Raw genomic sequence first — 72,089 nt, 5'->3', positions numbered from 1 at the left:
GAGCGTTGTTGAAGCGTACGGAGCACACAAGAGCGCAGAACTTCTGTTCAGAATTCGATGATTGAGCTGCACCTCGAGGCCTCCTTTTATAGCTCTGCAAGGTCTGATCCAGATCCCCAAGTCTCGGGATCAGCTTTGACTCGAAGCGGATCGGTCGACCGATCCTCACGTTCGGTCGACCGATCAGATGATCTCCACCGCATCTGATCCGTCCATCCGTCGATCCGTTTCGATCTGGTCAAACTCTATCCCTGCGTTCGGTCGACCGATCCCAGGGTTCGGTCGACCGATCAGTCTCCTCTGACCCGCACACCTCGGCTTGATCTAGTCGACACCTATCCCAGGTTCAGTCGGTCGATCCCGAGATCCGGTCGACCGATCCCTAGTCGAGCCTGGTCCAGATTCTGGAGATCTAATGTGGTAGCTTGGAGGTTCGGTCGACCGATCCCGAGGTTCGGTCGACCGATCCCGGTCAGTTCTAACCTTGCACGAAAATATTAGTTTCCTGCAAAACAGAGTTAGAACACAAAAAGATAATACGATAAATAAAATTGTCAGTCATCGGATTGACCGGGTCTGACTTCAAGTTTCCGACCGAAAACCCTAGGTCGACCCGACGCCTACTGTTCCCTCTACGGGGAACGCGTCCTCACCTACTCCACTAAGGAGATTTACCTGATGCCAGTCCGGTCCTCCAGACCGACTGAACTTTCCGCCTAGGGTTGCCACCCCTAGGACCTAGGGTTACCGCCCCCTAGGGTTTTTCTCCACCTAGGGTTACCACCCCCTAGGACCTAAGGTTACCGCCCCTTAGGGTTTTTCTCCACCTAGGGTTACCACCCCCTAGGACCTAAGGTTACCACCCCTTAGGATTTTTCTCCTGCCTAATCGCAATTAGAACTTTCCTGCACACATGTTTAAGCTCATTAGATAATAAAACAACTTAACTTGAACCCTTTGACATAATCAAAACACTGGTTCGATCGTCGGATGCTTCCCGCACCAACAGATATATGTCAAAGGAGGAGTAAAATGAGTTAAGTTAAATATTTTTTAAAGTTAAAGTTTTTTTTAAAATTTAATTTTAAATATATTTTTTTAAAGTTAAAGTATTTTTTAAAAATTTCAATTTTAAATATTTTTTTAAAAGTTATTTTTTCAAAATTTCAATTTTAAATATTTTTTAAAAAGTTTAAGTCTTTTTCACAATTTAAATTTTAAATATTTTTTTTCAAAGTTAAATATTTTTCAAAGTTAAAGTATTTTCTAAATTTTCAAAGTTCTTCTTCAAAGTTAAGTTTTTTTTTTTAAAAAAAGGTAAACTATTTTTTCAAAAAACAAAGTTTAAAAGCAAGGAAAAACAAGTGTTTTTAGAAAAGTATTTTTAGCTAAGTATGTGTAGTTAAGTATTTTGAAAGAAAAAGTAAACTTTTGAAAACTAAGGATTTGTTAAAAAAAAGTGTTATATTTCAGGGGGAGTCTTTGAACTCTTAATTCTTAGTTGTATTGCAAAATTTAGAAACATAGAAAAATTTGACTTACTTGTAAAAATAGTATATCATTCTTACTTGTTATCTGTTGTACTTAACTTAACTATGAACTATGTTGCCATAACAAAAAAGGGAGAGATTGTTGGTGCAGGGAGCACTAGATGATCGAACCTGAGTTTTTATAATGACAAAAGGTTCTAAGTTAAGTGCTATTATTATTCTAACAAGTTAAACTGAGTGTGCAGGAAAGTCCTAAGTGGTCTTAGGCAAAGAGAAGGTCCTAGCTGCGGTTAGATAACGAAGTCTTGGCCCAGAGGACTAGGAAAAGTCTTGGCAAGTCGATGATGTTAGGCAAAATCCTATGATCATGGATTCTACGTGAAAGTCCTGGGGGTTGCGGACAGCAAATGGAAGACAAACAGGTCAGGGATTAGACGTCCAGTAGAAAAGTCCTAAAGTATCAAATGCTGAGCAAAAGTCGAAATGGTTTGGAGGACCGATCTAACAAAAGCTAAACTCTCCTGAGAGGAGTAGGTGAGGACACATTCTCCATTAAGGGAACAATAGACGTCGGCTCGATCTAGGATTTCTGAAAAATCTGAAAGTCAGACCAGACAGTCTAGAGACTACGAAAATATCTTATTTGTCTATTATTTTAACTCTTTTTATAGAAAACTAATATTTTACAGGTTGAGGATTTTCTGCCTTGTTCGGTCAACCGAACATCGGGATCAACCGACCAAACACTAGAGATCAGATTGGCTCATGGTGAAAGTTTGCCCAAGGGATCGATCGACTGCACCTTGGGTTCAGTCGTCCGAATATTGGTTAGACTGAAGCCTAATTAGATTGGGTTGATCGGATCAGATAAGACAAGGAACGTCAAAGCTTCGATTGACCAAACGGCGAGATCAGTCAACCAAACGAAGACTTCTATCCGAAGTAGCAGTATATTGATGAAAGTTGGGCGGATTCAGAAGGATCAGTCAATCGATTAGGGAGGATCGGTCGATCAATCAATGTCGAGTCAAACAGTAATCTCGAGATCAGTGGATTTGGATCAGGTTCAACTCGGCTATTAAAAGAGAGTCCGACCAGCTACTTAAGAGACATTATTTTTCAAAACATCCTTTGCTCTTAAACACTGCTCCAGAACGATTCAACAACGCCCAAACGCTACTTCGACAATCAATCACCAACTACTAATTCTCTCGTTGTTAGTAAACTTTATTTTTATTACAATACTTGTTCATGTCATTTTTGTACTCCATTTGTAAAGATTTTTTGAAACTATAGTGATTGCCCAACGAAAGTGATCAATGATCACGGGCGTTAGAGTAGGAGTCATCACAGGATTCGCACCAAGTAAAACTCGATTGTGTTAGCTTGGTTACTTTTTCCTTCTTTCTATATTTTCGCTGCACGAACTCTTACGTGAACATTTTTCGAAAAACTACGAGTGCTATTCACTCCCTTCTAGTGCAACAATCCTACCAATTTGCAAAGCTGAAAGAGAAAGAAGAATTATTGTTGATGTTATATGTCAAGCTTGATCAAGTAAGCAGAGAAAATGTATGGTTCCTTGACTCAGGGTGCTCTAATCATATGTGTGCACATAAGAAGTGGTTCTCGGATCTTGATGAAGAATTCCAAATTTCTGTGAAGCTCGGGAATAATTCCACGATGATTGTATTGGTAAAGGGTAATATCAGGCTGCAAATTATTAGAGTTGGGTAATTACTGATGTTTTCTACATACTTGAGTTTAAAAATAACTTGTTAAGTATTGGGCAATTGAAAGAAAGGGGTGTAACTATTTTGATACAACATGCAATATACAAAATCTATCATCTAGAGAAAGGGCTTATTATGCAAACAATAATGTTTGTAAACAAGATGTTTATACTAGCAAGAACCAGCTGAGCTACAAGATTTTGTTAACCTTATAAGGAGAGAATTAAGTTTTTAGCATGGTTAGTAAGCTTAAAGTTGCTTTCTTAGCCCTATTTTATAGCATGGTTAGTAAGCTTAAAGTTGCTTCCTTTTGCTCTATTTTGTAGCATGATTAGTAAGATCAGATTAGCTCATGATCAGTAACTTTAAGTTACTTGTTTTATTTTGTTAGATAGCATGGTTAGTTGAGTATACACCTATACTTATTAAGTATATTTAAAGGACTCCCACAATCGTTAATAAAAGATAATAAGGAAGATAAAAGAATAAGAAAGATAACAAGTAAGTCAAGCAAGTTCAAATTTTCAGGACCTACCTGTTTAGAGTTTCAGTTTATGTTTTTAGTTTTCTTCTTAAATGCTTTTATGAAGTTGAGATTGTAATGGAGTTTAATTCGTATTTGTAGCTTGATATGTCCTACTGTTGGAGTTATGTTTGTTTACTATTGCTAGAATAGCTCTCTTTTAGTTATAGTGTGTAAGAGAATAGTAGATGCAAGAAGGGTGGTCGTTACATAGATTTGGATCGCAAGCGGAACTTAACACTATTGATCCAAATCCACCTATGTTATTAATTTCATTAAATATTAATTTCCAAAATTGACTTCCAAGATTGCATGGCGAGGCACATGACCTTCTTGGATATGGGAGCAATCACCACCGCCTAGACAAAGCCTTTTAAGGAAAGCTAATATTTAATTTCCTTAAATAACTCTAGGTTAACCAAAAAGAACAATATTATCACAAATTTGAAAAATAAAGAAAACACAAACTCGGAAAAATAAATTCGAAAAACTAGATCTAATGCCTCTTGTGTTTGGAATTCTTACAAAGAAAAATAACTAGTATGATGCAGAAGAAAAATACTAGTTATACCTTCTCTTTGTATGCTAATGACCTCGAGATCTTCTGCTGTATTCCTCGCCTCACCTTGGACGTCGTGTGGGCAACTATCCTCCAAGATGAACATCACCCAAAGAGCTTTCTTCTTCCTCCTCTAATATCCGGCCACTACCACCACCAAGGAAAAGAGAGCAAGGGAAAGGAGAGGGAGAAAGGGGCCGACCACACCAAGATCTCCAAGCAAGAGAATAAGAATTGTTGTATCATGAGGCCTCCCCTCCCCCTTCTTTTATATTACTTTCCCAAGGCAAATAAGGAAATACTTTTTACAAAAATTAAAATCTTCCTCTAGTTTTTCCTTTTCCCTTTTATTTTTCCTTTTCTTTCCTCTTGATTGAATCAATTACCAAATCATGGATTGATTTTAATTTTGATTGGCCAGCCCCTTGCTTGGTGCCTTGCTTGGGCACCAAGCAAGGTGGCCGGCCACCTCATCAAGGAAAAGGAAAATAATTTTTTTTATAAAATTTTATAAGCCCTTATAAAATTTTACAAGCTCTCTTCTAATTTCCTAAAGTAGGAGTTAAAAAAGGAAAGTTCTAAAAATTAAAACCATGTTTTAAAATTTAAAACTTCTCTTATAAAATTTCCTTTTTTAACATGGTGATAGAAAATTTAAAATTTAAAACTTCTCTTCTCTTTTTTTTTTTTAAACCATGAGGATGGTTAAAAAGGAAAGTTTTAAAACTTTTAAACTTTCTTTTAAAACATGTGACCTAATTCAAATGAGGAAAGTTTTTAAATTTAAAATCTCTCTTTTAAAACTTGTAGTTTTCTACAAAGAGAAGATTTTAAAAATTCAAAACACCCCTCCTTGTTTGAATTATTGTGGTTGACCCCTATATGCTTGGGCACCAAACAAAGGTCGACCCTTTAAGAGGAGATGTGGCCGGCCATTACTTGGTCACCAAGCAATGGACCGACCCCCTTCTTGGACACCAAGATGGGCCTTTCTTTGGATGTACTTGAGGGTTTAATGAGGCTACGATAGAGACCTAGAGGAGAAATTGGTTTTAGCCTTCCGACGAGCTTGAGTATCCCATGTTCGCCCCGAACACACAACTCAAGTTCATCGATAATAACTCATTCCACTAGAGAGTTATTATCGCACTACCGTACCAATCCCAAATTACATTATGGGCTCCTTCTTATCATGAGTGTGTTAATCTCTCTGTGTTTAAGATAACAAATGTCCACTAATTAAGTAAGTTACTGACAACTCACTTAATTAATATCTAGTTCCAAGAGTAGTACCCCTCAACTTCATTGTCATGTCGGACTAAGTTCACTTGTAGGGTCTAACATGACAATCCTTATGAGCTCCTCTTGGGGACATTCTCAACCTAGATTACTAGGACATAGTTTCCTTTTATAATCAACAACACATACTATAAGTAATATCATTACCCAACTTATCGGACCTATTGATTTATCAAGCTAAATCTCACCCTTTGATAAATTAAAGAAATAGATACTAAATATATATTCTTGTTTATATTATGATTAAGAGTACACACTTCCATAATAACAGAGGTATTGTTCTTTTATATAGTCAGTATAAAAAGAAACTACCTCAAATGGTCCTACTCAATACACTCAGAGTGTATTAGTGTAATTTTATAGTCAAGATAAACTAATACCAAATTACACTACGACTACTCTAATGGTTTGTTCCTATCCATCTTAGTCGTGAGCAACTGTTTATAATTTATAAAGAGCTGATAACATGATCTTCTGTATGTGACACCACACACCATGTTATCTACTTTATAAATTAATTGAACAACTATATTTAACAAATAAATATAGACATTTGACCAATGTGATTCTTTTATTTCAAAAATAAATGTTTACAAAAGCTAGGCTTTTAGTATACACTCTAATAGTTGCAATACAAGCAAATGGTGAGAGGTTGCCACAATTGAAGGTATCATTCAAAATTTGAATTGATTGCAGTGGTAGGAAAGCAACACAGGACACTACAAGAAAAACCTCATTTAACAACACTCAAACGACAACAGTTTTATACCAAATCGTTGTCTTTTTGCCTTTTAACAACGGTTTTAACAAAAACCGTTGTCTTTTAGTAATTTTTTTGGCCTATGACAACGGTTTTTAAAAACTGTTGTCTATTTATATTTTTTGGGGGCTACGACAACGGTTTTTAAAAAACTGTTGTCTATTTGCGCTTCTTTCGCCGCTTTTTCCCCTTCGCCATTTTTTGCTGTGGTGTTTTTTCTTTCCCTCTCCCCGAAATTTTTTGTCGCCGCCGTATTCCATCCCTTTACCTTCTCGATCCAAGCCCCTTCTCCTGTCCTCTCCAAGCCCTAAACTCGTCGCCCCTTCTTTGCCCCGCCTCCTCCCTTATGTCGTCCGCTTCCACCGCTCCGTTTCCACTACCACTCTACACCTCTGATTGCACACTCGTAGGTCCTCCCTCTTCCCCCGCCTCTTCACCTCTTCCGCCTCTGCCCCTGTCGTCACAACCACCATCTCCGTCGGAGACAATCTTCCTGACGCCAACCTCTCCTACTTTGGCTCCAATGGGGAGCTCCAGACCATCACCATCTCTGATCTCACCAAGAGCAAGAAAGCCATCTTCTTCACCGTCCCGAGGCCTTTACGCCGACGTGCTCGCAAAAGCACCTCCCTGGATTTGTGGAAAAGGATGGGGAGCTGCATGCCAAAGGCGTGGACACCATTGCCTGCATCTCGGTCAACGACGCTTCCGTGATGCATGCCTGGAAGAAGGATCTCAACATTAGGGACGAGGTTTTGCTACTCTTCGACGGAAACAGGGAGGTTTTGCTACTCGCACGAACCCCCGAGACGCTCCCAGAAGAAACCAACGTTTAATCATCATGGCGTATAAAGGGCGAAGGGAGAACACGCCTTCTCTCCTCGCCCGGAGACTTCGATCTGTTTTCATTGTTCGCCGAGAGAGAGATAGAGAAGAGAGAGAGATGGATGCGTTCTTCCAATCCCGATCTCAGTCCCATGGCGGATGGACTCGGAATTCCTTCAAAAATTTTGGTCAGATCCCTTCGAATGTTCAAAATCATATGATGCTGGTACGGATCGACGCCTTTTCCCCTCTTTGTCCCCCTTATTTGATAGTTGTCTTAAAGATCGGTTGTGTGTCTTTCGATATCGAATTAATTTGGTGATTTTCCCCTTTTTCCCCCCTTTTCTGGTTTCTTAGGGTTTGCTCTAGTTCTTGTGGGAAATTATGATCTATTTTCTGACTTCTCGATTGGGGTTGTGATCCAGGTTTACTTGACGCTATGTTGCGCGCTCGCGGCATCAGTGGCTGGAGCTTATCTCCACATTTTGATGAACATTGGCGGATTTTTGACGATGATGGGTTGCTTTGGTAGCATCATGTGTCTGCTTTCCATGCCTCCATATGAAGAGGTGAGCTCTTCTTCGTGATCTTCTGAAGAGAAGATAAAAATGTTTTTTTTTCCTTTTGTTCATCTGTTCTCTCTTGCAACAGAAGAAGAGGTTTGGGCTTCTGATGGCCGCATCTGCTTTCGAGGGGGCTTCCATTGGCCCTTTGATTAGGCTTTCCATTGAGTTCGACTCCAGGTACTTTTTTTATTTGTTAGTGTATGTAGCCTGATTATTTATTTATTTATTTCCTTTCAAGAAATCCTTTGCTTTGTATGCAGCAAGTTTACTTATATCTGATAAGTTGCTAGACCCGCTCAAGATATCTGATTAGTTGTAAATTATGTGAGTTGTATAAGTTGCTACAGGTTAAATAATGGGTAAAGACATTCAAATGGATTTACCTTCCCTCTTTTTCTTTTTTGGTGCCGTATTACTTGAATGTGGTACATGCAAAGAGTGCCTACTATAATGTTCAAGTTCCCAAAACTGTGTTTGTGCTCATTAGAAGTTTGATAATTTGTAGTAACATTGTTATGGTTTGGCTGAATTTAAGTGGTTCAATGATTAAAATTTGGTATTTTTGTCCTTGTACCAGACATCTTCAATTCGTCTTTATAGTAGATCCATACAAAAGTTATGTCCTATAAGATTGTACAGAGTAACATTGAACTCCAGTTACCGTTAGCTTGTACTTGAAAAAATTACCAAAGAAAAAAAGGGAAAAAGATTATTTAAAACAAAGAATTATTTGAAATATATATATATATATATATTTGCCCAAGTTACTGAGGATTCTCGACTTGCACCTTATTAGAATTTTGTAATATATAGTCTATGCTAAGGCTATCTTTTTTGTTTGATACTTGTTTCGAATTGGATAGGGTTGTTGTCTTCTATTATAGAATTTTGGTTTCTTATTCTTAGCATCAACAGTCACACTGTAACTATTTGTCAATGGTTGTTATGTTTTATACATATAGAATTCTTCTGAAACCTTTAACAGCAAGTGATTTAGTAGCAACATCTTGAGTTGGGAAAGCCACTGCTAGATTGATACTCATGTTGATATTTCTATTAAACTGTAGGTTGATTATGCTTGCACCCCTGAAGAGGTTCAACAGCATTTTCAGTCATGTGGTACTGTTAACAGAGTCACCATTCTCACTAACAGAAACGGTCAGCCTAGGGTTTTGCTTATGTCGAATTCTTGGAAGTTGAGGCAGTCCAAGAAGCCTTTTGGTTGCATGAGTCTGAGCTTCATGGTCGCCCAATCAAGGTTTGTCTATTTAATCTCAAGTATTTTTCTTACCAGCACTCCTTTAAATTCTTATTAACAGCAACGTTGGTTTTTCTAACAACAAGATGAATGCTTTGTTTCAGGTTGCCGCCAAACGAACCAATGTTCCAGGGCTGAAGCAGTTCCATCCTCTGCGACATAATCCCTACCCGATATATTCATATAGCAGGCCTCACATGCCATCCTGATGTCGAGTTTGTGGACAAAGAAGCAGTCGCAGTTACCAGTGTGTCTCGGAAGGCAACTTTCTACAATGGACCAAGCTCTACGGACTTCATAAATGTCCATGACATTTTTCTTGAATGTGATCATGATTCAGTAAGCTTCCATAAGATAATATAGTGTTGTTTGATCAAAGATTTTGATGCATTACTTTTACTGCCTTTGTTTAGATCATATACCTTGGGAAGTCTGTTGAACCAACAATATATGATCTTTTGGGTGATCAAGAGGTTTGTAATCTAGACTTTTCTGAAAACTTTGTAATATCTTCTTTCTGCTATGCTTCTTGGTTATTTTGGAATCTTTCTGCCACAATTTTGCAATGCAAGGTTGAAATCTGCTTGTTGAAAAATGGAAAACCATCATGGACGAAGAAGTTTCTTTGCTCCAAAGTCAGGTCTGTCTTCATTGTTGTCACATACAACTCATGCAGAAGTGTGAATTAAGTTTTTTTGTATTGTGGTTGATATAATTTTCCTGTTCATGTTGGGTTAGGTTATATTTTTCTTTGCCAACCATTTTTTGGACCTCAGAGATATATTGTATATTTTCTATAACAATCTTGCCAAAAGATAAGGGTCCTGGTATAATGAAGCTTGATGTCAATTGGTATTTAGCCAATAAATTAAAAATGTCATAAGATTCAATTCACTTTAAATTTATGCTTGTGTATGGTTGACTCTGATGAGATTTAGCAAATTGATGACTTTTTAAATATCTTTGATATCCATATAACAACATTTTAACAATTATACTGCTTGTTTTGGGTGGTACAACAACTTATCGATGTATAGTTACCTTGATGCATCCTTACTATCTTGATTATATTTGGTTTGTCAGGTTGTTGTGTCTTAAGACTGGCTCGAGGTGACAAAATATGCTGGATTGGTCTGTGCTTAGGCCCGTCAAGAATTAATTCAAGATATGTTTAAGGTCTGGCAAGATTCTCAGCAAGGAACTCTTACTGGTGGCATGATAAAGTATGAAAATGCAATCCTACATGACATGAACCACCATCACAAGTTTCTAGTCTTTTGGCTATTGTTCATTAGTTGCAAATGGAGTTTATTTGTTTATTTGTATTGGGATAAATTTTATTTGAATATGAGACATGTTTTTTCTTTTGTGATTGTAATTCTTGTATAAGTAACATTTTGAATGATATTGATGTGGGGAATATTCTTTCTTGATTATGATTCTTTATTATATATTTAAATTGAAATATGATATATTAATATTAAAAGATAATAATTCAAAAGACAACAGTTTAAAATTGTTATTGTTGTCTATCACACTCAAAGACAACGGTTAAAAATCGTTGTCGTAGCTCCAAAACCGATTGTAACTGCAGTAAAAATGCTCTAAATAACAACGGTTTTAAACCGTTGTCTTTTCATTCAAAGACAACGGTTTAAAACCGTTGCAAAACTGTTGTCTTTTCACTCAAAGATAACAGTTTAAAACCGTTGTCATAGCCCCCCACTTTTAACAACACTGCCAATTACAACGGTTTTAAAGGGTCTACGACAACGGTTTTTAACCGTTGTCTTTTAATATTTTTGTTGTAGTGGGAGTACAATTACAAAGAATAGTTTATGGAGAGCATCACAAAGATTGCAGTTGGTACATGTTGACATCTGTGGACCCATCATACCTGCTTCCAATAGTAAGAAGAGGTATTTCATAAGTTTTGTTGATGATTTTAATCGTAAAGTATGGATATATTTTCTTGCTGGAAAATCTAAAGCTTTTGCTATCTTCAAGAATTATAAATCCCTTGTTGAGAAAGAGACAAGAGCATTTATTTGTTGTCTATGCACAGATAGCAGTGGAGAGTTTACCTCTCATGAATTCAATTCCTTTCTCAAAACTAATGGTATCAACAAGAAACTCGCAGCAGCTTACACTCTCTAATAAAATGGTGTAACCGAACATAAAAATATGACAATCATGAATATATATGGTTAGAAGTACGTTATTGGAGAAGCAAGTTCTAAAGATCTTTTTGGCTAGAAGCAGCAAATTGGGCAGTGCATGCACTCAATAGAAGTCCTACATTGGTAGTAAAAAATATGACTCCTGAAGATGCTTTGAGTAGTGTCAACCCAAATGTTGAATACTTCGGATTTTGGATGCATTAGCCATGTTCATGTATCAGACAATAAGAGAAAGAAGCTAGATGATAAGAGTCTTCGGTGTGTGTTGCTAGGGATGAATGAAGAATCTAAAGCATATAGATTGTATGATCCAGTATCCTGGATGATAATTGTAAGCAGAGATATGATTTTTGAAGAAAACGAGGGTTGGGAATGGGGATGAAGTAGTAATGAAGAGGTGGGACTTGATATCCTTGTACGGGAAGAAAGTAATGCAGAAAGTGCACATGATCGAAGTGAAGAAGAATCTGAAGATGAGGTAGCAGCTGATGAAGAAGGAGAAGAGGTTAGTTTATCTTCATGTGGGTCACCTGGAGAGAATTCTCTAGAAAGAAGGCAAAAAAGAATACCGTTCTAGATGGAAGATTATGTGACTAAGGAAAAATTCTTTGAAGAAGATGTTGAGCACAACAATTTGGTTATGTTTATCTCCACCTCGGATCCAACTACATTTGATGAAGCTATTTAGAGCTCTAAGTGGAAATCTACATGGATTTGGAGATAGAAGCGATTGAAAGAAATGAAATTTGGGAGTTGACCGATTTGCCTAAAGGAATGAAAAAGATCAAAGTGGGTTTACAAAACTAAACTCAACGTAAATGGCGAGGTTGAAAAATGCAAGACACAATTGGTGGCAAAAGGGTATGCTCAACAGAATAACATAGATTATATTGAGGTATTTGCGCCTATGGCTAGGTGGGATATGATTCGAATGATAATTGCTTTAGTAGCTCAAAATAGTTGAAGTTTATACCAGCTTGATGTCAAATGTACTTTCTTGCATGGAGAGCTAAATGAAGCATTATTTTATTGAGCAACCATAGGGCTATGAGAAGAAAAGTGAAGAGTACAAGGTGAAAAAGGTATTGTATGACCTTAAACAAGCTCCTCATGCATGATACAGCAGGATTGAAGCCTATTTTGTCAAAGAACGGTTTGAAAGATGCAACTGTTAACATACATTATTCTTAAAACTAGAAGATGAAGGTAAAATTTTGATTGTTAGCCTATATGTTGATGATCTAATTTTTATTGGCAATATGATGAGAGTAAGTTTGTTAAATTCAAGAATTCTTTGAAACTTGAATTTGATATGACTGATTTGGTACAGATGAAACATTTTCTCTGTGTGTTGGCGTTACAAAATCCTGAAGACATCTATATTAGCTAAAGAAAATATGCAAAAGATGTTTTGAAGAAGTTTGCGATGGAGAAGAGTAATAGTGTGAAAAATCTCATTGTTCCTTAAACTTATGAAGGATGAAGAAGGATCCAAATTAAATGCTACCATGTACAAACAATTAGTTGGAAGTCTTATGTATCTAACCGCCACAAGACTAGATTTGATGTATGTGGTATTAGCAGATTCATGGTAAGTCTAATAGAGTTACATTTGCAAGCTATGAAAAGGGTACTAAGATACTTGAAAGGAACTGTGGATTTGGAAGGTGCTATGTCATGGTCTTAAAAAAAATAGTCTATAGTTGCTTTATTTACTATTGAAGTAGAATTTGTAACAACAACCTCTTGTGCTTGTCAAGGGGTGTGGATGAGGAGAGTATTGGAGAAACTCGGTCATTCTCAAGGCAAGTGTATCACTGTGTTATGTGACAATAACTCTACCATTAAGCTATCTAAGAATCCAATCATGTATGGATGCATCAAACATATTGAGGTAAGATTTCATTTCTTATGTGATTTGACCATGCAAAGATGGAATTGTTGAGCTGAAACATTGTATCATACAAGATAAAGTTGTAGATATTATGACAAAATCACTTAAGCTGGATGTGTTCTTGAAGCTACGTGATTCAATGGGTGTATGTGCGGTATCACGACTAAATTAAAAGCATTACTACAATCAATTTAGAGGAGGAATTGTTTGGATAATAGTTGAAGTTGTCAACTATAATAAGTCCTATTAATTAGGATCTAGTCTGACTTTTACCAAGTTATTAGGATCAACTGGGTTGTTTTTTAAAAAATTTTATCTCATTGTATGGCGTCTATAATGCCAACCGTTTATTGATTTCTAAGTGACAATAAAAATGTTTTCATCCATAACAGATAGAAAGGACAGATCGTCGGAGTCGCAAATAGAAATAGAATCGACAGGTGTTGAGGATAGTGTTACATCGGGGGAAACCAAAACAGACAAAAGAGTATAAATAAACAGGCAACGCAAGCAAACAAATCAATTGACGGCATCCCTGGCCCTACCTGAGGGGTCCCCTGCCAGCACAAGGCTAGACAGAGCTAAGGGTAGAGCTGTTGCCGTAGGGATTTGAGGTCATTGCAAAACATAATATGAACACGATAGGAGGCTACAGATAGAGGTTGGAAGTTGATAACCTGAGAACAGGCAGTCGCAGGCGGAGCAGGAGAAGAACGCAACCAAAAACTGACAGTTGCCACACGGGAATAGGCCAGCTGTTTTTTCGCCTTTGCCATCCAATCAAAAATCAAGTTTTTGCAGACCTGGCGGTGTGCTCTCCAAAGCTAGTAGGTGAGGTATTGAATTCAAAGGTGTTGGATCGGATTAACAGGCAACGGTTTTGGGAAAAAGGGTTGAGATCCAAAGCCCAAATCACTTTCGCAAGTTTGAACGGTGTGGATAAATCAAGAAATACTTTGCTCTGATCCGACAGGTGTGGGCCAGGCAAGATCCTCTAATCCTGTCCGTCCTAGTTACTCCTAGACCAGAGGTAATGATAGGTAAATTTAATGGTCCTATCTATTTAGCAGGTAGGGTCCATTAAATTTTACCTGTCATTATAGTGGACTAGGGTCTTGATTGGTTAAATGTGGACCAGAGGATCCTTGTTCAATGTGGACAACCTAGCAAGTAAATTGGGGGTCAAGGAGTGAAAAATAAATAACTAATCGTGACTGGAATCCACGACAACACAAAGGTCAAAGCAAATATGATGGCGGAATGAGTTTAACACCTCATCTGCTACTGTTTATCACCCTCCTTGTGTTAGGCATTCACAAGAATATACGGTGGCAAAAGAAGATTTGTTGGCTTTCAGAGCTTCTCTTAACCTGCTCTCAGATAAACACAGAAGAAGTATAGATGTGTCTTAGGCAGTTGATCCCTCTCTTATGGTACGCATCTCCCTTTTAACACGAGAGGCTTTGCACTGACTATTGGCCTGCGAATGCTAAATCAGACTGAGACTACTGTAGAAGCAGCTTGGTCATAACTAGCGTTCATGGCAAAGACGACCTGCCATGAACATATCAAACAGCTGGTCCATGAAACACGGAATATAATCTAAGAACCAGTAGCTGTCCAGATGAATGTGAAGGCATGGAATCAGAATCCATCACAGGGGAAAGATCTAGTGGATCGAGGATAGCCGTCAAAGACGCAAGCTCAGGGACAAACAAAGCACCACACCCAACCTCGCAAGTGGGTTGATCTATTCACAAAGAATAGTGCTCAAAGAATACCACATTGTTGTATCTAAAAGCATGAAACACAAAATAAAATTTACAGTGATCTTCTGAGACGATCTTGATTTCCACTTGACGTCAAAAGAATGATCACGAAACGAAATCGGAAAACTCTTTGTCAAGTTCATGAACCAAATCCCTCTCTCATTGCTCGAATGTTCTTCTCAGATCATTGCCCATATCACCCATGCTCTCATCTCCCTTTTATAACTTGGACGAAGCAACAGCAGGAGTTAATCATCTACGTTACTGCATGCAGCAATAACACGGTGGTAATGGGATTACGTTACTGCAAGCAACAATAATGTCAGCAATGCTAATATCTCTCACTTGTCTAAGTTAAACCACAAAGGAAAATGATCACAAAGATCATGAAAAATAAAGATTGTCAATCACCAAGACCATGTAAGTCACATAGACTATATGATGATCAAGTCACGAAGGCTAAATTATAAAAAAAAAACTAATTAGTCACAAAGATCAAATAAGAATATTCAATCCATACTTTAGGAAAAATGGTTCGTATGACAACAAGCACAATGCGCAATAATTGCTATGAAGATCGTTATACCTTATATAGTTGCTCTATAGAACGAATCAGAGATATAAATAACTTGCATTTATCCTAGATTAAAATATTTACATCAATATTAACATCTCTAATTCCTTATAATGACTATTATGTCAAAAGCATGTTCAACATCTATAATCAATATAACTATTCACAATTACATTTTATATACTGAACTGCAAATATAATTGGAACCAGTGAATAAATATCATATATATAAATCAATTTTAATCTTCCTTTTTAGTTAGAATCTATTCATTCTAATCTACCGCTTTCCTAGTTATGCTACATAGACCGAATCCCCATAGCTAATAGGAAACATGCTAAAGTAGCAGACACTGATCAGAACTTCAAGTAGACAGCTAAATAGTCACTCAGGGTAAGATTGAGATTAACTTATAATTTCAAGGGTCTCACATAGTAGAGAAGCAGGATCTATTCTTCTACGACCCTTCTTGTCGCCATAGCACATGTGGTATGAATGACATGCTATGATGTTATTCTCTTTACTAAAAAGAGTGCATGTTTTTCTCAAAATTTAACATCGTACATATTTCAATCTAGACATACCTAATATCTAATCCTGAATGCAACATATAAATTCTAATATAGCTTTAAGCAGATTCAGTAAATGGTGGGTATATTTACTCCAATCATTACATTAATGATCTTATCTTGACATAATTATCAAGGCGATATTAACTTATAGATATATCTCTATTTATAGCTACATAAGCTATCCTATAAGTAACAGTCTTATCTCTATTTATAATTAACAAATATAGATGATTGTCCATGTGAGTGGACCAATCTCAATCTACCAACATGCTTATCGAGACTTTTTTTTCAAATGTAACAAAGACATATACACTGAATAGGTCATGACATTTTACAACATGTTATATTTTACGAAGCCACAAAGACTTCTCATATCCTTGAAATGACTCTTTAGTCAATGACTTAGTAAAAGGATTTGTAAGCATAGTACATATAGGGATATACTGAAGAATTATCACTTTCTTATCAGACAATCCCTTATAAAATTATACTTAATTTCTATATGCTTACCTTTGCTGGGATATTTGGGATCTTTAGAGAAAGGTATAGCAGGTTGACTATCATAGTACCCTATAACAGGACTAGCACTGGCCTTAGCAATTTTCAAATGTTTCAGGAACTTTCTTAACTAAACAACTCTTGCATAGCCACTGCACAAGCCACAAAGCTTCCATTGTCGGCAAGGTTACAAAAGTCAAGCTATACTATTGTCGACAAGGCTACACAAGACAAGCCACATAACTTTCATTATCGATAAGGCTACATAAGCCTACTTCTAACTATTCCATGAGATGGTGTAAAATAATGAACAATTAATAATTACATGGTAAGGTTATTTGAGGAAATAATCTTATTGGAATTTTTAGAAATTTTTAGAAATTTTTAGAAATTTTTCTGGAATTAATCGGAGCTCGTACGGCGTATTTAGAGGGGATGCACTTATGGGCTCGAGAAAAGCCTATTTAGAATACCCCTTAAGTAGGAGTTAATAAATTTCATTAACGCCCAATTAACCTAAGTGTTAAATAAAAACCCTAAGTTTTCTTCCTCTCATCTCCACCGAGTTCTCCTCGTTCTCGTGCCCTAAGCTTGATGCCGCCACCATTCCTCTCCCTCTCGCGACCTTGCTATTCCACCCATTGCCACCACGTGCAATCAACAGCTGCGACCGCCCCTTCGCGCCTACCGCTTGCAGCCGCGGGTCATCGCCGGAGAAGAAGACGCCCCATCTCCTCTTCCTCCCCGAGTCGCACACCGCTCGGTCTCCTCTTCTCTCCCGAGCCGCACCGCAGAGCTCTCCTTCGTTTCCCTTCTAAATAGATCGTCATTGCCCGATCGTCGGCGTCGGGAGCCCTAGCTGTTCTTGCATTGTCTCTACCCAACATCGGTGGACACCTCTCGACGTCGTGCCGCTGTTGAGCAGTGTCGTTGTTGCCGGGAGAAGGAGCATCGACAAAGGGTTTAGGCCAACCTTTTTCCTTTACTTGTGGAGTCGGGCAGAGTGGTGGATTTTGCATCAGAGGGGTCCATGATCTCTTCCTCTTCACTGATCTGGATAAGGCTCCGGCCTATTAGAATGTATACTAAAAGTCTCATTTTTTGTATAAACACTTAGTTTGAAGAATCACATTGGTCAAATATCTTCATTTATGTTAAATGCAGTTGTCCATTTAATTTATATTGTAGATAACATTGTGTGAGGTGCCACACAGAAGATCATGCTATCAATTCCTTATAAATTATAAATAGTAGCTCACAACCAAGATGGAATGAGACAAACCATTAGAGTGGTTGTAGTGTAATTTGGTATTAGTTTATCTTAATTATAAAATTACACTAGTACACAAGGTGTGTATTGAGCAGGATCATATGAAGTATTTCTTTTTATATTGACATAATAAAAGAACAAGATCTCTGTTATTATGGAAGTATATGCTCTTAATCCCGATATAATAACAAGCACATAAACTTAGTATTTATTTCTTTAATTTATCAATGGGTGAGATTTAGTTCGATAAATCAATAGGCCCAATAAGTTGGAAAATAATATTATTTATATTGTGTGTTGTTGATTATAGAAGGAAACTATGTCCTAGTAATCTAGGTTGATAATGTCCCCTTGAGAAGCTCATAAGGATTATCATGTAAACCCTGCAGGTGGACTTAGTCTGACATGACAATAAAATTGAGTGGTACTACTCTTGGAGATAGATATTAATTAAGTGAGTTGTCAGTAACTCATTTAATTAATGGGCAATCGATATCTTAAACACAGGGAGATTAATGCACTCATGATAAGAAGGAGCCCATAATGTAATTTGGGATTGGTGCGGTAGTTCAATAATAACTCTTTAGTGGTATGAGTTATTATTGATGAACTTGAGTTGGGTATTCGGGGCGAACACGGGAAGCTCAAGCTCATCGGGAGATCAAAATCAATTTCTCCTCTCGGTCCCTGTTTTAACCTCTCTAATGCCTTGTATCCACAAAGTCTACTTCTTACATAAGTAATGGGCCGGACACATCCTTGCTTGGAGCAAGGGGGCTGACCAAACATTATTTTGGAGCTCATGTAGTGGCCGACCAAGCCATGCTTGGTGACCAAGCATGGGGTCGGCCATAGGTAAAGGAAAAAAGGAAGTTTTGTTTAAAACAAAATTTTGTTAAAATCTTTCCTTATTTGTAGTTATCTACAATGGTTAAAAGAGAGATTTTAATTTGTTAAAATCTTTTCTTTTTTTATAGTTAAAAGAAAGATTTTAATTTCCTTTTATGGCCATCCTCATGGTTTTAAAAGAGAGTTTTAAAATTTTAAAATATTTCCTTTTATAGCTATCTACAAAAGATTAAAGAGAGATTTTAATTTTGTTAAAATCTTTCCTTATTTGTAGTTATCTATAATGTTTAAAAGAGAGATTTTAATTTTTGATAAAACATTCTCTTTTTGTAACCATGATTTTAAAAGGAGAAGTTTTAATTAATCTTTCCTTTTTTGTAGTTGTCTACATGTTTTAAAAGAGAGAGAATAATTTTAAAACTTTCCTTTATTGCCATGTACAATAGGAAATTTAGAAAAGAGATATTTTAATTGTTGTTAAAATTTTATTTTTTAAATGGGAGGCCACAAATAAGAAAGTTTTAATTATGTTTAAAACTTTCCTTTTTTGCCATGACCAAGGATTATAAAAGAGAGGTAGAGGGTGCCTTATTAGAATAGGATTGATCTCTCTTAGCTCCTCTCTTTTCCTTGGTGTGGCCGGCCCTTGCTTCTCCTCTTTCTCCTTAGTTTCTTTCTCTTGTGGCCGGCGACACCCTTTCTTCATCCTCCCTTTCTTCTCTCTAAGGTCGGCAACTCATTTACTCATAGTGGCCGAAGGTTGGAGAAGAAGAAGAAAAGGAGAAGGAGCACATAGGTGGCCGGTTGCTTGGAGGAGAAGAAGAGGAAGAAAATTTCCTATTTTGGCATCCCTTGGTGGCACGAGAGTCATGGAGGAGAAGAAGTGGTTCGAGTGGATTCCATCTTGGTAGATCATTACCCACACAACACCCAAGAGGAGGAGAGGAATACAACAGAAGATCAAGAGATCTTTACCAACAAAGAAAGGTATAACTAGTTATTTGTTTCCGCATCATAACTAGTTCATGTTCTTTATATAAATCTTGAAAAACCAAACACAAGAGGCTATCAGTTTTAGTTTATTATTTTGTTATCAATTTTATTGTTCGATTTCATGTTTCGATATTGTGTTTCTATTGACGTCTCTATAGTTAAACCTAGTTTACTGTAAGAAGTTAAATATCCAATTTCTTTGAAAGGCTTTGTCTAGGAAATTGTAACGCTCGAAAATTCTCAAAACTATTTTAGAAATATTCTATGATTTTTCTGGAATTTTGGAATATTTTTATGGAATTTTTAGAGTAGCGGAAGTAACAAAAATAAATAGGACCGTAAAATAGCCTACGCGGGAATCGAACCCGAGACCTATTGGGTCCTATGACTTATGGTGAACCATGGTAACCAAGTGAACCCAGCAGGGCCGTGCTGAAAGAAAAGGGAGACAATAATATTTATGTTAGATTTGGACAGAAATTACCACTTAATATAAATAGGAAATAATTAAGTGAAGGGTTATTTGGATCGTGATTTTTCCTCTCCTCAAACCCTCACCGCCGAACCTCCCTTCTCCCTCATCTCTCGGCGCCAACCACAAGCAGGGCTAGGGTTCCCCTCCTAGGGCTTCAAGGGCACTTTCCGGCGACAACTTCGACACGAGGACGCTCCCCTCCGCGAGAGGAACGCGTAGACGCGAGAAGATCGTCAAAAGGATCGTCTCCTCCGGAAATCTAGCGATTAGAATCGTAAGAAAATCCGAACAGGAGGTAAGAAACCCCTCACCTGCAGTATAAGTAGCTTTCGTGTGGATGTCATGTCTTAGTTTAGTAATACGTAGACCATTGACACAAAGGATGCGAATTAGCGCATACCAAGTGTTCGATTAAATAGTTAGCACAGAAAAATGCAACTTAGGCATTTTAGTAACTTAGATAAATGCAATAGAAGCATTTTATAGCTTATTTAGTCTTGCTTCAGCTTTTACAGGACTAGATGTCCAATGGGCGGGCTCCCCCAGTCGCCTCTAGGTTTAGATAACCTAGTTCTAGGTTTAGACAACCTAGTAAAAGCAAGACAAGAATTTATTAGCTTATGTTCAGTATTTTACTTTTCAGTGGCACTGTACTGGATTAGATATCCATTGGATTGGACTCCCACAGTCGTCCCTAGGTTCAGATAACCTAGTAGCCCTACTAAATTCGGGACTTGCAAACCCGGGTATAGTTAGGGATGCGCGCATAGCACGTACAATTGCCGGGCCCATTAGCAGCATGATTATATATATTTTCATCTATTATATGTATAGTTTTTAAACTCTCACAAATCAGTTGTGTATACAGTTAAATTCAGTACTAGCTTAGTTAGTTTAGCTTAGTTCAGGTTTCCGCTCAGCTCTTTCCTATGATTATGTATGATAGCTCTATGTTCAGTTTTTGTTACACATGCTTTAGCTGATAGTATTCCATGACTAGCTTTTAATTGCTATGTATCGTATGATAGCATGCCATGTTTTAGTTCAATCAGTACATGTTTTAAATAGCATGTCTTAAAAGTATATTGCATCGAATGCATGTTTTTGTGAGGTAGATGGTTTCTTACTAAGCGAAAGCTTACAGATACTTTTTCCTTATACTGCAGATAAAGGTAAAGGAAAGATGGACTAGCGGAGGCTGGAGGGCAATGCGATGAAGATGTGTGTGGATGGAACTTGGAATAAAGATCTTAGGGAATTTCAGCAAGCTTGTTTAAGCATTAGAACTTTTTAGCGTTTTGGTTATTTTGCACCTTAGTAAGTTAAATGTTATGAACTAGTTAATCATGCATTCTATCATGTTAGAACACTATTTTACGATGTTAGAATGTTTTGTATTTGGTTTAGAATAGTTATAAGTAACTTTGGCACGAACAAGTGCTGAAATCAGACCTTTGGCACGAAATCAGAAACTCGAATCGATCAGCTGATCGATTCGAGAGTTTCCAATCGATCGAAGGATCGACTGGGCAATTGGACTCGCGAACAGTAGGCCTCTGGATTGATCAGCTGATCGACCCAGCAAGTTCTGTCGCGAACAGAAGGCTCTTGGATCGATCACTGGATCGATTGGCCAGTCTGGATCGATCAGCCGATCGATCCAGAATATTGCCCCGAGCACAGTAGCGTGCTGGATCGATCACTAGATCGATCCAACCCACGTCCCGGATACAGTAGCCCTCTGAATCGATCTCCGGATCGATTCGACCATTCCAATCGATCCGTGGATCGATTGGGAGGCCTAATATTAGCTAGAAACCCTTAGTTAAGTTCCTTGACCATAAGGGGAGGTAATAATGACATGAATAGCTTAGATTACACCCCTTAGCACATGTAGAACCAAGAAATGATAATAGTTTAGCAAAAATTTTAATTCGTACAGCTTCCGCACTTAGATTTAATGATGGTCATGGATTAATTAGCACAGCATAATGTGACGATCAGCCTTACAGCTTAGTTAGTAGAAGGCGGGTCGTTACACAGTGGTATCAGAGCAGTTTCCATACTTCCTACACACACATCAGCATTGAACCTGCAGCTTCCAAGTAAGAATACCTCTCACTTTGTTATGTTTATTGCTTTCCTGTTTGTAAATAACTAAAGTATGCTTATCTGTGATAGTAACTAACATGATAGTATTAGCTATGTAAACATGATGCTTTAGTTATGTATGTCCTCTCTTCCTTTAGAAATGGCAAGAGGACGCCCAGCTAGAAGGGCACCAGCTACTGAGCCCCAGCACGAGGCAGGCAGTTCAGTGCCTCCCCTAGACCTTACAGCATTAGTGGCTCAATTACAGCAGCAGCTAGCTGAACAGCAACAGGAGATAGCCACCTTAAAGGCTAATCAGCAGAATACCCCCACAGTCACCCCAGAACCAAACCTAGCAACGCCAGTAGTCTTAGAGGTTCCACCAGTCCAGCCTACAGCACCAGTAGCCCCAGCAACAGAGGCAAGAAGAGAAGCCTATCTGATCCAGTGGCAGAGAGTCAAGCCCGAGAACTTCTCTGGCACCAGTGAACCATGGGATACTCAAGCCTGGTTCAAGACACTGGAGAGCATGATGGAGCTTTTGGACTGGCCAAAGCATGAAAAGGTGAAGTGCGCCTCCTTCTGCTTGACAGGAGATGCACGTATGTGGTGGGAGAGAATTAGAGCGAAGCGCCCACTGAACCAGATGACGTGGGCCGACTTCGAGAAAGAATTCTTCGAGGAGTTCTTTCACATGCGGGTCACAAACCGCCACTACGACGAGTTCACAGAGTTTCGTCAGGGCAACCTATCAGTTGAGGAAGCCGTGAAGAAATTCAACAGATTGGCTCATCTATGCCCTGAACTAGTCAGCACAGAAAAAGAACGAGTCCAGTTGATGCTCAAGATGCTGAGGCCGGAAATAGCAATGAACGTGGCTGGCGGCGTTCATAGGACGCAAACCACCGAAGAACTAGTCAGCAGTGCTCTAACCACCGAGCACTACCAGAACAATATCAAGCAGCAGAAGCAAGTCCTTTCAGAGTCCAAAGGGCAAGGAGGCTCAGGTACTCAGAAACAACTGGAAAGGGAACTCCAGCAACAAGCGCAAACCAGGGAGTTACCCAAAGGGAGGACCAGCCAGCAAACAGCCTAGTTATCCCAAGTGTGCTACTTGTGGGAAATTTTACCCAGGAGTTTGTCGTAAGGGCACACGAGGATGCTTTGAATGTGGACAAGAAGGGCATATGGCTAAGTAATGCCCGAACAAGACAAGTCTTCCTCAACCACAGCCGATACAGTATGGAGGCCAGCCAGCACAGCTACATCAGATGCAGGCCGTTTTAGATGGTCCACACATCAGCCAGGGCAGACTAGAAGCCCCTCCAGCTACGACCAATGCGAGGATTTACTCACTCACCAGAGAGGACGTAGCGAATGCCTCGACAGTTGTTACAGGTCAGATTAGTATACTACAGCAAAGTACAACTGTCTTATTCGATACTAGGGCAACCCATTCTTATATATCCAGGACATTTGCCGAGAAGTTAGCAATACCTCTAGAGGTACTCCGTCGTCAGTTTCTGACGACGTTACCTTCAGGAGAAATTATGGCGTCCACACATTGGCTCAGAGCAGTGCCAGTCATTATAGCAGACAGAGAACTCTTTTGTGATCTGATAGTGCTAGACATGACTGATTACGATGTCATTTTTGGTGATCAGATACGGTGCCTCTATAGAGTGCCGTAAACAGAAAGTCGTATTCCAACCTGAAGCAGAAGTGCAGTTTGAATACGTCGGAGAACCAAAGAGAAAAGTCAAGAAGTTTCTCTCAGCTATGAAAGCACAGAGATTAATGGATTCAGGATGTACGGGATTCCTAGCACAAGTAGTCAATACCAGTCAGGACAAGGACCAACAACTAGCAGAGGTCCGAGTCCTATGTGACTACCCAGCAGTCTTCCCTGAAGAGTTACCAGGCCTAGCACCAGACAGGGAGATTGAATTCGAGATAGAACTCATTCCCGGTACAAATCCTATTTCCAAAGCACCCTACCGCATGGCTCCAGCAGAACTGAAGGAACTTCATGAGCAACTACAGAAGCTGCTTGACAAAGGCTTCATACGCCCTAGTCACTCACCATGGGGAGCGCCTGTATTGTTCGTGAAGAAAAAGGACGGGAGCATGCGCCTGTGTATAGATTACCGGGCACTGAACCAAGTTACCATCAAGAACAGGTATCCTCTTCCCAGAATAGATGACCTGTTTGATCAGCTAAAGGGAGCAGCAGTGTTCTCTAAGATAGACCTCAGGTCAGGTTATCATCAAGTGAAAGTTAAAGAAAGGGATATACCCAAGACAGCATTCAGGACTAGATACGGACATTACGAGTTCGTAGTCATGCCCTTTGGCGTGACAAATGCTCCAGCTACTTTCATGGACCTCATGAACAGGGTATTCAGAGAATACTTAGATAAGTTTGTTATCGTGTTCATCGATGACATTCTTATCTATTCAGGAACTCAGGAAGAACACGCAGAGCACGTGGAAATAGTATTGCAGACCCTTCAGCAGAACCAGCTGTATGCTAAGTTCACGAAATGTGAATTATGGTTAGATCAGGTGTCCTTCCTGGGTCACATCATCTCAAAGGATGGTATCATGGTAGACCCCAGTAAAATAGAAGCTGTGAGTAACTGGAAAAGACCCAAGAACACTAGTGAGATCAGAAGCTTTCTGGGATTAGCAGGTTACTATAGGAAATTCGTAGAGGACTTCTCCAGGATAGCCTCCCCACTGACAGCTCTTACCAGAAAGAACAGAAAGTTTCAGTGGACAGAGGACTGTGAGAACAGTTTCAGCAAGCTGAAAAGGAGATTGACCAGTACACCTATTCTGACTCTACCAGAAAACACAGCCAGCTTTGATATATATAGTGATGCCTCTAAATTGGGATTAGGAGCAGTGCTGATGTAAAATGGCAAGGTGATCGCCTACGCCTCCAGACAACTCAAGGATTATGAGAGGAATTACCCTACTCATGACCTTGAGCTTGCAGCAGTGGTGTTCACTCTCAAAATTTGGAGACATTACTTGTATGGAGCTCAGTGCAGAGTGTAAACAGATCATCAGAGTCTGAAGTACTTCTTCACTCAGAAGGATCTGAATATGCGACAGCGCAGATGGCTAGAGCTGGTCAAAGACTACGATATACACATCCTCTACCACCCAGGGAAAGCCAATAGGGTAGCAGATGCCCTTAGCAGAAAGTCCAGTGCTGCCCTATCATCTCTAGCAGCCATGTCACCACCCCTACAGAAGGAGATCACAGATTTCGGTCTCGAACTCATAGTCGGATGACTCTCTACTATGACATTAGAGTCTACCTTGCTTGGTGACATCTAGACAGATCAGGAGCAGGATCCTGAAATTCAAAAAATCAAGCAAGGATTAGCAGAATCAGAAAGTGGAGAATTCAGGGTGTCCGCTAGCGGGGTGTTGTACTTTGGCGACAGATTATGCGTTCCAGATCAGGGGGAACTACAGAGGAAAATCCTAGATGAGGCTCACAAGACTCCTTATGCGATGCATCCCGACTCCACCAAGATGTACCGGGACTTGAAGAAACATTTTTGGTGGCTTAGGATGAAGAGGGACATCGCTCAATATGCCAGCACCTGCCTAACCTGTCAGAGGGTTAAGGCAGAACATCAGAGACCAGGAGGAGTTTTACAGCCCATTCAGATTTCAGAATGGAAGTGGGAAGATATTTCTATGGATTTCATAGTGGGATTACCCAGAACCACGAATGGTTTTGATACCATCTGGGTAGTAGTCGACAGATTGACTAAATCAGCCCACTTCTTAGCTATCAGGATATCCTACTCCATGGAACAGCTAGCTCAGTTGTATCTCAAGGAGATTGTTAGACTACATGGAGTCCCACGAACCATTATATCAGACAGAGATAGCAGATTCACATCACACTTCTGGGAGTGTGTACAGACAGCGTTGGGCACAAAATTAAAGTTCAGCACAGCCTTCCATCCTCAAACAGATGGACAGACGGAGCGGGTAAATCAGGTACTCGAAGATATGCTCCGAGCATGTGCCCTAGATTTCAAAGGAAGTTGGTGCAAATATCTGAGCTTAGCAGAATTCGCATACAACAACAGCTATCAGGCCACCATCGGCATGGCACCTTATGAGGCTCTCTATGGGCGGAGGTGTAGATCTCCAATCTGCTGGTATGAGAGTGGCGAACAGAAAGAACTAGAACTTCAGACAGATCTAGTGGTAGATACCACAGCAGCTATACAGCAGATCCGCCAGAGGATAGAGACAGCTCAGAGCCGCCAGAAAAGCTATGCTGATACACGGCGCAGACCTTTAGAGTTTTCAGTTAGGGATTCAGTGTTCCTCCGAGTAGCTCCTATGAAGGGAGTAATGCGTTTTGGGAAGAAGGGCAAATTAAGTCCCAGATATGTGGGACCATACCTTATCAGCAGAAGAGTTGGCAAGGTAGCATATGAGCTAGAGCTACCTCAGGAAATGTCAACTGTTCATAATGTATTTCATGTCTCTATGCTGAAGAAGCATATCCCATATGCCACCCAGGTGATTGAGCCCCAGTCGGTACAAGTCCGCGAAGACCTCAGTTATGATAGTCGGCCTATTCAGATAATAGACCGAGCAGTTAAGAAATTGCGGAACAAGGAAGTACCATTAGTTAAAGTTATTTGGCACAGTCACACAGCAGAAGAGGCAACTTGGGAGACAGAAGCCAGTATGAGACAGAAGTACCCAGAGTTATTCTAAGTTCGAGGATGAACTTTTTATAAGGTATGGGGGATTGTAACACCCAAAAATTCTCAAAACTATTTTAGAAATATTCTATGATTTTTCTGAAATTTTGGAATATTTTTATGGAATTTTTAGAGTAGCGGAAGTAGCAAAATTAAATAGGACCGTAAAATAGCCTACGCGGGAATCGAACCCGAGACCTATTGGGTCCTATGACTTATGGTGAACCATGGTAACCAAGTGAACCCAGCAGGGCCGTGCTGAAAGAAAAGGGAGACAATAATATTTATGTTAGATTTGGGCGGAAATTACCACTTAATATAAATAAAAAATAATTAAGTGAAGGGTTATTTGGATCGTGATTTTTCCTCTCCTCAAACCCTCACCGCCGAACCTCCCTTCTCCCTCATCTCTCGGCGCCAACCACAAGCAGGGCTAGGGTTCCCCTCCTAGGGCTTCAAGGGAACTTTCCGGCGACAACTTCGACACGAGGACGCTCCCCTCCGCGAGAGGAACGCGTAGACGCGAGAAGATCGTCAAAAGGATCGTCTCCTCCGGAAATCTAGCGATTAGAATCGTAAGAAAATCTGAACAGGAGGTAAGAAACCCCTCACCTGCAGTATAAGTAGCTTTCGTGTGAATGTCATGTCTTAGTTTAGTAATACGTAGACCATTGACACAAAGGATGCGAATTAGCGCATACCAAGTGTTCGATTAAATAGTTAGCACAGAAAAATGCAACTTAGGCATTTTAGTAACTTAGATAAATGCAATAGAAGCATTTTATAGCTTATTTAGTCTTGCTTCAGCTTTGACAGGACTAGATGTCCAATGGGTGGGCTCCCCCAGTCGCCTCTAGGTTTAGATAACCTAGTTCTAGGTTTAGACAACCTAGTAAAAGCAAGACAAGAATTTATTAGCTTATGTTGAGTATTTTACTTTTCAGTGGCACTGTACTGGATTAGATATCCATTGGGTTGGACTCCCACAGTCGTCCCTAGGTTCAGATAACCTAGTAGCCCTACTAAATTCGGGACTTGCAAACCCGGGTCTAGTTAGGGATGCGCGCATAGCACGTACAGTTGCCGGGCCCATTAGCAGCATGATTATATATATTTTCATCTATTATATGTATAGTTTTTAAACTCTCACAAATCAGTTGTGTATACAGTTAAATTTAGTACTAGCTTAGTTAGTTTAGCTTAGTTCAGGTTTCAGCTCAGCTCTTTCCTATGATTATGTATGATAGCTCTATGTTCTGTTTTTGTTACACATGCTTTAGCTGATAGTATGCCATGACTAGCTTTTGATGCTATGTATCGTATGATAGCATGCCATGTTTTAGTTCAATCAGTACATGTTTTAAATAGCATGTCTTAAAAGTATATTGCATCGAATGCATGTTTTTGTGAGGTAGATGGTTTCTTACTAAGCGAAAGCTTACAGATACTTTTTCCTTATACTGCAGATAAAGGTAAAGGAAAGATGGACTAGCGGAGGCTGGAGGGCAATGCGATGAAGATGTGTGTGGATGGAACTTGGAATAAAGATCTTAGGGAATTTCAGCAAGCTTGTTTAAGCATTAGAACTTTTTAGCGTTTTGGTTATTTTGCACCTTAGTAAGTTAAATGTTATGAACTAGTTAATCATGCATTCTATCATGTTAGAACACTATTTTACGATGTTAGAATGTTTTGTATTTGGTTTAGAATAGTTATAAGTAACTTTGGCACGAACAAGTGTTGAAATCAGGCCTTTGGCACGAAATCAGAAACTCGAATCGATCAGCTGATCGATTCGAGAGTTTCCAATCGATCGAAGGATCGACTGGGCAATTGGACTCGCGAACAGTAGGCCTCTGGATCAATCAGCTGATCGACCCAGCAAGTTCTATCGCGAACAGAAGGCTCTGGGATCGATCACTGGATCGATTGGCCAGTCTGGATCGATCAGCCGATCGATCCAGAATATTGCCCCGAGCACAGTAGCGTGCTGGATCGATCACTGGATCGATCCAACCCACGTCCCGGATACAGTAGCCCTCTGAATCGATCTCCGGATCGATTCGACCATTCCAATCGATCCGTGGATCGATTGGGAGGCCTGATATTAGCTAGAAACCCTTAGTTAAGTTCCTTAACCATAAGGGGAGGTAATAATGACATGAATAGCTTAGACTACACCCCTTAGCACATGTAGAACCAAGAAATGATAATAGTTTAGCAAAAATTTTAATTGGTACAGCTTCCGCACTTAGATTTAATGATGGTCATGGATTAATTAGCACAGCATAATGTGACGATCAGCCTTACAGCTTAGTTAGTAGAAGGCGGGTCGTTATAGAAATGGTGGATGATCCCATAACCAAGAAGGCCTAGTGCCTCGCCATATTTAACCTGGAAGCCGATCTTTGAAATAAATATTTGATAACTTCTGTAATATGGTTTAACTTAGGAAGATCACATCGGTTAAACTTGGAGTCAAAATGTTAAGTATCATTTCCAATCCAAGTTTAACTTCTGAAGGACAATTTGGATTAATAATATTAAGCATCGTTTGCAATCCAAATTTATCTTCAGTAGAGCACATGGTTAGCTAGGATAGTTCTATGCTTGTACAAATTTTTGTACAGGGGAACTAGGACGGTATTCCGAGTAGCAACCAATAATTGGTATCAGAGCTAGGTTTTAGTCTCTGTGTGTTTGGTTTTTAGTTTAATTATGCACATGTCATACATAATTTAGGCATGATAATAGTAGGATGTGCAAATAGATTAACTCTGTGGTTGCAGGCATCCTAGATCCAACTATTATGGCCATGTTGTGATTGTGTGTGATTGGACCCTCGGATATGTCGAGGGTGTTTTATGTGTGTGCATGATTGTAATATTAAATATAGCAGGAGCTGTATTAGTTATTAGGATTTTACATTTTATTCGATCTAGATTATATGTACATTCCTTTGTGGAATATAGGATCAATAAATGTAAAATTTTATTTTTATCGCGGACCGTATCCTTGCGAGGCGTGGGACTATTTGAGGACCAGAGGCGCAGCGAAAAAAGAAGCAAGATAGATACGATGATTAGACTCGATGACGGTGGCTAAAAATGGCAGCAGATAGGGTTGATGGCACACGGACGACAGCTATGGATAAAGGTCATAATAGTTGGAAATTTATTTTTCTTATTTATTGCCTTTTATGTTGTGTGTTCTTGTGTTTGTATGCTTGTGTGCATGTTAAAATTCCTCGTTCTAAATAACTAAGTGGGAGAGAAATTTAATTAAATTCCACGGTCTCCATTACTGGTTTGTAAGAGATGCATTCAAACTTGCACGTTGGCTCTGAGTGCCTTCCTCCACATCGGATGAGTTTGTTTGCGGATCACTAGATCAAACTTCCTTAATGGATGATTATAGGAAATTATTTAGGATGTGTGTGATCTTCTCCATCAGAAGGGGCACAATTCTATTTAGTGGACTTAGTATCAAGTAATGGTATACACTTAGGCACATTTAATAGTATCCTCTCCATCGGAGTCACTACTATTATTTGTATGACCAAAGAAAAACCAACTATTAATTTGTCATAAAGTTAGGTAAAACCCCCTCTTACAAATTATTGAATTTGTATACGTTCACACTATCGTGGCATACAAAATTCATAGTGTTTGAGGTAATTTTATTTGTCATAAAGTTAGGTTGACAAAATAAAATTAATGGGTAAAACTCCCTCTTACAAATGATTGAATTTGTATACATTCACACTATCGTGACATACAAAATTCATGGTGTTTGAGGTAATTTTAGGTTGACAAGATAATTAATGGGTAAGACCCTCCTCTTACAAATGTTTGAATTTGTATACGTCCACACTATTGTGGCATACAAAATTCACGGTGTTTGAGGTGTTGGTGAATTTAAATGACATTGTTTTGAGGAATCAATATTATTTTAAATTCTAAAGTTTTGACCAAATATTTGATCGAAGACAGACCAACTATTAATTTTATTTGTCATAAAGTTAGGTTGACAAGATAATAAAATTAATGGATAAAATCTTCTCTTACAAATGTTTGAATTTGTATACTTCCACACTAACGTGGCATACAAAATTCATGGAGATTTTGAGGTGTTGGTCTTGACCAAATATTTTGTGATTCTTAGGATTTCAAATGGTTTTCAATTCCCTAGTTGAATGCACTTACAAGTCCCAATTATAATGATTGGAAATAAAACTTGGACACTAAGGTGGACTGTCCTCTCATAAATGAGAACAATAAAGGTGTATCTTATTCATTAGTTGTTGAAACATGTTTAGTGGTGTTATCTACCGGTACCTGGTGTGTAGATACAAGAACCACTGATCATGTCTGTAATTCATTGCAAGGGTGCCAGGAAACCCGACGACTACATGAAGGAGAAATCACCGTTTACATGGGCAATGCTATGAAAGTGGTGGCTGTTGTAGTGGGAGATGTTTATTTATCCTTTGATAGGAATAAACCATTGATTTTGATAAATTACCTTTATGTACCAAGTTTTAGAAAGAATTTGATTTCAGTTTCTAAACTATTTGAGAATGGATATTCTGTTTCTTTTGATGACAAAGTGATTATTAAGAAAAATAGAGTGGTTATCTGTTCTGGTACATTAGTTGGCAATTTATATACTCTAAATCCAATAACTCTCATGATGCAATAAATGGAAATTAATAACACATCTTCTAATTCTAATAAAAGAAAGCAACCTTCGGAAATGAACAACCTAAGATATCTTTGGCATCTAAGGCTAGGTCATATTAACTTGAGTAGGATTCAAAGGTTAATAGCCGATGGACTTTTGGGTTCATTGGTGGTGGAAAACTTTCCAACCTACGAGTCTTACTTGGAAGGAAAAATGACCAAGAGACCTTTTAAAGATAAGGGGTATAGAGCCAAAGATGTGTTGAAAGTGAGTAACTTTAAGCTCCCCCTAAAGGGTAGCACTTAAAAAACTTAGCTAATTTAAAGCGTTGAAAGTGAGTTAGCTTTTTCAAGAAACGTAGCTAAACTTAGCTTTGAAAATAATGGCTTTAAAAAAATACTTATCTAAATTAGAAATGCTTTGAAAAAAAACTTTGTCAAGTACTTAGATTTATGAAATTTTGATAAAAACTTAGCTTTAAAAATACTTAGCTTAAAAGCTTAGTTAAAAGTACTCAGCTTAAAAAGGATTTTGATAAAAGCTTAGTTTAAAAAAATTGATAAAAATTGAGTTAAGTACTTAGCTTTAAAAAGAAGTTGATAAAAACTTAGTTAAGTACTTAGCATAAAAAGCTTTTGATAAAAACTTAACTTTAAAAATATTTTGATAAAAATACTTAGCTAAGTAAATGATTTCTTTGAAAAATACTTAAAAATATTTTATCCAAAACTTAGTTTCTATCTTTTCAAAAATAATTTTTTTTTTAAGTTTTAAAAAAAATTAAACTTCCTCTTTCAGAAGTATTTTGAACTTTTGAAAAGTTTAACTTTAAAAAACAATGCTTTAACAAAATAAAAATTAATGTCTTAACCTTTCTTTCACTCCCCTTAATTAATGCCAAAAATGTTTGAGGGTATAGAGTCCAAGCATGTAAAATAAACATAAAAGTTCTTATTTATTTTCCTAATTTTTCATCTCACTCATTCTATATTGTCAAGTATGTTCAGCTTATGAGTATGTATGAGACGGAGTTAAGTTAAGTTTATTTTATCTTTAACTTTCAAAAATATTTATGATATAGAAGAATATTTTAAAAATAATTTAAGTTAAATTTGGATTTTAAAAATATTAAATTTTAGATTTTAAAATATAAATTTGAATTTGAAGATTTTAAAATGTTGAAGATAAAAATATTTTAAATTTGAGTTTCAGAATAATTTATTTTGAATTTAAAAACATATATATTTGAGTAATTAAATTTTGAATTTTAAAACTTTTTAAACAATATTTAAAAATAATTATGATTAAGATTTTAAAAATTAAATCATTTGAAAATAATTCATATTTTGAAATTAATTATGATTTGAAAGTAATTATGATTTAATTATGATTTGAAAATAATTAATATTTTAAAATTAATTATGATCGGAAAGTAATTATGATTTTGAAAGTAATTAATATTTTGAAATTAACTATGATTTAAAAATAATGATAATTTAATTATGATTTGAAAAGAATTAACATTTTGAAATTAATTATGATTAGAAATTACTTATACTTGTGGAATTAATTATAATTTTGAAATTAATTATGATTTTGAAAATAATTAATATTTTGAAATTAATTTTGATTTGAAAATAATTAACATTTTAATTAAAATTTTAAAATTAATTATGATTTGAAAATAATTAATATTTTTAAATTAATTATGATTTGAAAATTATTAACATTTTGAAATTAATTATGATTTGAAAGTAACTATAATTGAATTATGATTTTAAAATAATTAACATTTGTAAAATTAATTATGATTTGAATATAATTATACTTGTGAAATTAATTAAGATTTTAAAATTAATTAAGATTTTGAAATTAATTGTGGTTTTGAAATTAATTATTAATTAAAATGACTTAGTTTAATTGAATTAATATTTAGTTAACTTAATTGAGTGTAACTAATTTGAGTTTGGTTAACTACTTTATATTTTAAACCTAGGTCCATCTCACCCTTTTCTAGATTTTCAATCAGGGAACCTTAATAGTTTTGTGAGATGGTTATTTTAATCTTCAATTTAAATTTCAATATAAGGATTGATCAACATTTGAGTTAGACTAAGGTTTAATAGTTAGTTAATTAAATATCTATTTCAATAATTGGCTTCTCGGCTGTGGCGAGGCACTAGACCTTCTTGGGTATGAGATCATCCATCACTTCTAGACAAAGTCTTTTAAAGAAATTAAATATTTAATTTCCTTTCTAAATATCCTAGGTCTAATTAGTCAAGTGTGGATCAAGCCTAAGTCCTTATCTATCCTAATCTAAGCATGTATAATGAAAAATAGTAAAGCAAACATCAGACAATTCTATTTTATAATAAAGACGATCTTTATGTTAGCTCCCCCTGGATCATAGTCTCGATAAGGTCTATCAAGGTAATGAATTTGATCCTTAGGGCTCCGTATTCTCCAATAGACAGGGGCTTGAAACCCCTAGGTAGTTTTTCGTTCAATACCTCTTGAGAGAAGGGCATGCTAGGTTATTCAGGTGTCTCTCAAATGGTCGAAGCCTTGCCTCTCTTTGGACCCCTCGAGGGCATATTTTCGATTGAGGAAGTTTATGATCCTTCTCCCAGCATTTGAAAAAAGTGCTCAAGGGAAGTCAGGCGATTGCTTCCTCTTGGATCTTCCTTCCGAGGTGAGGAACTCGTTTATTGAGGCGCAAGTGTTTATTACATGTGAGAATCTATAGTTCATTTTTTTCGACGTAGCCTGTGCCTTGGTGACTTTAAATAGTTCATATTCTTCTGGTGTCATGGTCACATTGATTTTGCTGGTTTCCTCCATCTTTAGGTCCCGAATCAGGCAAAGATGTTCTTACAGATGGTGCCAAATTTGATTTCATCCGAGAGCTAAGTCAGTTGGGGTGTCAGTGATGAGGGTAAGAGAATTGATAGGGAGAAGTCCTAGGCCTAGCACTTGTAGATACACCGTAAGCTTTTCACTTCTTGCGGGGCAGAGGGGGGCAATCGGCGAGTGTACCTTGAACCTGCACACACCACAAACAAATCACATGGAAGCGTTAGAGTGAGAAAGAGGGAAGACATTCCTGGTACAAGCATTCCGACTCTCAAGTCAGAAGGAGGCCTAGTGAAAAGTGTACAAAAAATAGAAACATAGTTTATGCGAGTGTGCACATGTACCTGGCGAACGGAGAGGGTCTCCCTTTTTATACCATCTCTAATATCCTCCGCAATAATGAGACAGTTAAAGAATGTCTGATGTTAGAGTATGTCGGGTGATGGGGTATATACAACAGACTCACATTGGACAGAGGAAGGTTCTATGGTTTGCATGTGCCATAGTATCAGAATATTTCTCTAATGAATAACAGTTATTCTCTGCCAGGTTGTTGTGATTCCCTGACAATGTTATGAGCCGACCGGGAGTAGACTGGGAGTCAGGTGTAGAGTCGATTGGAAGTAGACTGTGAGTCATGCCCATGAGAAGTGAAGGGATTGAGCCTTGGGATCCAACCAGCGTAGAGCCGGCCGGGAGTAGACTGGGAGTCTTGCTTATGAGAAGTGAGGGGACTGAGCCGCCCCGGAGTTAGACTAGTGTAGAGCCGGTCGGGAGTAAATTAGGAGGCATGCCCATGAGAAATGAGGGGACTAAGCTCTGGGAGTCTGATCGGCATAGAGTCGGCCGAGAGTAGACTGGGAGTCATGTCCATGAAAAATGAGGGGAACCAAGTCCTTAGGGAGTAGCCTGTTTGGACACATAGTTCTCAACTTTGACCGCTACCTCCTCTTAATTATTGACTACCACATCACTATGACTATTGTCCCTTCACTATCCTTGGGATCAACCACTATTACCCATATCAGTAGTATTCAGGACTTTTCAATATTTTTTTCCATATGCACTTACTTCTTCCTTCACTCATTCGGTTATTCAAAGTGTAGGCTTTGGTTGAAATAAGATGACGGGCCATAAACACTATGACCAAGCTCCTCGAGTATAGGTTAGTTGCCTTGCATGCCTATTTGTTGAATAAAAAACATTCCTTTAAGATGTCTTGAGGGAAATGCTCAAACCTTTGGTCCTTATAATTATTTAATGGATTCAGGTGGACATGTTTCATTGCTAGTGCATCACTTGATCTTGGTCCTAGATAGGTATTGGGTAAGACATCATCTAGAATATGTTCGATATATGTGAATAGAAAAATGATGATAAAGAAAAGAGGCTTTATTGCGAATAAGACTTTAGTCCCACATTGATAATTTCAAGATATATTGGTTGATTTATATTGCTTCACATGCATATATAATGTGAATAAATACATGGAGAGAGACTCTCTCTCACGCATTACATTGAACCAAGTTGACTTGTGTGCGAGCATAACCTGTGCGCAATGAATGTTGGACATGTCAGGATAAAATTTGCCTAAGTGAAACAATCAATATTTTACCAATGGTGCTCCTATATAAAGAGAGACCATAATCTTGAGCAGATGGTACATAGAACATAGAAGTGAAAGAATCTCCATCCACCTTCCCCAAATTTTCTCTCTGTGCATTTTTGCTCAATGGTTTGCCCATGATAATATTCTCAGTTCACCATGAACAACCAGTGCTTAGTTATGTCCATGGTTTTTCTATTGTATCATGGGAAATGGGCATCCATCATAACCTTGAAGCACAGTTGGAGGAGGATGAAACTGTTTTAAGGAAATTGCTAGAAAGAAGGCCTCAGCCTTTTTGCACTCGTCTACTCGGTCGCTCGAGCTCTCGACCTCTTTGTCTGCTTAGCCTCTCTATGCTCAGCTGCTCAGCCACTCTATCCGCTCAGCTACTCTACCACTCGGTCGCCCTGCTGTTGAGCCGCTCAATTGCTCTATCCACTGAGCCACTCTGCCGCTCTACCACACGGACGCTTGGCCACTCAATCGCTTTACTACTTTGTTTGCTTGGCCACTCTACACTCTATCACTCGACTACTCTATTCACTCGACCACTTTGCGCTGTGCACTCTACACTTAACACTTGGCAAAAACTAGGCCCCACTAACAACTGAGATTATCTGCTAAGGTTATCTTGACAAATAAGTTAAATTTAATTTCGTGTAATTTAAAATTGGATAATTCTTAAAAATCTTCGATAGATTGTCCAACAGACTATATTTATTTTTTTATAACAATATTCATTTGTTTGATGAAGGAAATCATGTTTGTATGTTAAAAATATTTTGCAACATTTGTTAGATGTACACATTTCTCATGGAGTTGTAAGGTGTGAAGTCCAGGTGGATCATAAACGATCATACATTTGACACATGGATGAAGTCCTGGTAGGTCAATATGATCAGATGCTAAGCAATGATAAAGTCCCGATAGATCAAGATTGACTGAGTGTAGGGAAATGAAAAGTCCTAGTAAGTTAAGATCAATCAGATACTAGGAAAGGCGAGAGTTTTGCCTTTAAAAGGGTAAAATAGATGTAGCAATCAATTGCTAACCCTAAACCTTGAATTTAGGGTTTAAGGTGAGACAAATGGCTTGAAACTCAAGTCTCTAATTGAACTAGTTAGTTGAACTAGCTCAGTTCAACTACAGGCTACCATTCAATTTGTGGATTCTAGCAATTGATTGGTGGCATTGTAGTAGTGAACAAAACTCTCCCAAATCAATCAGACAGATCGATTGTCATTGGAAATCAATTGGTGACTCATAGAAATCAATTGCTTGGGTAAAAATTGTAACGCCCGAAAATTCTCAAACTTGCATTAGAGTTATTCTACGATTTTTCTGGAATTTTTAGATATTTTTCCGGAATTTTCCGAGTAGCGGAAGTAGCAAAAATAAATATAAGCGTAAAACGGCCTAGGCGGGGATTGAACCTGAGACCTATGGTTTAGTGGACAAGGCTAGTAACCAGTGGACCCAGCAGGGCTGTGCTGAAAGGAAAGGGGAACAATCCTAGTTAAGTGGGATTTGGGCGGAACTTATCACTAAGTATAAATAGGAAACTTAAGTTGGGTTTGGGTTAATTTGGTTCGGCAGCCATCTCCTCATAAACCCTCACCGTGACCTATCCCTCTCCCAAAAACCTGCACCGCCGCCCACACCTCTCCCTCCTCCTCTCTCGGCGCCCAAGCCCCCAAGGGCTCTCGGATCACTTTCCGGCGACGACTCCAACACGAAAAGGGTTCTTCTCCGCGAGAGGAACGCGAAGACGTGAGCGGATCGTCGAGAGGACCATCTCCACCGGAGTTTTAGCGAATAGAATCGTAAGAAATTACGATTAGGAGGTAAGAAACCCCTCACCTGCGGTATAATAGCTTCCGTTTGAGTTTTTATGCTTTAGTTAGGATGTATGCATTTTTTATCGATATCCAGGGTGTGTTTAACTCTCTTTTCAGATTAGGGTCTTAGTTGAACACCTTTAGATGGGCCGGGCATGTCTTCCCTCTTCAGATAGGAGGTTAGATGTTGTCGGGTGCCTAGAGGTGGTCTCCCTAATAGAGAGGAGAGTTAGGGCACGCTAGGTGTTCGATAAAATAGCTAGTTTAGTAAAAATGCACCCTAGGCATCTTTAACAGCTCAGTTAGATACATTAGAAGTATCTATTCAGTATACTCAGTTTATTACAGCTTATATGGATTAGATATCCAATGGGTGGGCTCCCATAGTCGCCTCTAGGTTCAGATAACCTAGTTCTAGGTTCAGATAACCTAGTTCAGCAAAACAGTATTAGCTACTTCAGTATTTTACTTTCAGTTGGCACTGTACTGGATTAGATATCCATTGGGCTGGGCTCCCATAGTCGGTCCCTAGGTTTAGATAACCTAGCTAGGTTTAGATAACCTAGTTAACCCTACTAAATTCGGGACTTGCAAACCCGGGTCTAGTTAGGGATGCGCGCATAGCAAGTACAGTTGCCAGGGCCCTACAGCAGCATGTTTAGTATTTTCACTTACTATGTATTAGTTTTCAAAACTCAAAGATCAGTTATACCAATTGAGTTTGATTGCAGCTTCAGTTTAGTTTAGCTTAGCTCAGTATTATGCTTCAGTGTAATTTTCCATGTTAGCTCTATGTTCAGCTTATGTTATGCCATGCTTGTATGATACTATGTCATGTCATGCTTGCATATTCAGTATGTTTTCCAAAAGCATGTTTTAAAAGCATATTTGCATCGTATGCATGATTTAGTGAGGTAGATGGTTTCTTACTAAGCTTTTTAGCTTACAGATATTATTTTCCTTATACTGCAGATACAGGTAAAAGGAAAATGGACTAGCAGAGGAGGCTGGAGGACAATGCGAAGATGGTGTGTGTGTGTGGAACTGGAATCAAAGGTCCTTAGGGGACTTAGCAGGATGAACATTATACTCTTTAGCATGTTTACCTTAGCACTTTACAGTTTATGGTTTAATACTTTCATCTTTATGGACCTTTAGTTTTGGAACGTACTAAACTATGAAAGAACGAGTTAGATTGTTAGTAGTCATTTATGGGAATGCTTGTTAATGCATGTTAGAAGTAGCTTCAATTGATTTAGAACTGCTGTGTGAGGTTTTGGCACGCCAAAGTGCTGAAATCAGAACTTCCGGGTGAAATCAGACTCTGATCGGTCTCCAGACCGATCAGGGTCTGAGCTGTGCCACTGGATCGGTCAGCCGACCGATCCAGCGAGATACAGTATGCTACTGTATCCTCCTGGATCGGTCAGCCGACCGATCCAGCGCGATACAGTAGCGATCCCAGGTATTCCAGGTGCCTGGATCGGTCAGCCGACCGATCCAGACATACCTGGATCGGTCTGCCGACCGATCCATCACGGGACAGTAGCGAACCCAGGATTCTGCAGGTTCCTGGATCGGTCAGCCGACCGATCCAGGCATACCTGGATCGGTCTGCCGACCGATCCAGCCTCTACTGGATCGGTCCCCAGACCGATCCAGCCAGTGTTCGCGTGGGGGTCAATGGATCGTTCCACGGACCGATCCAAAGCTCCAATTTCGCCTCCTCAGCCTAGCTATGAATATCTAGAAGGTAGTGGGACATGAAATCTCACTCTCACAGAGTTAACAGAGGCAACTACAATAGTTTAGTAAAATTTTTATTCAGCCCAGTTTTCCGCATTAGTAATTTAGCTGCAGTTAGCAAAGAAACTGTAGCGGTCCGCCTTGCAGCCTAGCAGTAGAAGGTGGGTCGTTACAGAGTGGTATCAGAGCCGTGTTCCATACTTCCTACACACACATCAGCATTGTACCTGCAGCTTCCAAGTAAGAATACCTCTACTCTCTATATGTTCCTTGCTTTCTTATTTCAGTTCATGTTTATATATATCTGAAGCATGCTAGTATATGATAGTTTTAGACATGATATCAGTAGTTGTGAAACGATGAATGCTTTAGTTATGTATGTTCTCTATGTCATTAGAGATGGCACGAGGACGCCCAGCTAAGCGGGCACCAGCTACTGAGCCCCAGCAGGAGGCAGGCAGTTCAGTGCCCCCTCCAGATCACAGTGGCTAGTTGATCAGCAGCAAGAAATAGCCACTCTTAGGGTTAATCAGCAGAATACTCCCACAGTCACCCCTGAACCTGACCTAGCAACCCCAGCATTTATAGAGGTTCCACCAGTCTAGCCTACAGCACCAGCAGCCCCAGTAGCAGAGGCAAAGAGGAAAGCTTACCTGATCCAATGGCAGAGAGTTAAGCCCGAGAATTTCTCAGGCACTAGCGAACCATGGGATGCTCAAGCATGGTTCAAAACACTGGAGAGGACGATGGAGCTTTTGGACTGGCCAGAACAGGAAAAAGTGAAGTGTGCTTCCTTCTGCCTGACAGGGGACGCTAGCATATGGTGGGAGAGAGTTAGAGTGAAGCGCCCAGTGAACCAGATGTCATGGGCTGACTTCGAGAAAGAGTTCTTCGAGGAATTCTTTCACATGCGAGTTACAGACCGCCGCTACGACGAGTTCATTGAATTTCACCAGGGCAACCTCTCAGTGGAGGAAGCCGTGAAGAAATTCAACAGGTTGGCTCGTTTATGCCCAGAGCTAGTCAGCACAGAGAATGAGCGAATCCGGTTGATGCTCAAGATGCTGAGGCCAGAGATAGCAATGAACGTGGCTGGTGGCATACATAAGCCACAAACCACCGAGGAGTTAGTGAGCAGTGCCCTGACCACAGAGCATTACCAGAACAGCATAAAGCAGCAGAAGCAAGTCGCTTCAGAGTCCAAGGGCCAAGGAAACTCTCACACTCAGAAACAGCAAGGCCATAGCTCCAACTGGAAGGGGAACTCCAACAGCAAGCGCAAATCAGGGAGTGACCCAAAAGGAGGACCATCTAGCAAGCGACCCAGTCATCCAAAGTGTGCTACTTGTGGGAAATTCCACCCAGGAGTTTGTCGCAAGGGCACACGAGGATGCTTTGAATGTGGACAAGAAGGGCACATGGCCAAGCAGTGCCCGAACAAGACCAGTCTTCCTCAGCCGTAGCAGATTCAGTATGTCGGCCAGCCGGCTCAGCTATACCAGATGCAGGCCGCTCTAGAAGGTCCACACATCAGCCAGGGCAGATTAGAAGCCCCTCTAGCTACGACAAACGCGAGGATCTACTCACTCACCAGAGAGGACGTAGCCAATGCCTCGACCGTTGTCACAGGTCAGATTAGCATTTTACAGTATAGTGCTACTGTTCTATTTGATACTGGGGCAACCCATTCATACATAGCCAGGATGTTCTCCGAAAAATTACAAATACCCCCAGAGGTACTCAGTGGTCAGTTCTTAACGGCACTACCTTCGGGAGAGATCATGGCATCCACGCACTGGCTCAGAGCAGTGCCGGTCAGTATAGCAGACAGAGAGCTCTTTTGCGATCTGATAGTGCTAGAGATGACCGACTATGACATTATCTTTGGGATGGATTTTCTGATCAAATACGGTGCTACCATAGAGTGCCGTAAACAGAAAGTCATCTTCCAACCTGAAGAAGCAGTGCAATTTGAATACAGCGGGGAACCAAAGAGAAAAGCCAAGAAGTTTCTCTCAGCCATGAAGGCACAGAGGTTGATGGATTCAGGATGTACAGGGTTCTTAGCACACATGGTCAACACCGGTCAGGACAAGGACCGACAGCTAGCAGAGGTCCGAGTCGTGTGTGACTACCCAGCAGTCTTCCCTGAAGAATTACCACCGGGTGAGATTGACTTGAGATAGAGCTCATACCCGTATAAATCCTATTTCCAAAGCGCCTTATCGCATGGCTCCAGCAGAACTGAAGGAACATTACAGGAGCTGCTCGACAAGGGTTTCATACGCCGAGTCACTCACCATGGGGCTGCATTGTTCGTGAAGAAGAAGGATGGAAGCATGCACAACACTTTGTGGGAATCAAGTCACGATCAAGAATAGGTATCCTCTTCCGAGAATCGATGACCTGTTCGGCAGCAGTGTTCTCTAAGATAGATCTCAGATCGGGTTATCATCAGGTGAAAGTCAAGGAAGGGGATATACCTAAGACAGCATTCAGGACCAGATACGGACACTACGAGTTCGTAGTCATGCCCTTTGGCGTGACCAATGCTCCAGCTACATTCATGGACCTCATGAACAGAGTATTCAGGGAATACTTGGACAAGTTTGTCATCGTGTTCATAGATGACATCCTTATCTATTCAAGTACTCAGGAGGACCATGCAGAGCATCTGAAGACAGTTTTGCAGATCCTTCAGCAGAACCAGTTGTACGCCAAATTTATGAAATATGAATTTTGGCTAGACCGGGTAGCCTTTCTCGGTCACATCATCTCCAAGGATGGTGTTATGGTAGATCCCAGCAAGATAGAAGCGATAGTAATCGGAAGAGACCTAAGAACGGCGTGAAATCGAGCTACGGGATTAGCGAGGATATTACTGAAGTTTGTAGAGGACTTCTCCAGATAGCCTCCCCACAGCTCTTACCGGAAGAACAGAAATTTCGGTGGAGGACTGTGAGAAGCGACGAGCTAAAAGGAGGTTGACCGGTGCTCCCGTTTGGCTCTACAGCGACACCGGCTTTGACATCTCTGTGATGCCTCTAAGTTGGGACTAGGAGCGATCTGATGCAAAACGGCAAGGTGATCGCCTATGCCTCCAGACAACTCAAGGATTATGAGAAGAACTACCCTACTCATGACCTTGAGCTTGCAGCAGTAGTGTTCGCTCTCAAGATTTGGAGACATTACTTATATGGAGCTCAGTGCAGAGTATATACAGATCATCAGAGTCTGAAGTACTTCTTCACTCAGAAGGATCTGAATATGCGACAGTGCAGGTGGCTAGAGCTGGTCAAAGATTACGACATAGACATCCTCTACCACCGAGGGAAAGCCAACAAGGTAGCAGACGCACTCAGCAGAAAATCCAGCGCTACCTTGTTATCTCTTACAGCTATGTCGCTGCCCCTACAGAAGGAGATCGTAGAGTTCGGTCTCGAGCTTATTGTTGGACAGCTCTCTACTATGACCTTAGGGTCTACCTTACTTAGTGACATTCAGTCAGCTCAGGGACAGGACCCTGAAATTCAGAAAATCAAGCAAGGACTAGCAGAATCAGAAAGTAGAGAGTTCAGGGTGTCCGATAGCGGGGTGCTGTATTTTGGAGACAGACTCTGTGTTCCAAATCAGGAGGAGCTACGGAGACAGATTTTAGATGAGGCTCACAAGACTCCCTATGCGATGCATCCAGGTTCCACCAAAATGTACCACGACATGAAGAAACATTTTTGGTGGCCTGGGATGAAGCGAGACATCGCCAGATATGTTAGCGTCTGCCTCACCTGTCAGAGGGTCAAGGCGGAACATCAGCGACCAGGAGGAGTCTTGCAGCCTATACAGATTCCAGAATGGAAGTGGGAGGATATCTCTATGGATTTTATAGTGGGACTGCCCAGAACCACGAATGGTTTCGATGCCATCTGGGTAATAGTCGACAGGTTGACCAAATCAGCCCACTTTTTAGCTATCAAGATATCCTACTCCATGGAGAAGCTAGCTCAGTTGTATCTCCAGGAGATCGTCAGACTACATGGAGTCCCACGAACCATCATTTCAGACAGAGACAGCAGATTCACATCACACTTCTGGGAGTGTGTACAGTCAGCATTGGGTACAAAGCTAAAGTTCAGCACAGCATTCCATCCTCAGACAGATGGACAGACGGAGCGAGTAAATCAGGTACTCGAAGATATGCTCCGAGCTTGTGCCCTAGACTTTAAGGGAAGTTGGTGCAAATATCTGAGCTTAGCAGAGTTTGCATACAACAACAGCTATCAGGCCACTATCGGCATGGCACCTTACGAGGCTCTCTATGGGCGGAGGTGTAGATCTCCAATCTGCTGGTATGAGAGTGGTGAACAGAAGGAACTAGAGCTTCAGACAGATCTAGTAGCAGATACCACAGCAGCTATACAGCAGATCCGCCAGAGGATAGAGACAGCTCAGAGCCGCCAGAAGAGCTATGCTGATACGCGGCGCAGACCCTTAGAGTTTTCAGTTGGGGATTCAGTGTTCCTCAGAGTAGCTCCCATGAAGGGAGTAATGCGTTTTGGGAAGAAGGGCAAGCTAAGTCCCAGATATGTGGGACCATACCTTATCAGTCGAAGAGTGGGCAAGGTAGCATATGAGCTAGAGCTACCTCAGGAGATGTCAGCTGTCCACAATGTATTTCATGTCTCTATGCTGAAGAAGCATACCCCAGATGCCACCCAGGTGATTGAGCCCCAGTCGGTACAGATCCGCGAAGACCTCAGCTATGATAGTCGGCCTATTCAGATAATAGACCGAGCAGTTAAGAAATTACGGAACAAGGAAGTACCATTAGTCAAAGTTATTTGGCACAATCACACAGCAGAAGAGGCAACTTGGGAGACAGAAGTACCCAGAATTGTTCTAAGTTCGAGGACGAACTTTTTATAAGGTATGGGGGTTGTAATGCCCGAAAATTCTCAAACTTGCATTAGAGTTATTCTACGATTTTTCTGAAATTTTTAGATATTTTTCCGGAATTTTTCGAGTAGCGGAAGTAGCAAAAATAAATATAAGCGTAAAACGGCCTAGGCGGGGATTGAACCTGAGACCTATGGTTTAGTGGACAAGGCTAGTAACCAGTGGACCCAGCAGGGCTGTGCTGAAAGGAAAGGGGAACAATCCTAGTTAAGTGGGATTTGGGCGGAACTTATCACTAAGTATAAATAGGAAACTTAAGTTGGATTTGGGTTAATTTGGTTCGGCAGCCATCTCCTCATAAACCCTCACCGTGACCTATCCCTCTCCCAAAAACCTGCACCGCCGCCCACACCTCTCCCTCCTCCTCTCTCGGCGCCCAAGCCCCCAAGGGCTCTCGGATCACTTTCCGGCGACGACTCCAACACGAAAAGGGTTCTTCTCCGCGAGAGGAACGCGAAGACGTGAGCGGATCGTCGAGAGGACCATCTCCACCGGAGTTTTAGCGAATAGAATCATAAGAAATTACGATTAGGAGGTAAGAAACCCCTCACCTGCGGTATAATAGCTTCCGTTTGAGTTTTTATGCTTTAGTTAGGATGTATGCATTTTTTATCGATATCTAGGGTGTGTTTAACTCTCTTTTCATATTAGGGTCTTAGTTGAACACCTTTAGATGGGCCGGGCATGTCTTCCCTCTTCAGATAGGAGGTTAGATGTTGTCGGGTGCCTAGAGGTGGTCTCCCTAATAGAGAGGAGAGTTAGGGCACGCTAGGTGTTCGATAAAATAGCTAGTTTAGTAAAAATGCACCCTAGGCATCTTTAACAGCTCAGTTAGATACATTAGAAGTATCTATTCAGTATACTCAGTTTATTATAGCTTATATGGATTAGATATCCAATGGGTGGGCTCCCATAGTCGCCTCTAGGTTCAGATAACCTAGTTCTAGGTTCAGATAACCTAGTTCAGCAAAACAGTATTAGCTACTTCAGTATTTTACTTTCAGTTGGCACTGTATTGGATTAGATATCCATTGGGCTGGGCTCCCATAGTTGGTCCCTAAGTTTAGATAACCTAGCTAGGTTTAGATAACCTAGTTAACCCTACTAAATTCGGGACTTGCAAACCCGGGTCTAGTTAGGGATGCGCGCATAGCAAGTACAGTTGTCAGGGCCCTACAGCAGCATGTTTAGTATTTTCACTTACTATGTATTAGTTTTCAAAACTCAAAGATCAGTTATACCAGTTGAGTTTGATTGCAGCTTCAGTTTAGTTTAGCTTAGCTCAGCATTATGCTTCAGTGTAATTTTCCATGTTAGCTCTATGTTCAGCTTATGTTATGCCATGCTTGTATGATACTATGTCATGCCATGCTTGCATATTCAGTATGTTTTCCAAAAGCATGTTTTAAAAGCATATTTGCATCGTATGCATGATTTAGTGAGATAGATGGTTTCTTACTAAGCTTTTTAGCTTACAGATACTATTTTCCTTATACTGCAGATACAGGTAAAAGGAAAATGGACTAGCAGAGGAGGCTGGAGGACAATGCGAAGATGGTGTGTGTGTGTGGAACTGGAATCAAAGGTCCTTAGGGGACTTAGCAGGATGAACATTATACTCTTTAGCATGTTTACCTTAGCACTTTACAGTTTATGGTTTAATACTTTCATCTTTATGCACCTTTAGTTTTGGAACGTACTAAACTATGAAAGAACGAGTTAGATTGTTAGTAGTCATTTATGGGAATGCTTGTTAATGCATGTTAGAAGTAGCTTCAATTGATTTAGAAGCTGCATGTGAGGTTTTGTACGCCAAAGTGTCGAAATCGAACTTCGGTGAAATCGAGACTCGATCGGTCTCGGACCGATCGGTCTGTGGATCGGTCGGCCGACCGATCCAATGAGATCTGATATGCTCTTGTATCCTCGGATCGGCCACCGACCGATCCGGTATGATCGATAGCGATCCGGTATTCGGTGCTCGGATCGGTCGACCGATCGAGACATACTGGATCGATGCCGACCGATCCATCACGGGACGATGGCGAACCCGAGTTGCGGGTTCACGAATCGGTCGGCCGGACCGATCAGCATACACGGATCGGATCCGCCGATCCAGCCTCTACTGGATCGGTCCCCAGACCGATCCAGCCAGTGTTCGCGTGGGGGTCAATGGATCGTTCCACGGACCGATCCAAAGCTCCAATTTCGCCTCCTCAGCCTAGCTATGAATATCTAGAAGGTAGTGGGACATGAAATCTCACTCTCACAGAGTTAACAGAGGCAACTACAATAGTTTAGTAAAATTTTTATTCAGCCCAGTTTTCCGCATTAGTAATTTAGCTGCAGTTAGCAAAGAAACTGTAGCGGTCCGCCTTGCAGCCTAGCAGTAGAAGGTGGGTCGTTACAAAAATAGTTGTTCTATAGGGGTAAACGGTAAAACTATAGCAAGGTAATCAATTGGTGAAGATAAGTAATCGATTGCTAGGTGAAAATTAGCTCGAATGCAACCTTGTCAAAGACAATTTTGTCTTCATTTGAAGGTGTTGGTTCTTGCGGATTTAGGGATGAAGTGCTTCTACATTTTCTACCATCAAGAGACAATTTAAAGCGATAAAAGAGCAAGTAAAAAATAGTTTCAATTGTAAAATTGTTTTTGTTTATTTGTGTTTTGTTTTGGGTTGTGGTGTTTTACAGTAACAAGTGTTGTAAGAGGCTTCTTCGCCTCTAGAAGGTATCTGAGAAGGAGAATAATAGTGGTGATAAATCGCTAGGACTAGACCTTGGAGTAGTTGCATTGTGAGGTGGCAAACCAAGTAAAATCTAGATTTTATGCATGTAGCATTGAGTTTGCTTCAAGATTCCGTAGTGCATTCAATCAACACAATCAAAACTATTCACTTCTCCTCTAACTAGCATGGATCCTAACAATCTTGACCTATCAAAACTTTACCACTACCAAACATTCAGGCCTCCTTAACATGTTTGGACTTCCCTTCTCATTCCTAATATCTGGTTCTTCAAGATCTATCAGGACTTCCACCATTGTCAAGTGTCTAATCAATCATGACCCATTTGGACTTCAATTTCGCCAACTCCTTGTTGGACATCTAATCTACCAAGTATCAGGTCAATCGTAATTTACTTGGACTTTCTATTGTAAAATATCTGATCAACCGTGATCTACTTTGTAAAATACCGAAAAATAGGCGAATATTAATATGTAATTTTTCCGAAATTTTTAGAAATTTTCTGGGAATTTTTCGGAGCTCGTAAGACGGGTTTTGAGGGGATCAATTTCGGGTTCGGATTAAGCCTGTTTGGGATACCCGTTTAATGAAGGAAATGTTTTATTTATAAAACCTTTTCCTTTTCTTTTTATTTCCCCCAAAACACCGATCCCGACTCTTCTTCCTCTCTTCCCTGACGCGACCTCTCTTCTTCCTCTTCTATACTTCTCCCTCGCCGAGCCTTTCCTTCTTCCCCACCGAATATGTGCCCTAGCCGTCAGCCACCCGAGCCTAACACCGTCGGGAGCCACCCCTTCTATAGCCGTCACCTGTGCCCTAGTGCTGGCAGCTAACCTTTCCTTCTCCTCTTCTTCGAGCGCCGGCCACTAGGTCCACCGAGCTCTAGCCGCGTCGCCGTCACTCCGACCCGACGCCGAGCCTAAGCACCGACGCCCTCTCCGACAGCCACCTCTCGCCACCACCGAACCTCCTCCTCTGCCCGTGCCCTAGGTTTGATCTCACAGTCGGCCTTGCCTCCTTTTTCTCGGAGACGCCCTATTCACGGCAGAAGCAAGCCCTAGATGAGCCCTGCCAATCTTCGGTTGCCAGCCATTGGAATTTTTCCTAGCCGGCCAAACATTTCTGTCCTAGACCTCACCACCGGATCCTCCTTCTTCGCCACCAGCCGCCGGCAGTGAGGAGAACAGGGGGTAGCGAGTTAGGTAAGGCAAAAAGGGGTATTTGGATTTTTGATTTGGATCCTGTGCTGAATTTGTTGGTTGATAACTATGGTACTTGTCACTGTTTTCCCACAGCAGCTTCTCCGGGTCTCGACAGTAAGTTCTTCAGGATTTGAGCAGCACTGAGGCATCGAAAAATTTGAGGTAATGTTTAGGGTTTTTGAGCTTCGTGTATATTGATTAGGTATATGTTGGAGATTGGTAGATTGGATTAGCTTTAGATTTTTAATCTCATGTTATGATTGGGGTTAAGGAACTAACCCTGGTGGACCCACTGATTTTATTTAATTAGGGTTCATTAATTTTGTTGGATGGATTAGTTGGATCCAATTTAGAACTTCTTAAATTGGATTAGAATTTAATTTGGCTAATTGTGGTATGATAGAATTAGCTAAACTAGACCTTATGTTTAATATACAGGACCTTGACGCGAGACGAGTAACTCGGAGTCAGATTTGGACCATTTTATCGGAGGCGGGTACTTTTGACTTATGTCATTTGATATACATAGTAGTGAATATAACAAGTTGCATTAATTATGTCCTTTATTTGTTTCGGTTAGTCACTACCCAATATCTGATACATGATTGATTGATTGCTTGATTTGCATCCCATGTATACTTTATTTGTTTATACATGCTTATAGGGGGTAGTGATATACCATGCTTCACCATGTTCAGGACCTAGGTTTTTTTTATATCTTCTGTGTACCTTTGATTCGATATGATTCGTTGACCTAGGGTGCACTTTTCTATATATATGGATTAGGTCAAGATGTTTTTATGGTTATTGCCATGCACCATTTGCATGATTGCATGCTGTGCGATAGTCCGCTCCATTATTGTTGAGCACATCGCCAGTTACATGGATCTGCACACATCACCACTCATGGGTTAGTGGTCGATTCAGGCAGAGTGTGTTGCAGCAGGGACTCTGGTAGGCACCGTTGGTCCGCTCATGGGTAGTGTGACACAACGTGTTATCCGGCAGGGATTCCTCCCCGTCATTGTGTACCGGGAGATGAGAGCATTGCGCTCCCCCATTTATGATTTGGAGTAGGAGGATAGGTGTACTCCGACAGCATCCCGTCCACTCGGTCACTCATCAGGAGTAGTGACGACAGAGTGCACGGTTGTCACAGCCCTACCCACTCGGCCTCACTATTGTGTGAGGTGATCGACTGGCGTCAGGGGTGACCAGGACGCATCATTGGCATCATATGCATGATGCATTTATTACTTATGTTTGTGTTTGCTGCATTTATATGCTGCATATTGTTTGGATACCTATGTTTGACATGCATACAGGATTCCTATACTACTCGGACTGTTTGACCTTATACTCAGGTCCTGGTTAGTACAGTTTCTCTCCTGTTTACTTCAGATGCATATTTTTATCTTTCTTATATCAGGAGACTGTACGCATGATTAGTGCTAGGTGTTATTTCCCTATTTTGTATATCAATTGTACCTGCTGAGTGTTGGACTCACCCCGCCTCCATTGTTGATATTTTCATGTTGATGCTGTCAGGAGAGAGTTCCAGTTGCTGGTCCCTACAGACATCGAGAATATGATTGGTTTTCTTTTGGTTTCTTTTCTGTTCTAGACTATTTTGAACTTGTTATGTTTTGGATTATTTTACTTATGGACATTGTATGGATTTTATTATGTCGATGGATTTGGATTTGGATTTATTCTACTACATGCCTGCCTGGGCGGCAGAAGAGGTGAGTTCATCGGATTTGAGCTTTACGAGTGTAGTGGAGTAGGGTTGATTTCGAGTCAGGATATTATCTTTCTGTTTACTTGTTATATAAACTGCGTGGAATGTGTGGTTGTATTTTTATTGTTTTTATTATTCCAGCCGCCTGTGGCTGAGTTATGTGAGGATGTAGAAAAGTTTCAAATTGTCCACCGTACAGGGGAGATGCTGCCGAAATTTTCTCGGACAGGGACTCCTCTGGGGCGTGACATACTTGGCTTTTCACTCAACCATCAAAATATCTTAGTCAACCTAACTCAAGTTTGATTGCATAAACAATCTCCTCCTCCAACAATCTCTTCTTTCACTTGACGTCTTGCTCGACTATCAAATACATTGATCAACTATCAAGTATTCGATCAATCTTGACCTACTTGATATATTACTCAACCTTAAATATATTGATCAAACATCAAAACTTAACTTAAGCTAAATTGAGTCAATTTGAGTTTGGTCAACCTTGACCAAGTCAATTCCTCCAATATTGACCATGTCTCTAACTCAAAGTTGAATCTTAATTGTGACTAATTATAACAACTATATAATTTAATTTGGTGAATTGGCACACCCAATGTTTCAGTGAAGTGGTTAGACCTCTAAGTATAGATCCCAGGGAACTCCGGCTCGAGATTCAACTACAAAGAATTGTAGGAGATTTTTTTCTCCAGTGGGTATCGAGCCTAAGAAAGTGGACCATCTGGATATACTACTATGAGGACCTCCCGATTTATCCTGATGGCTACTAGTAAACTTCCATGAGGTCAGGTCGATTATCTTTAGGGTTAATTGGTTCGAAGAATTGGATAACTAGTTCCAAGTAAAAAAGATTGGGTGAATTGATGACTTAATTATTTTTGTAGAGTCAAAATTATACTTAGATTTTAGTTATAACCAACCAACTTAATTAACTAGTGCGAACTATCATATGCCTACAATGTCACACGACTTTAAAATTAATGTGTGATATTGTATTTTATAGTGATGGAATTATTAATGGGTACTAGATAGACATACCAACACAATAATAAAGAAACAACACATCATCATGACCTACACCATTATTGATATTTTGTACGACATATAAAATGACTCATCCAAAGTATTTTTCAATATTTATATCGTTATGTGGGTAAGAGTAGTGTAGCTAGGATGGAGGATCTTATAGGAAGTCCTCATGTTACATCTATTTTTTAAATATTAATTTTATTTTATATTTTTATAATTTTTACTTTCACATGTTGGCATATGTGGTATACTCCGTGATTTATTTATCTGTATTTTATCATAAGACTGATGATATTAGACGTTTTGGAATGAGCGATATCATTATATCGTGATGTCCAAAAGGTACAAATTAAAATTAATTTCTTAATATAATCTTAGAGTGACATGCTAAAATTTAATATGATAATTGACATATTGGGATGAAACTAGGGGTGGACTCACAAAGGGTCAAGGGGGTCATGCGTCCACCCCTAAAAAACTCTTTTTCCAAATCTTTTCAATCGACAACCTCTTACCCTTTTCTAAAAAAAATTCTTTCTCCCCTTTTAGCTTGTGATTTGTTAAATTATCACATTTTCCCTTGTTGCCCTCCACTTTTGACCTTTCGATTTTGGCATTTTTGAAACATATATCATATATATTTGTTGTTCTTTATGTATTAATTATTAGATTATTAGTTTGATTCTGTGGAGTTTTCACCTATTTTGATAATATGAAACTTAAATCTTTTATATTATTTTGGAGTGCTGGACATTGAATATTTGTTAGTTTTATCATTTAGAATTGATTCTATGTATTTTTATTTTTTGACATATGGCTTGATTTTTTTTTTTTGTAGAACTATATAATATGTTAAGATATTTTTCAAGAAAATCAACTAATCAAGATTCACCATCTTTTGAAAAAAAAAGTATTGATCAGTTTATTAAAAAAAATAGTTATGAAACTTATGTTGAAAAAAAGTCTCAAGAGTCTTCTAATAAACTTCATATTGGTTCAAATATAATTGATCTTCCACTGGATCCAAGATTAAGACTTAGGATTAGTGATTATGAACATAATATCCATGAAAGAGTTTAAAGAAAGTATCATCTAAGAGACCCTATGTCAACCCCGTAAGCATAAATTTAAAACTATAGATTTCAATAACAAGCCATGAAGATTTAATCCGTCATGGTTGATGAATTTGATTGGTTGGAATGTAACATTACTAAGGATGCTGAGTTTTGTCTATATTTCTATGTTTTTAATTGTGGGGAGCAAGGGGGTGGTGATAAATTTGTTAGTCAATGTTTTACAAATTGAAAAATAAAAGAAAGTTACATGAGCATGCGTATGTGTGTTGGATGGGGAGGAGTGGGGAGGGGGGTCCCTAATAGTGCTCCTAGCTGAGCTTTCAGCAGATGTCAAGACTTGCTAAATCAAGAGTAACATATTTAGAATAACTTTGTTAAAGTAACAAAGTAAGTGAAAATTGATTATAGGATTCAATTGCCGCTATGAATTAAGTGCAACAGATTTCTTATGAATCATGGTCTCCCATTTCATGGTCACAATGAATCTGAAGATTTAAGCAATCAAGGACTTTTGTTGAACAAATACAATTTCTTGCTAACAATAATGAAGAAGTTAGGAGAGTTGTACTTTAGAATGTCCCTAGGAATATGAAATTGACTTCACCTAAAATTCGAAAAGATATTGTGAGGGATGCAGGATTTGAAACAATTAAAGCTACAATTAGATAGCTTGGTGATAGATTATTTTCAATTCTTATTGATGAATCTTGAGATATGTCTATAAAAGCGCAAATGAATGATTTTTTTTGAGATTTGTGGATAAAAGTGGATGTGTGGTTGAGCGATTTTGGGTCTTAAACATGTTAGAAGTACTACTATAAATCACTAAAAGAAAAATTTTATTTGTTTTCGGCACATGGTTTGAGCATTTCAATGTTGCCACATCAAGGTTATAATGGGGCTAGCAATATGCAAGGTGTGTATAAATGGACTTAAAGCTCTCATCTTGAAAGAGAATGAGTTTACACATTACATTCATTATTTTACTCATTAACTTCAATTAGTTGGTGGTAGTAGTGAGGAAACATGCATGTACTCGTTACTAGACTTTTCAATTTAATTTTTGATATTGTTAATGTGGTTGGAGCCTCATGTATCGGTAAGAGACTTTGCAAGAGTCATAAGTTGCTAGAATAATTGCTAGTCTAAAAAAATGAAGAAATCCTTAGTGGGCTGGGATTGAATCAAGAGACATCTATCGTTCGTCTTGGTGATACACGTTAGGGATCACATTACAGAACTCTAAATAGTTTCATTACATTTTTTGCATCTATTGTTGATGTACTTGATGTAACTGTGGCAGACGGCTTATTTTTAGATAAAAAGTGTAAAGCATCTTGTTTGCTAGAGGCAATACAATATTTTGAGTTTATGATTACTCTTCATTTGATGTAATCATTATTGGGAATAACAAATAATTTGTCACAAACTTTGTAGATGAAAAAGATGATTGTTTCATATTTCTAGACAATGCATTCAATTGTAATAAAAAATGATTACGCTCACCCCAAGCACTTCTCACAGCCCATTTCTAGGTTATGTAAAGGGAACACGGGGTCATCTTATAACTGGCGGCTAAGTTGGCTAGGCGATGGGAGAAGTTTTTTCCCCGAGGGCGTGCATCCACAAGGAATTGATCCCTTGTCCTATTGTCACAAGTCTGTCACCTTCTAGCCAACTCAACATCCCGTGGGACAACGACACCTTCAATCAATAAGGGATGATGGAGTTCTTGGTTGGATGTGGCTTTCAATTTTTGTGGGAAACATTTTATTTATGTTCCCAATATAGATGATACATTTGTAGCTCGAGGAAGATCATGGTGCAGAACTAAAAAGATGATAATTTCCATCACTACCATGTTGAATTATTCAATACCGTCATTGATATGCAATTACAAGTGCTAAATAGTCGATTTAATGAGGCCAACATTGAATTGTTGCTTTGTGTTGCATGCTTAAATCCATTTAATTCTTTTGCATCATTCGGCAATCAAAAGCTATTCATTAGCCAAATTATATCCAAGAGATTTTTCCGATATTAATCTTTCAGAACTCTCAAATTAGGTTTAGACTTTCATATGCTCAATCCGATATTAAGTTTCCAAATTTGAAGGGGTTGAGTAATATTACTCGATTGGTGGTGGAAAATAGAAAAGACAGCATATCCATTGGTTTACAAGCTTTTAACATTGGCTTTGATTTTGTCGATTGCAACTTCCATAGTAGATAGAGCATTTTCAGTTATGAAGACTGTGAAGAATCAACTTTGCAGTAGAATGTATGATCAATGGTTAAATGACTCTATGATGACATTTATTGAAAAAGATATATTTAGTAAATTATCAAATAATTATATCATGAATTATTATAAAAAAAATGAGAGACTGTATAAGTCAATTGTGAACCACATTTGAAATTTCTGGGTCCACCATTGGACCAAACAAAACAAATTAAAACAAGTGAAAGGAAGCATTCATTCAACACATCATGAATTTTTAATAGCATTAACTACTAACCTCTAACATTTTAAATATATGAGAGGTGTTTAAATTTGTTTAAACAACAATAAGTTTATATACTCCTTAAGCATGGGGAGGTTATGCTCCTCGTTGTAGTTGTACATCACCCTCACCATCCTAGCACTATTCAAACAAGCCGTGACAAAATCTTGAGAGAATGTTGAGGTCGATGAACTGAAGCATTCCTTGTTGAGCTCCTCCCACTCTTTTTCAATCATTTGCATCACTTTTTCCTTTGCAACTTCCAACGACCAATGTGGGTTCTCCTTCATCATGCAAATCAACAATGAGCCATCCCTCCCAATTTGTTTTTCGTCCTAATTATCATACACGATAAATTCATTATCCTCTTGCTAGTATAGAATCATAAAAATTTAAAAAAAAAAATCTACCTTTGCACTTCCCAAGTCATCCCAAAGTCGAAGAATTCTCGAAGGACAAGATATAAGACTCGGCAGATCTTCACAGAGATCATTCGTCGTGTGATGTCCTAATAGAAAATACATGTGCATTAAGGCTGCAGGAACACCACAAGTAATTGTGGCAATCTTCATGTAGTCATCCATTGTCGGGACTTGGTCTTTCGACAACAATTTTGCTTCCACTAAAAATGCATTACTTAATTGTATCCACTACAAAACAAAGTCAATTTTTAACCAAATTTCAGTGATAATAAAAACACTAAAACATATTTTACAAAAAGAACAACAATTCATACTGATTTCTTTAGATATTCGATTGGATTCCATCCATGTTCCTTGAGCACAATTTCGGCAATCTCATTGATAGTGCTATTTAATTCCTTGAAGCATACCCTCATGTAGTTGGGAAGTGAATCCATTGAAGAGTGATCCCATCTGTAATGGTCATAAAAGTCATTAACAATTAGCTGATCACTCTAAAAAAAAATTTGATCCTATGAGTTGGTGAAATAAACGTGACTAAATACCTTTCAATGGCCTGTACAAAGAGATGGAGATCGTCGATCGATCCTTCCACATCAAAAATATCGTCAAGAAGATAAACAAATGCGATGATCTTCGACAGAACAACCCTATAACTTGAAAATTTAGGGTTTGGTAGACATGTCATTGTCCAAGTGAACCACTTCAAGGATTGATCCCGAGCAAACCCTAGCTCTTGGCCCAATCCTGACTTCTTCCACCATCTATATACATATACAAATATAATCAATCAACAATAAATCAATCAAATAATAATTAGGATTTTAAAAAGAAACCAAATCAAGGTTGAACAACTTTTTCATCTACTAATTAGTTCAATTAACAAGTTTGAACATCACAAATAATTAAACTTAGCTTGGCTCATTTGTAGCCCTAATTAACAAAAATTAGCCAAAACTAAATTACTATACCTTGTGACTTCTTTTAGTTCCTTTTGATGCAGTGACTGGAGCATGGTGAAATCCATCTCCCCCAATTCTCGAACATGCAAATTGTGATAGAAGTTGTCACTATCAAGATATTTCCTGGCTTGGAATCTCTGCAAGGTCATATGAGATGGAGTCTCCAGCACATGTTCAATAGTTACTGCAAACTCTGGCCCCAAAGATGCCATGTAGGACCTGAGGTGATGGCTACTGAATTCATTGGCCCTGTAGAGTATTAATTCCCCACCAGTATTCAAATTCGACGCTTCAAATAGATTCATCAGACCATCCATCTCCTTGCTGAGAGACGCCATGAACTCTCCTCTACCATCATGGAACCTGCGCAGCACATCTAAAGAGATAGAAGGAATTGGTTTAATTAAACCCATTTCATTTCATCATGCAATACAACGTCGACAACTACAAGCATAAACCTCAGTTACCTGTAGAAATGGGGTATCGAGCTTGTCTCAGTAACCGAAACAAAAGGGCCACTTCCGCGATGCTACTGGCTTCGCCATTGGAGATGGGGAGTCGCTGGTCGTATAAAGAATGCATCTCGGCTTGAATCTCTTCTTCGAAATGGTAGTCGATGGCGAGCTTTTGAAGGGAGTCTATGAACAGCAAGGTCTCCTTGGCTCCTCTTGTCTGGTCATCAAACATCCTCCTCACTTGGCTCAACCGGTCGCTGTGTCTCAGGCACAAACTCTCCTGCATGCATGCATGCACAGAATTAAAGCAGCAGGCCATGAACCAACTAATTAATATGAGAATAGATAAGAGTAGTGGCCACTCACTTGATCTTCAAAGATGTCGGACTTCATGATTCGTTGTTTCTGCAACTGATGAAGCCGCGGCGGCATGGCGATGTGAGTACTGCTGGGGTTATTGGTGGTGTTGGTGTGGAGAGAAGCCATAAACTTGGGGTAGAAGGAGGAGGAGCACTGCGCCAGCATCTTGCTCTGTCGGACTGGAATGGATTACTAATCGTATAAAATCTCTGTGTTTGATAAGCAGAGGCGGACCCTATTTATAGAGTGCAGTGGAACCCTGGCCAGTTTCTCGACGTGATTGTGCATCTGTACCAATGTAGCCGAGTTGATACATCATACATACTTATCTCATTTTACCTCGCTGTGGGACCGATGTTCCGGGCGAGCAAAATCATTTTGATGACTGGATTGGTCCAATTATAATGGTCAATTTGGTTGGATGATCCGGTCAAACTAATTGATCAATAATGTTGCGGCAATTTGATTGATTTAAACGAGTATGTTAATTTGAATACTTGAATTTGGATGAATCCGCGTGTGGCGGCTTTGGATCACGTGAAATCTGCATTTAAATTTCAGCAATTCATTAAATGGTTTATACTATTTTGGTATTTTTCAAAGTACGAATCCATTTCCTATTCTATACCAATCTAAATTTCTCTATCATTTTTTTTCTCTATTCTCTTTTCTCTCACCTCTCTCTTCTATGCATGCAGTGCTTTCATACATGCATAACATACGTTTGATATGCAAATCATATTAGACTCACGACATTAAAAATTTATTCAATTTTTTATAACATTTTAATTAATACATTTGGAGGAATCAAAATAAACTATGAATAACATATTCAAACTTCTTATAATCTTAGAAATCCACATGAACTGAAATAGATACAATCAAAGATATCTAAGTTCAAGATTAGATTTCAATCAAAACTCACTAATGGACCTATAAATCTCAGATTGTATCAATTTCTGTATCTATGGATTTCTGATGTTGTAAGGAGTTCAAATATACTACCCATTATTTATTTTGGCTTCTCTGAGGTGTTGAATGTAATAAAGAAGAATTGATAAAAATCTCTACGTTGGTCCTAACATGTATCGTATCAAGCCCAACATGAAGATTTTTAGCAATTCTTCCTTAATACATTTTAACACCTCAAAGAAGTCAAAATAAATAATGAATAACATATTTGAACTCCTTGCAATATTAGAAATCCATAGGAACTAAAATAAGTGTAATCATAGCTCTCTAAGTCCATCAGTAGATTTCGGTCAAAACTCACTGATAAACGTAAAAATCTCAGATTGTACCAATTCCAATTCATGTGAATTTCTGAGATTGCAAGGAATTTAAATATTCTATCCATTGAATATTTCGACTTCTCAGAGGTATTAAAATATAATAAAGAAGAATTAACAAAAATCTCCACATTGGCCATGATATGATACATATCATACCTAACAACTTAATAAAATATGATATCTTAGCTTAATCATAGTTAGTTATTATGTGAAAATATGAACTCTGCACTATAAACTTGAATGAATTCTCTTGTGCTACCATGCATTTACAATTATAGTTAGTCTTCATGACAACGATATAGTATTGGTGGACCATCGACGACTTGTCTTCTTTATAATTTGAGAGGTCAGTTATAAAAAAAATTAAATTTGGAACTCATTAACATTGAGCCGACCTCACCTACTATGAATTATTTAGAGATGGAGGTGAATAGCCTATTTATAGAGTACAGTAGAACTATGGCCCGTTTCTACCCAAGGATCAATTTTTCTTACTTAGTTCATTTCCTTGAAGTTTAAACCGCTTTTTATCGAATCCAGTAGATAATTTTTTAAAATATCCAAATCACGTATCATAATTTCAAATTTACCAAATTACGTACCTATTTCCCATTTTACCCTCATCCTTAAATCAATTCGACTGAAAAATAAATCAGTTGAATCGATTTCATTAATTCTGTTTGAAAAATCCATCAATCGATTTCGACCAAAATTGGCTGATGGAACTAGAGACCTCGGAATGATATGAAATCAATTTCTATGTGTTTGTCTAGATCTCCTAATTGTCAAAAATGTTATCAAACATTAATTTAAACCAATATATTGAGAGCAGTGATTTTTTGAACATAAATTAGTTTTTCGGATACATTCAAGTTCAAAAAATCACTACTCTAAATATATTATGTCAAATTGATATTTGATAGTATTTTTACAATCAGGAGAACTAGACGAACAAATAGAAACTGGTTTTATGTCGTTTCAAGGTCTCTAGTTCCATTAGCCAATTTCGACCAAAATCGGTTGATGGACCTAGAGACCTTGAAATGACATAAAACCAGTTTTTATGTGTTCATTTAGTTCTCATGATTATAAAAAAACTATCAAATATCAATTTGACACAATATATTGAGAGCCATGTTTTTTTTTTTGAAACTATGGCCAAATGAACTTAAATAAAATCAATGTAGGTTCATTCGATCAAAATCGATTGATGTACCTAGAGAACTCGGAATGAAGTAAAACCATATACTGTGAGTTCTTCTAGTTTTTATGATTATATCAATTCTCTTAAACATCAATTTGACCCAATATATTAAGAGCAGTGATTTTTTGAACATGAATTAATTTTTTAAATATATTTATATTTAAAAAATCACTGTTTTTAATATATTGGGTCAAATTAATATTTGATAGTATTTTTATAATCAGGGGAACTAGACAAACAGATAGAAATTGGTTTCATATCATTTCGAGATCTGTATAGTAAGTCCATCAGCCGATTTCGGCCAAAATTGATTGATGGACATAGAGATCTCGAAATGATATGAAACCAGTTCCTATGTAACAAAATACTGTCAAACATTAATTTAACTGAATATATTAAGAGCAGTAATTTTATAAATATTAATTAATTTTTTGAATACATTCATATTTAAAAAAATCACTGCTCTCAATATATTGGGTCAAATTAATATTTGATAATATTTTTATAATTAGGAGAATTAGATGAATACATAGAAACTAATTTCATATCATTCCGAGGTCTCTAGCTCCATTTGCCAATTTTGATCGAAACTGGTTGATGGATTTTTCAATTGATTCAACTGATTTATTTTTCCAGTTGAATTGATTTGAGGATGAGGATAAAACAAAAAATAGATACATGATTTGATAATTTTAAAATTGTGAAATATAATTCAAGTATTTTAAAAATTCTTCTACTGGATTCGATGAAAAATTGAAATTTAAATGCCCCCCACTTAGAAGATCATTACTTAAAGACATGCCAATATGAGTAAAAGGGCAATCGACAAAGAAATGGCAATCGAGAATCGACAATCACTAGTTTGAGCAATTTGTTTCTTCTACATTATGCATCTGCACCAAAGAGATGGCAATCGACAATCACTGTCAGCTTGCATGTAAGTATCATATATTGCATTTGATATATTGCTATAATAGTACTAAAAAAACATTATTATTTATCACAATGATCATGCCTGCTCGATCTTAGGGATGTTTCAGGTTTTTTTTTAAAATTTTTTTAATGTTTGAATTGGTCTAAACAAATCATAATTCTATTTTCAGCCGAATCTCCATCTTTAGAAAATTATGACATGTCTTCGGTTATTATGGGACTTATTTAGTGTTTGATCAATTAGATATGGTTAAGCGGGTGGGTTAAGCAATTGATGAGCTAATAATGTTGGGTCGGTCGGGTTAGTTAGATTAGGGGAGAGTTGGACTGGCCAAAGGATTTGATTGATCCGGTTGAGTTAATTCAACTAATAGACTACTTAAGCTGGACAATTTAATTGATTTAAGTAAGCTAATAAATTTTGATGAGTATTTGGTCTGAATAGACTAAATATATCGATTGACTGGGTAGGTCCAATTAAAATGGTCAAGTTGGTCGGCCAATTTGGTTGGATGATCCGGTCAAACTAGTTGATCTAGAAAATAGAGGTTTTAGGAACTAGAGGAGTTGATCGATTATATCAGGTTAAACAGACTAAGAAATTGATGAGCTAATGGTGGTAAAATTATTCATGTTATTTAAATTAAAAATATTTTTATAAATCTTATAATATTAATGTGATAAAATTTTTAATTTAAACTAAATTTTTAAATACAAATTTTTTATTCATGCAAATTAATCAATTTAGAAAGACTAATTTAGCTAGTTAAACTACTTTAATTAGGTTGACTCATCCACTCGATCCACACTACAAATATGACTTTTTGTAGCGCATCATCAACGACACGTGGTTAAAGTACGTTATTAATAATAATTTTTACAGCGCACCCAATTATATGCATTGCGGATAGTGTAATATTTATACAAACGACAGCATGCATAAAAAATACGCTGTCAATAATATTTTCTATGGCATACAAAGTACGTTGTTAAAACTTAATATTAACAATGTGCGGAGCGCGCTGTTAAATACCTATCATATATATAAATGATGACGTGCAAAAAAACACACTGCCAATAAGTATTAAAAAAATTTAACAGCATATAATGTTCGCTGTTAATTATTTTCAAGCTCTTCTAATATATTTTTGTTGAAACATCTCGTCTACTAATTATTCGTCAAAACTTTTTGGCTCCCGCATTTATTTTTTCGCCAAACTCCTCACCGCCAACAAAACCTCACGCCCAAAACCCCTCCCACGAAAAGCTAAACTTGCGATCTCCTCATGTAAAACCTAAACTCCATTTCCTCAAGTGAACTCCCTCCGCCAACAACTCTAAACTCCATCTCCGTCAACATCTCCGCCCATCCTCGGCGAAGCCCTCTCCTCCGACGCCCTCTCCATCGAAGCCCTCCGCCGAAGCCCTCCGCCAAATTGATCTTCGTCGAGATCTTTGTTGGTACCAATCATCTTAATCCAAGTACTTATCTCTTATATAAGTAAGATTTGCTTCATTATTTATGATATAGTTGTAGACCCGTTAATTGTTTTTTATGAGCTCTCCTGGTTTTGATTTCTAGTAGGTTTTGATTGATCAAACTCCATCTCTTGGTATTCCGATCTAGGTTTCACCAATGCCTCTTACGATTTTAGTTAATCTTCATCTATTATTGAGGGTTTGATCTGGTTTTATCTGCAAAAATAAAAAAAAAATTTAGTGTAGAATCAGGATCGTACTGGAGGGTTCATTTTATGGTTTTGCATCTTTCCGTCTAATCCATCTTTTCTTTAGGACCCTCTAGTTTTCCCTCAGTTATCATGTGTAGATGTAATTGCCACTTTAGGGGGAAAAGTACTCTAAAGATTAGCTCCTAAGGTCTCTTCTAATTTTTTTCCCCTTCGTTTTCCTTTCTTTATTGATGCTGATTTTAGGTTAAAGACATGCCAATATGAGTAAAAGGGGATCATCATTTATATCCTCCGTCAACTATCTATAAAACTTTGTTGATTTTGGTCGAAAGGAACTCTCCATTGACTATATAAGTTTTGTTTGTGTTTTGCCTACATGTGAATAGCATGTCTTATTTCATTATTGGCGTGTCTAATTTTAGTTTGCATGTGCAAGTTTCTCTATCTCATGTGATAAGCTAGAGACATACATGGTTTTATTCTACTTATAATATTTGCCCATGCATGTTTTTATTCTACTTATATTAAAATAAGATAATGCAAGCTTTAAATTTAATGGAATTGTCTCATTAAATAACACATCAAGGATGTGTATCTTCAGCATAATTATTTAGCTCATCTAGTATTAATATGAAAAAGTAGGAGCTTAAAACTCTAACACCAGAAATACCAATATCCCAAATAACTTCTATTACATTAATAAACAATAAGAGAATTATTTTCCCCTAGTTGTTTACAAATTTAAGCATACTTTTAAATAAATAAAAAACCTACGCAAATTCTTTCTATATTTTTCATTATCAAATAAATAGTAATTATAGTTGATCTGCATTGTAATCTGACAAAGTTTTGCCATGGTGAATGACCTACTTAATTATGCTTTTGCTCACCTCAGTTAATGAAACTATGTTTATTTTTATATTTTATGTTTCTTTTTTGTATCTTTTTTTAATTAATTAATTTAATTTGGTAATCTATGCACACGCTTAAGCCATGTTTGCTCCCCTTGTTATGAGACAGAGATCACTTTCTTTCATCCGAAGCTTAGATCATTTACCAAATAGATAAGGACTGGATGTGTCTGCCTTCAAGGCTTGTACCCGAGTATGAAGAAGGGTTCAAAAATTTCTTGCACAAGCTAGGAACTATGCCAAAACACGTGAAATAATCTTATGTCCTTGCAAGCATTGTAAAAATAAGAAGTATATAAAATTTGACCAAGTGTACGAGTACTTAATTATTAAGGGAATAGATCCTTCTTACACTAGTTGGGTCTTCCATGATGAAAGTTATACCTCACACTTTCAAGACGAAGGTAGTTCTGGAGGAGTTCAAGTAGAGGATGATAAAAGTAGAGAGGAATATTACTTATATAGGAATGTCTTTGTGACGGAAGACGAGGTTGGACACACTATATCTGAGACAAAAGATTATGAAATGGCTGATTTATTAGAAGATGCAAAAACTCCTCTCTTACCTGGTTGTACAACTTACACAAAGTTGTCAGCAACCATCACATTACACAATTACAAGTCTACTAATGGTCACACTTACAATAGTTTCAATGAGCGTCTTAAGATCTTAGGTGGTATGCTTCCAGAAAAAGACACACTTCTGGAAACTGTTTATTCAATGAGAAAGATATTAAAACCATTTGATTTATGATATGAAAAGATTCATGCTTGCACAAACGATTGTTGTCTATTTAGAAAGGAGTTTAAAAATTTGGACTCATGTCCAAAGTGTGGTTCCTCAAGATGGAAGGTGGACAAAATAACCACCAAAGTTCGTAAAGGAGTTCCTGAAAAGGTACTATGGTCTATGGTATTTTCCCGTGATACCAAGATTAAAATGGATGTTTACAATAGAAAAAAAGGCTGAAGACTTATTTGGCACTCCAACCACAAAAGTCAAGATCATATGATGCGTCATCCAGTTGATTCAGTAGCTTGGGATACAAAAAATCATACGTGGCCGACTATTGCATTAGATCCTAGAAATCTCTGACTTGGTCTTGCTATAGATGGATTCAACCCTTTTGGTGACCTTAGTTCTAAATATAGTTGTTGCCGGTTATTTTGGTAAATTACAACCTTTCTCCATTGATGTGTACGGTGAAGAAAAATCTTATGCTAACATTACTAATTCTAGGCCCAAAACAACCTAGAAATGATATAGATGTCTACTTGGAACCCTTTGTGGAGGATTTGAAAGAGCTGTGGGACAAAGGTGTAAAAGCTTATGATGCATTTAGAAAGTCAATGTTCAATCTGAAGGCCATTTTGATGTGGACAATCAATGATTTTCCTGCTCATGGAAATCTAGCTGGATGTACCACAAAAGGAAAAGTTGGTTGCCCAATATGTGGTGAAGACATATGTTCAATGTGGCTTAAGTACAATGGCAAGTTTGCATACTTGGGTCACAGGAGATTTCTTGCTCCTAATCATCCATTTCGTCAAAAAAAGAAGTGATTTAATGTGAAAAAAGAGACAAAAGGGAAACCTATACCTTTGACTGGGTTACAAATTCTCAATGCAGTGAAAGATATTGAAAATGATTGGGGCAAAAAATAAAGGGTGAGACTATCAATACTTGTGAGAAAAAGAGAAAGATGCGGGAGAGTTCAAAAAGAGTATAAATATCAGTTCAAATGTGGAAGAAAAAGTCAATTTTTTTCGATTTGTCATACTGGAGTGTAAGTTATTTAACTCTCTATTTAATAGTTTTTAATAATTTTTTATATTCCTGAACTAATACTATGAAATGTATTGATGATTACTTACATGGGCTTCTATTACGTCATAATTTAGATGTGATGCATGTTGAAAAGAATATTTGTGAGAATATCATACCTACATTGAAACATGAAGAAAAAAAATATCCAAAGATGTTGTTAATGCTCGCAAAGATTTGATGCACTTAAAAATTAGAGAAAAATTACATCCTCAACAAAAAGGGGAAAACATGTATCACTTACCTGCTGCACCTTACACATTATCTAAAAAAGAAATGGATATATTTTGCTCTAAGTTGAAGAAAATAAAGTTACCCGATGGCTATAGCTCAAATATTGGTAATTGTGTTTCTTCAGAAGAGTGTAAACTTATTGGGCTGAAATCTCATGATTGTCATGTTCTAATGCAACAATTGCTATCAATTGCATTGAGAAATCTTTTACTGAAAAGTCCACACAATACTATATTTCTGTTGTGTGCATTTTACAATGAATTATGTCAAAGAGTGTTAGACAGAAACCGTTTAGAACAACTCGAGGAGAATATTGTTGAAACTCTATGCATGTTGGAAAGATATTTTCCACCGGCTTTTTTTACCATTTCGGTTCATTTGACAATTCATTTAGCTAAAGAAGCTCGCTTGTGTGGACCAATCCAATTCTGCTGGATGTATCCATTTGAAAGGAAATAAATATTATACAACAAATTAGATTTTGTTAATAACACTTCTTTTATCTAATTTATTTTTTATTAGATTTATGAAAATGGTAAAAGGTTATGTGAAGAATCGAGCAAGGCCAGAGGGTTGCATAGCAGAGTGTTACCTCGCAGAAGAAAGAATGCAATTTTGTAGTGCTTTTATTAATAAAGCTGCTAGTATTAGTGTCCGTTCTAATCAGAATGCAGATTTGGAGAATGGATTAGTGGAAGGTCGCCCAATTTCCCAAGGAAAAGTCAAGAATTTAGAAGAACTCTGCACTATAAACTTGAATGAATTCTCTTATGCTACCATGCATTTACAATCATCGATGAATTGTTGATACTGTCAAAAGCAAAGTTTAGTCTTCATAACAATGATATAGTATTGGTGTACCATCGAAGACTTGTCTTCTTCATAATTTGAGAGGTCGGTTATAAAAAATTTGAATTTGGAACTCATTAGCATTAAGCCGACCTCACCTACTATGAATTTGTTGGTTGCTACTCGGAAAACCTAATGGTTCCACTGTACAAAAATTTTGTACAAAGGTCTGAACCTTTTCCTAGCTACCATGTGTTCTTTTAAATTAAACTTGGATCGCTTGCGGAACTTAACACGTTTGATCCTAAGTTTAATTTATTTGTTCTTTTAGGTTTAGACTTGGATCTCCTGCGAAACTTAACACGTTTGATCCAAATCACCTACGTTATTAATTCTATTAAATATTAATTTCCAAAATTGGCTTCCAAGACTGCATGGCGAGGCACATGGCCTTCTTGATATGGGAACAACCACCACCGCCTAGACAAAGCCTTTTAAGGAAAGCTAATATTTAATTTCCTAAAATAACTTTAGATCAACCAAAAAGAACAATCAAATCATAAGGAAAAGAAAAACAAAAGAACACAACATCAAAAACTAATTCGAAATACTAGAATCGCATGCCTCTTGTATTTGATATTTTTACATGGAGATATAACTAACATGATGCGGAAAACAATATTAGTTATACCTTACTTAGTAGATAATGACCTCTTGATCTTCTACCGTATTCCTCTTCTAATCTCGGAAGTTGTGTGGGCAACGATCTTCTGAGACGAGGACCACCTAGCACCTTCTTCTCCTTCCTTCAAGTTTCGCCAAGCACAAAGCTTCCAAAGGATGAAGATCTTTTTCCACCAACCAAGCTCCAAGGGATGCAAGCTTTCTCTCCTTCTCCAAGCTAAAATCTGGCCACCACTTGATCTCCAAGGAGGATGAGAGGTTCGGCCACAAAGATGGAGAGAAGAGAAAGGGAAGAGGCCGGCCACACCAAGGAAGAAAAGAGGGAGAAAAATAATAGAGGTTGTTCACCTTGAAAGCACCCAAAACCCCCTCTTTTATAATCCTTAGCTTTGGCAAATAAGAAAATTTAATTACAATAAAATTTCCTTAACTTTCCTTGACATGAATTAAGAAAAATTAAATAAAATTTCCTAATTAACCATGTCATGGTCGGCCACCTCATGGAGAGCAAACAAGGCAATTTTCAATCAACAATTAAAATTCCTTATTTATCTTCAGAAATTTTAAAAAATAAAATTTTCCTTTAAAATCCCTTCATGGTTGATAAAAAGAAATTTCTATAATTTTAATTTTTCAACATGTGAATAATTTACAAAGAAGAAAAATAAAATATCCTTCCAATCTACAAATAAGGAAAGAGATTTAATCTCTTTCTTTAATCTTTTGTAGAAACTTATAAAAGAGATATTTTAATTTTTAATCTCTCCAATAAATTATATCTTCCACATAAGAAAAATTTTAAATTTTTTTTCTAATTTAATAGGGTCGGTCACCTAAGCTTGGGTTCAAGCTAGGGCCGGCCACCCATGGACCAAGGTTTGGCCAGCCCTAGCTTGATCCTCAAGCTTGCTTGGCCGGCCCCTACACCATGGGTATGAAGGTGGGTATAGTACTCTATAACTAAGAGGCTACGATAGGGACCGAGAGGAGGAATTGGTTTTGGTCTCCTGATAAAATTAAGCATCCCGTGTTCGCCCCGAACACACAACTTAATTTTATCAATAATAATTCATTCCACTAAAGAACTATTATTGAACTACCGCACCAATCCCAAATTACATTTTTGGGCTCCTTCTTATTATGAGTGTGTTAGTCTCCCTGTGTTTAAGATGTCGAATGTCCACTAATTAAGTGAGTTACTGACAACTCATTTAATTAGTATCTTAGTCCAAGAGTAGTACCACTCAACCTTATCATCATGTCGGACTAAGTCCACCTGCAGGGTTTAACATGACAATCCTTATGAGCTTCTCTTGGGGACATTATCAACCTAGATTACTAAGACACAGTTTCCTTCTATAATCAACAACACATACTATAAGTGATATCATTTCCCAACTTATCGGGCTTATTGATTTATCGAACTAAATCTCACCCATTGATAAATTAAAGAAATAAATATCAAATATATGTGCTTGTTATTATATTAGGATTAAGAGCACACACTTCCATAATAACTGAGGTCTTGTTCCTTTATAAAGTCAGTATAAATGAAACGACCTCTGATGGTCCTACTCAATACACTCTAAGTGTACTAGTGTAATTATATAGTTAAGATAAACTAATACCTAATTACACTACGACCTTCCAATGGTTTGTTCCTTTCCATTTTGGTCATGAGCTACTGTTTATAATTTATAAGGTACTGATAACATTATCTTCTGTATGTGACACCAAATACTATGTTATCTACAATATAAATTAATTGAACAACTACAAACAAATGTAGATAATTTGACCAAATGTGATTCTTTATTCAAAATAAATGTTTACAAAAGCTTAGGCTTTCAGTATACACTCTAACAATCTCCCACTTATACTAATAACTAAGCTGTCATATCTACTGCCATACATCCACATGCCTATCGAAAGCTTTTGCCGGAAGGGCCTTACTGAAAGGATCTGCCAGGTTATCTGCTGATGCAATCTTGGCGATGACAACTTCTCCTCGCTTCACGATATCTCGTATCAGGTGGTACTTGCGCTCTATATGTTTACTTGCCTTATGAGCTCGTGGTTCCTTCAAGTTTGCAACTGCACCGCTATTATCACAATAAATTGTGATGATTTTGGGCAAACCAGGAATCACATCTAAGTCCATTAGAAAGTTCCTGAGCCGTACTGCTTCTTTAGCTGCCTCAGAGGCTGCTATATACTCAGCTTCCATGGTTGAGTCCGAAACACATTTCTGCTTAGCACTCCTCCATGCAATGGCTCCACCTCCTAAAGTAAACACATAGCCAGATGTAGACTTACTGTTGTCCCTATCTGATTGGAAATCTGAATCCGTGTAACCCACATGGAGCAAATTGTCTGCTTGGTAAACTAGCATATAATCTCTAGTCCTTCTTAGGTACTTTAATATATGCTTTACTGCAGTCCAATGTCCTTGTCCAGGGTTACTCTGATATCTGCTAACCATGCCCACGACCAAACAGATATCATGTCTCGTACACAGCATTGCATACATAAGGCTTCCGACAGCCGAAGCATAAGGAACTGCTTTCATGTCCTCTATCTCCTTTGATGTCTTTGGAGACATCTCTTTAGATAGAGCTACTCCATGCCTAAAAGGTAAGAAACCTTTCTTGGAATTTTGCATGCTAAAACAAGCAAGGATTGTATCTATATATGAAGCTTGGGACAGATACAACATTCTTTTCTTGTGATCCCTTATAACTTTGATCCCAAGAATATGTGCACAATCTCCTAAGTCCTTCATATCAAATTATTTGGACAACCATACCCTTACGTCCGATAATACCTTGACATTGTTGCCAATTAACAAAATATCATCTACGTATAGTACAAGAAATACCACCATGTTTCCGTTACACTTCTTGTATACACAAGACTCATCTGGACACTGAATAAATCCATATGACTGGATTACTTCATTAAACCGGATATTCCAAGACCTTGAAGCTTGCTTCAGTCCATAAATGGACCGATTGAGCTTGCACACTAGATGCTCTTTGCCTTTTTCAATGAACCCTTCTGGTTACTTCATATGGATGTTTTCTTCAAGACTTCCATTATGGAAAGCTGTCTTGACATCCATTTGCCAAATCTCATAATCCATATGAGTGGCAATGGATAAGAGTATCCGGATAGACTTAAGCATGGCTACCGGTGAAAAGGTCTCCTCATAATCGATTCCCTCTTTCTGAGTGTACCCTTTCCCAACAAGCCTAGCTTTGATGGTTTCTACCTTCCCGTCTGTCCCTCTTTTTCTTTTGTAGATCCACTTGCATCCAACATCTTTTACACCATCAGGTGGTTCTACAAGCTCCCAGACCTTATTAGAGTACATAGACTCTATTTCAGAATTCATTGTCTTTGCTAAGATGCTGCATCTATATCTTGGAGTGCTTCGTCATATGTTCGGGGATCAGGTTCATGTTTACCCGGGATCAAGTCCGAAGACTCTCCCAAAAACATGAATCTCTCAGGTTCTTACCCAGTTTTAGAAAGAATTTAATTTCAGTTTCTAAACTATTTTTGGATGGATATTCTGTTTCCTTTAATAACAATGTAGTTATAAAAAGAAATAAAATGATTATCTGTTTTGGTGCATTAGTTGGCAATTTATATACCTTAAATCCAATTTCTCCTACAAAGAAAAATATGGAAATTTATAACACATCTTCTAACACTAATAAGAGAAAACAACCTTCGGAAATGAACCAAGCATATCTTTGGCATCTAAGGCTTGGTCATATTAACTTAAGTAGGATTCAAAGGCTTATAGCCGATGGACTCTTGGGTTCATTAGAGTTGGAAAATTTTTCAACTTGTGAATCTTGCTTGGAAGGTAAAATAACCAAGAGGCCTTTTAAGGCCAAGGGGTATAGAGCCAAAGAAGTGTTAGAATTGGTTCATTCTGATTTGTGTGGTCTTATGTCTATCCAGGCGAGAGGTGATTTTGAATATTTTGTCTCTTTTATAGACAATTATTCAAGATACGGATACATTTACCTAATGCGCCGCAAGTCCGAGTGCTTTCATAAGTTTAATGAGTACAAGGCTGATGTGGAGAAACGACTAGGTAAAAGTATCAATACACTACGGTCTGATCGTGGTGGCGAATACCTCTTAGGAGAGTTTAGGAATTACTTATCAGAGACCGGGATTCAATCTCAATTGTCCGCACCTGGTACACCCCAACAGAATGGTGTGGCAGAACGAAGGAATAGGATTCTTATGAAGATGGTTAGATCGATGATGAGTTATTCAGAATTACCAAATTCATTTTGGGGATACGCTTTAGAAACGACAGCGCACATTCTGAACTTAGTACCTTCTAAATCAGTATCTTCTACTCCCACAGAATTGTGGAATGGGCGAAAACCCAGTCTAAGACATATTCGGATTTGGGGTAGTCCAGCACATGTGCTGAAACCAGATGCTGATAAGTTAGAATCTCGTACAGAAGTTCACGTGTTTGTGGGTTATCCCAGAGGAACGAAAGGTGGTTTATTTTATAGTCCTAAAGACCAGAAGGTCATTGTTAGCACTAATGTCCAGTTTTTAGAAGAAGATTATATAATGGAACACACGCCCAGTAGCAAAGTTGTTCTAGAAGAACTTAGAGAGGACACGTCTACTTTAGTACCAACAGTATAAGATAAAATACCACAAGAGACTGCAACACGTGTCACACATGATACACAACCACATACGGTGCCTCGTCGTAGTGGGAGAGTTGTGATTCCTACGAGGACAGTCCGCCTTCCAATGCCCTGACTGCTTGCAGATGAAACACTTGCCCTTCGGCTTCTTCACTCCAGCTTTAGGTCCTGTACTCTGAGATTTATTCACCTTCTTTGTTGAGCTAACTTGTTTCTTCTTATTCTTTTCTTTCGGTTTAGAAGTAGAACCATTTTCAGCATAGTGAATCTGAGAATTGTGACGAAACAAACCTTCTGCTGCCTGAAGTTCTGTCAGTAGTTCCGCCAATGAATATACCCTTTTATTCATATTGTAATTCAGGCAGAATTGCTCAAAACTTCTAGGTAGTGTTTGGAGGATCATATCGATCTGGGTTTCCCCATCAATTTCTCCTCCAAGGATTTGTATTTCATTCAGATAAGTCATCATCTTTAGGATATGATCCCTCACAGGAGTACCCTCTTGCATGGTAGTCGTCATTATCTTTCTCATGGCTTCTTGCCTAGAGGCCCGATCCTGGTGACCAAAGAGTTCCTTGAGATTGTTCATAATGTCATAAGCTGTTGGTAAATCTTGATGCTGATGTTGCAATACATTTGACATTGAAGCCAAAATGTAACACCGCGCCATCTCATCTGCTTTTACCCATTTCCTATGATACTCAATCTCCT

At 38.3% G+C, this 72,089-nt stretch overlaps 2 protein-coding genes and 1 long non-coding RNA gene across 3 annotated transcripts; 2 read left to right on the top strand and 1 right to left on the bottom strand.

Moving 5' to 3' along the window:
* The first annotated feature begins 6,920 nt into the window (after nucleotides 1–6,920).
* Nucleotides 6,921–8,766, top strand: LOC122029246 (bax inhibitor 1-like). Its single transcript, XM_042588184.1, has 4 exons — nucleotides 6,921–7,415; nucleotides 7,615–7,758; nucleotides 7,841–7,932; nucleotides 8,718–8,766. The coding sequence occupies exons 1-4, from the start codon at nucleotides 7,206–7,208 to the stop codon at nucleotides 8,764–8,766; spliced, it is 495 nt and encodes a 164-aa protein (XP_042444118.1). The 5' UTR covers nucleotides 6,921–7,205.
* Nucleotides 8,767–9,203: 437 nt separating this feature from the next.
* LOC122030026 lies at nucleotides 9,204–10,386 on the top strand. Its single transcript, XR_006125285.1, has 4 exons — nucleotides 9,204–9,352; nucleotides 9,427–9,486; nucleotides 9,586–9,653; nucleotides 10,097–10,386. It is a non-coding gene; the product is annotated as an uncharacterized LOC122030026 (long non-coding RNA).
* Nucleotides 10,387–14,581: 4,195 nt separating this feature from the next.
* LOC122029244 ((3S,6E)-nerolidol synthase 1-like) lies at nucleotides 14,582–57,328 on the bottom strand. The gene is made up of 10 exons (XM_042588183.1): nucleotides 57,131–57,328; nucleotides 56,777–57,044; nucleotides 56,319–56,685; nucleotides 55,893–56,111; nucleotides 55,662–55,800; nucleotides 55,336–55,575; nucleotides 55,004–55,260; nucleotides 16,511–16,587; nucleotides 14,698–14,837; nucleotides 14,582–14,641 (listed from the first exon to the last, which is right to left on the bottom strand). Exons 1-10 carry the CDS (start codon nucleotides 57,287–57,289, stop codon nucleotides 14,582–14,584), a joined length of 1,926 nt encoding a protein of 641 aa, XP_042444117.1. The 5' UTR covers nucleotides 57,290–57,328.
* Between the last annotated feature and the right edge of the window lie 14,761 nt (nucleotides 57,329–72,089).

Source organism: Zingiber officinale, chromosome 10B, assembly GCF_018446385.1.
Source record: "Zingiber officinale cultivar Zhangliang chromosome 10B, Zo_v1.1, whole genome shotgun sequence".
In the NCBI taxonomy this organism is placed as follows: Eukaryota; Viridiplantae; Streptophyta; class Magnoliopsida; order Zingiberales; family Zingiberaceae; genus Zingiber; species Zingiber officinale.
Note: the sequence above shows the minus strand (reverse complement) of the source record. Positions and strands in the feature narration are given on the sequence as shown.

Coding starts and splice junctions, on each gene's coding strand:
- LOC122029246 (XM_042588184.1), top strand. CDS start 7,206: ATGGCGTATAAAGGGCGAAGGGAGAACACGCCTTCTCTCCTCGCCCGG. Junction 7,759..7,840: donor CCATGCCTCCATATGAAGAG/GTGAGCTCTTCT, acceptor CTCTTGCAACAG/AAGAAGAGGTTTGGGCTTCT. Junction 7,933..8,717: donor TCCATTGAGTTCGACTCCAG/GTACTTTTTTTA, acceptor TTATACATATAG/AATTCTTCTGAAACCTTTAA.
- LOC122029244 (XM_042588183.1), bottom strand. CDS start 57,289: ATGCTGGCGCAGTGCTCCTCCTCCTTCTACCCCAAGTTTATGGCTTCT. Junction 57,045..57,130: donor CCGACATCTTTGAAGATCAA/GTGAGTGGCCAC, acceptor GCATGCATGCAG/GAGAGTTTGTGCCTGAGACA. Junction 55,801..55,892: donor TTTGTACAGGCCATTGAAAG/GTATTTAGTCAC, acceptor TGACCATTACAG/ATGGGATCACTCTTCAATGG.